Source organism: Cornus florida, unplaced genomic scaffold (genome assembly GCF_030987335.1).
Source record: "Cornus florida cultivar Cherokee Brave unplaced genomic scaffold, ASM3098733v1 CherokeeBrave_3.0.0_Hap2_Chr04, whole genome shotgun sequence".
Taxonomy (NCBI): Eukaryota; Viridiplantae; Streptophyta; class Magnoliopsida; order Cornales; family Cornaceae; genus Cornus; species Cornus florida.
The window spans coordinates 3,246,487-3,318,575 of record NW_026775574.1 but is presented as its reverse complement, the minus strand read 5'-3'; the positions used below and the strand labels follow the sequence as shown (position 1 = coordinate 3,318,575).

The window sequence follows — 72,089 nt, the reverse complement described above, 5'->3', positions numbered from 1 at the left end:
AGCATTGCAGGCTAGAATGGTCGAGTTACAGGACAGACAAATAGTGCTGAGACAGATGCTGAATGCACAACAAAACATTCTTAAGGAGCTATTACGCCGCACTCCGTCTGCTCCTTCCACTTCTACAAATACACTGCCACCTCATATGGATTAGCTGTCTAGGGCTTTTTTGTATTATCTTTTTGACAGATAGACACTTTTTTGTTTTACTAGGGTAGTATTTTTTATGTATTTCTTCTTTAAGCTATATTTATGTCCTAAGTCTGTTATTTCAAAAGCATTGTACTGATTATGATCATTTATATACATGTTTGTTGGCTGTCTTATACTTGTGTTAGTATGTGAGCTCTATATGCTATTCTTCTAATATTATTCCATATACTTGATACTCTGATATGTGTTGAAGTTTGTTGATTTTGCCAAGTCTTACAGACTAAGTTTGGGGGTGATTTCTCTAGTTTGCCCATCTGAGCTTCATTTTGGGATATCTTTGCTGGTCTAGTTATATGGTAATATCTCTCTAACTCTTTCTGTTTTCACACATTAAGGACAATGTGCACACTAAGTTTGGGGGTAAGAGAATTCAAAATTTTTGATGAAATAAAACAAGGTTCTGAAATTTGATATTAGAAGCATGATTTTGAGTCTATTGATTGTCAGGTATTCTTTTTGCAGTCTGATGTTGGTTAGAAATGGTCTGTATGCCAATATAATGTTGAAAAGGAATTCTTGAAATTTTTTGAAATCAGTTGGTGGCCTGTGGTCCACTCTGTTAGAATGATTATTGTTTGATGATATTCATTCTGAAATACTCCACTTTGCACATATTTACACTTGCATGAATTCTGTGGGGTATAAACTAGAAATCTTGCTTTATTTTGAGTTAAACTGAGATGAGCAGGGGAGTTTGATGATTTTGATAACCGAGGCATATATATAAAATAAAAGAAAAAAAAAAAGGAAGGAAAGAAAGGTATGTATGCAAGCAATAAATGAAAAAATCTTCACCAATGTGAAAGAAAAAAAAAAAAAAAAAAAAAAAAAAGAAAAAGAAAAAGAAGAAAAGAAAAGAAAAAAGGAAAAAAGTGAAGAAAAGAAGTAGAAAAAGGGTTAAGTTCAGGTTTATACCTAAATTGCTTGAGCAATTAAGTCCTTAGGGGTGTGTTTTGACACCTAATACCCTAAGACCATCTGGTTTGGGAGTCATTGGCTGAAAGCTTGTTACATGGGTGATTTAGAAAGCTTAATAGACCTGAACATTGCACAGTATCCTTTTTGAAAAATGCATACCAATAGAAAAAAAATATATAATGCCTGGAGAGTTGGAATTTGAAAAGTTTGCTGTGATTTGAGGGATAGTAAGGAATAAATGCAAGTATGGATAGTAAGCCACATTTGGATTATGAGTTCACTTTTAAAAATGTTTTGGAGATTAATATTGTTAAATAAATTATTAGACTAACATATGGGGACCATGGTTACTATATTGAAATTGAAAGTTGAAAGTTGTTTTGATTAATATAATTGGCTGTACTTGCTATATTTGATTGATTGATGAACTGCAGGGATATTATAATTTGAAAATAGGCTTGAATGAATGTATTATGCAATTAAGGCACTGATTTGAGAAGTTTGTGGGTATCTCACTAGAAACCCTCACGAGACTACAACTCATCCACTAGGGATAACTGTGGGGTTTAAAGGCTTATTGCATAAGCTAAATGCAATCGTGATTCCCATGAAAATGGTTCTTTAGTTCTATATTGCTAAAGGACTAGCAACATGTAAGTTTAGGGGTATGATGAGCACTGAATATTGCATATTCTAGCCTCTAAATATACGTATGTTAAGGTCTAAAGTAATACTTCTATCCATTGTTAAACTGATTTATGTTTATTGTGTGTTTATAGGTACTTTCCCAGAGAAATGATTAAAACTGGGACTTTATGATGAAAAGACTGATATCAAAGCTTATAAAGCCGTTGTCAGTCACTCAAAGCAAGTCGAGAGCTTAAATGGTGAAGTTTGGAAGAAATCAAGTACTAAAGCTTGAGCCTAAGTCCTAAGGCTCGAGCCCTGCGAATGAAAAAGAAGAAAATCAACAAAGCATTAAAGCTCAAGCCTTGTACTTTCAGAGCTCGAGCCCTACTCAGTGGTGCTTGAGCCTTACCTAAGGGTGCTCGAGCCTTGGCCCTCGAGCTCGAGCATGAGGCGTCGGAATTTGAAGAGTTGATTTAAAAGAAAAACCAAGCTCCCAAGGCCTCGTGCCAAACCTCAAGGATCGAGCACCATCATTCAAAGCTCGAGCCTTAAGTACCAAAAGCTCGAGCTCAGGACCAAAAGCTCAAGCCTTATAAAGACTGGATCGAGCAATATTAAAAAAAGAAAATTCGAAAATATTCTAAGTGTTGAAGGAAAAGACGCTTCAGAAAATACTTGAAGAAATTTGACTAAGTACATAATTGAGATCGAGCACTATCTTTTGAAGCTCGAACAATAATTTAAGAAAGCTCGAGCTTGGCTCCCAAAGCTCGAGTTCCACTCCTAAAGCTCGAGCCTTCCAGGATAGATCAGATTTAAAATTACGGGATTATTCTTTTCTAAGTCATATCTTACTCCAGATGGGTTAGAAGACCTAAAAGCCCACTAGACCTTTATTTTTGTAACGACCCAATCATTTGCCTTCATTTCCTTTTTCCTGAAATTTTACGAATGAATTTTTTTCGTTTAATTTTCTTTTCTGAGCTCTATTTCGTGTCGCTTAGTGTCATCTCGAGTGCTAGGAATTGGTTCCTGAGACTCTCTTCCATGGATTGACAACTTCCTTTGAGGACCGAGTCATTTTCACATTTTTCGTTTTTCGACACTATGCGCTATTTCGTCCTTTTCCCTATTCTGTCTTATCTCCGTTTGTAAGTTTTTGGCACAACCACACTTCTCATGCTCGGAGTTGGTTTTTAACTTCACGTGCCTTCATCTTGAGTGGTTTCCTCGAAATACGTATCTTTACTTTTGTAAGAAAGTACTCTAGTTGCTCCCGGTGTCCATAGGGGCATGGATGCAAAGTTCTTTGGAATTATTTTCTTTTCTTGGGGTGTTTTTCGTAAATATCTTTTGAAGATATTTTATTTCAGGGGTTTTTAAGAAAATATTTTAGGAAGATATTTTCATTTTGGGCCATAAGTGCAGTTTTCACTTTTTGGAGGGGCTATTGTGCAATTAATGAAAGTTATTGCAAAATGTCTTGTTTTGAACCTGGATCCTTATACAGGATTCATTTTCTAATTTTGTCGAGTTGTGTACTCTTGGAATTTCCTCCTGGTCGATGTTTTCCAGTTTCAAGGTTTCTGGCCCCGGTTTGCGTCAAACTTGTTTTGAGCATAACTTTCTGCTCGGGACTCGGTTTTTGACTCTATTTCTTCTATTGTTCATATTTTATCATTTTAAATCTTTTCTGTTCACAAAGTTTTTCCATTTGAGCCTGTCTGCTCAAATTTTACTTTTTCGGACCCGACGAGGCCCGTTCGGGGCACTTTTTGAGATTTCTATAAAAGGGGGGGTGAGATATTTCATTTTTCATCTTCTCCCCTCTTCATGCACGACCTGGAGCTCCCATGGCAGCCCAAGGGGTGCTGCCATCTTCTCTCTCCTCTTTTGGTTCACTTTTCCTTAGTAGAAATCATTCGGTCTTAGCACTTATTGCTTCCCTCGGCGTGCTCTACCTTTTACCCTTATTAGAATCCATTTCCGACGATTTTATGAGTTCGGGTTTGGAGTCAAGTTGAGATTTTCATGGGGCTTCTTGCGGATTCTTGTTCACGGTGTTGTCCCCGACAAAACCTCTCGGTATCGTCGAATTCGGAGCACTTTTATTTTGGTGGGCCTTTGGGATTTTCATCTCAAATTGAGGTAGGAGATGTTCTAGGTTTAAATTCTTGTTATATAGTATGCTTGTAATGCTTATACTACTTGTTTGCATGATTAAATATAAAATCTAGAAATTTTATTATTTATTTTTCTTGTACGGGATCTAATTTTCCCGGTTGCTCATGACTTGGTTTAAACATGCAGCATGATTTTATATTGCCCCTTGATATGCTCATTGTCGTGTATTAAAATTGGAACATTTGAATAAGTATTAAAGATTTTATATAATATTTATCTTAAGTGAAAGATTAATTCACATGGCCTTAATTAGCTTGAAATTAATGTGTGTTAGCATATTATATTAGGCCTTAGCATACTCTTCAACATAGTTGAATTTGAAAGTAATTGGAGGTGTTCTGAAAATTAGTAATTATTAATTAATTTGATTAATTAATTTGCCCCGAGTGCACTATTCATTCTATTTGAATTCCGACTTAATATTCTTGATTTACATGCCATATAGCTTCACATATATTTGATTTAGAATATTCGGTTAGGTTTTGAAACCTTTTATTTAATTAAATTCCATGTTTAAGATTTAATCTTCAAGATGATATACAACTTGGAATTGTATTGTGGCATGCTAGAAAATTAAGCTTATGTATAGTTGTTCACATATATTAAATTGGGATTAATTGCATGGGAATTGCAACTTTTAATTTATATTTAACTTTAGTGAAAGGTTAAGTCACATGGTCTTAAATTGAATGAAATAAACTTGTAATGTGAAATTAGTCACTGGCATGTTTTCCAACATAAGTTAATTTGAGAGCATTTGGTTAAATTTGAAAATCTAGAGATTTTAATTAAAAGAATTAATTAAAATCTATTTTGTGGTCCTATTAGCTTAATTAAGGTTTTAACTTGATATTTGTATTGGCCATGACTTGTTTACTAGTATATATTAATTGTGGACCATTTGAAGTTGCTTTAGAACCTTGGTAATTAAATTAGCATAATTTAATTAGAGTTCTACTTTGTTGTTCCAATAACCTAATTGAGTTTTAAAATGGATATAGGTGATGACTATGCCATATTCTTTAATATGTATTAATTTGAGGTTATTTGGAATTGAATTAGAATCTAGGGAATTTAATTATTTTCTTTTAATTAAATTCTATCGAATTGAGCCATGGATTTAATTGTGTTTGAAAGTCATTTCTATATCAAAATCCTGGACATGGACTTATTGTATATTCATTTGGTTATGTTTTGAGCATTGGATAACATAGTTGCTATGTTTATACTCATGAGAATATGTTTTCCTTATTGAATATATTGTTGCCTTGTGTAATGATTTGTGCACTTCGTGTTTAACATCTTTCATGCATAGCGTGTAACGAATCGCACACTGAAGATTCGACATTCATCATATCATATTAGTTGTGGATTTAGAGCATGTATTGTATAGGTTTCCAAATTTGGTTGTGCTTAGTAGATAGTTGATTATCTTGCATATTCCTGTTGATATATGCGTTGTTGCACAACTTGTTGATTTTGGAAACTTGGGGATGTCGTTGTTTGACTATGGGTAGGACATGGTTCTAGTACGGGGGATAGTCCCTCTATATAGTCTAGTGCGCACATAGGGAGGTTACTCATGGGCTAATAACCCTAAAGTAACTATGTTGTCGGTCTGATCCAGCGTGACGTCCGAGTATCCACTTTATTTGATTTCGCATTTTATTTTCAAGTTGATAACTAGATGATGTTGTAACTTGTTGTTTCTTATTTTTCGTTCCATTTTAAGTTACAGGATGTTAACTTTGTGAAATTGTGCTTTATGCATTGTATTGGAAGTTCCAATGTTGGTTAAATTGCATCGATATTGAAAATCGTGTTTTGACGTTCTAATAAAGCTTAGGATTGATCCTATTGATTCATTTATAACATAGACATTAGGTGGCATGAACCACTATTGTTATTTTGTGTTTTAGATTCTAAGTTGATGGCTTTGAAAACTTAAACCTTGTTACATTGTATAACATGCTCTTTTGTTGTTGAATTGCATGGATAATGTGATTTTTGTTAACTTGTATTCAAATATGCTTTTGTCATGTTGTATGAATTACTCTAGACCTAATTCAATTGTATTGAAAATGCAATTCATGTTAATCTATGCTCAAGCATTCTTCTTGTTGTGTTCTTTGGATTATCCCAACCATGATTCATTTCATACACGTATGTATATCATGATTCTTGTTGCTTAGACTCTAAGGTAGCTTAGGATGCTCCCCGAGTCTCACTTGGACATAGACGTTAGGTGGCATGAGCCCCTTTAACATGTTTCACCTTAAGGTGATAAATTTGTAAAATGTTAGGTCGATGCATGCTCATCTCTTACGAGTAGCTTTATGTTACTCACCCCTACGATACTGGGGCATATTTCAGGTACGAAGACTTGGTTCGTGACGCCTAGCATTCCTTGGATGTTGTGTAGTTTTCAAGTTTCCATTTTCATGCGAATGTTAGCATGAAATGTCATTTTGTAGACTTATATGTCAAAATATGTAATGACCCGGTCATTTTCTTCCTTTTCTTTTTCTCAGATTTTAACGGTTATTTTTTTCCCATTGTCTTTTCCTTTTTAGGTTCAGTTTTTCATCACTCAATGTCGTCTCAAGTGCTCTGGAATTATTTCCGAGACTCTTTTCCTTGGATTGACAACTTCCTTTGGGGATTGTGTCATTTCCATATTTTATTTTTCCTAACACTATTTACATTTTGTCTTTTTCTCGTTTATCCTTTTTCTTTGCACAACCTCACTTTTTGTGCTCGGATTTGATTCCGGTTTTGCATGCATTCATGATATTTGATTTTCATGATAGTGGTATTTTTACTTTTCTAGAAAAGCATGTTGATTGCTTACTTCTTTCATAAAGGGGCATTAATGTATACTTTAGTGTAATTATTCTTAACTTGTGGGGTTTTAGTGTAATTAAATAAAGTAATTATTTTTCATCTTGGGGACCATTTTGTAATTAAATTTGGAAGATATTTTCAAAAAGGACTTTTTTGTAATTTTTGAAAAGTGTGACAAGTGTCACACTCTCATTGGTCCACTTGTTGACATTTGTGTGGAAACACTTTAATGTATTGGATGATGACATTTGGAGGGTGAGGATTCACCCACTTGTTGGCCTAGGATTGGTGCACTTGTTGGCTTTGATGGTTGACAAGTGCAAGTGTGGGATTAAGCCTAGGAAGGAGCCATGGATTGGTGACAAGTGTAGGTTCACAATTTAGTCTTGCAAATATTTTTGGGCCACTTTGGGATTATGGTTTTAAAGGAAGGTTTTTGTGCAATTGACCATAGATGTGTGTGTTGACCATGGTGTAAGAGCACATAGTGAGTCGAGGATTTATATTTCCTCCACTCACACTTAACCACATTATTTCATTCTCTTCCTTACAAAAAAACCCTAACCTCCATGGATGGAGCTTGAGGCCTTAGGCATTGACCTTGATCTTTGAGGCCCTTTCACTTACTTTATACCATAAAGCTTGGAATACTATTTGTTCTCCCCATCCTCCTCTTCAAAACCCTTGAAGGATCTAGCCTAACTCCTAGTTTTGCTTTGGTATCTAGAGATTCAATTCTCTAGTGAGGTATTTTGAAGTATTTTTATGTCATTATTGAGTGTTTTACATGCATGGAAGAGAAGGACTTGTTTTTTTCCCTTAAACTGTTTTAACTTAAAATTAATCTTGTCAAATTAAATATATAATATGAAAATATACTCAATTAGCTTTCATTTAGCTTTGGTTTCATGTAATTTGGATTTAAATTGAATTAGTTATGAATTTTTGAAATTGCAAGCTAGTTGCTGGAAATTTGAAGCTTTTCCTTTTCAGTCCGTAAATGAATTTTTTATATGGAGCTGTGGTACTTCATTGTCTTGAAATTTTTACTGAAACTTTCCCCATGGGTTTTACATTACTCAGAATTTTTTTACGATTTTAGAGCATTTCTAAATTTTTTTAAAAATCTGAAACTATCTGCTGTCCATGTTTTATTGCAGCTGGAAAACATATTTTTGGATGATTTATTTCACTAACCTTTTGACATTGGATCATGGCGTAAATTTCCAGTTTTACACTCTCATATGTTTACTTCCAAAATAAATTATGTTTGCCCAATTTGGATGTCAAATGAATTTTTCATGAATTTTCAAAGTTAGAAGCTACAGGCTGAAAATGTGTTTTCTGGGCAGAATTTGTTTCAAAGTTATGGGGCAAAACTGTTTCAATTGGGAAAATATTTTGTTAAAATAAATTGATATTATCAAATTACAGTGTTTAAGCTTACATTGGGCTTTGGATTCATTCAATTTGGGTTAGAATTGATTTTTTTTTTTATGAATTTTACAAGTTGAAAGTAACAAGCTGAAAAATCTGTTTTGCGGACCGAAAATTTGGGGCGATTTCATTTCGGTGGTATTTCGGTGGTAATTAGGATTTTCATTCCAATTGAGGTATGGAATGTTTTAGGATTATTTGTGTGTTGTATTGTGTATTTGCCATGATTATACAACATATATGTATGTCTTGTATCAAATTTAGAAAGTTAGTAATTTTTATTTCTTTGTATAAGATTTAAAATTTATGATGATGTATAACTTTGATTTGATTTGTAACATGCTAGGAAATTATGCTTAGATATGTTGGTTAACATATATTAAATTTGGATCATTTGATTAATAATTACAATTTTTATTTAATATTTATCTTTAGTGAAAGTTTAATTCACATGGTTCTATTAAGCATTAAATCAAGTTGTAATATGGTATTTAAATAGGCCTTGGCATGTTCTTTAACATAGATTAAATTGAGGGCATTTGGAATTATTTAAAAATCTAGATGAAATTAATTAATTAGCTTGATTAATTTTGTTTTAAGTGTTTTAATCACTTAACTTGTCATTTGATGTTATATATATGATGACCATGACATATCTTTCAATATATATTAAATTGAGGTTATTTGGATTAACTTGGAATTTAGAGAATTTAACTATTTATGTTTAATTAAATTCTACTTTATTACTCCATGGATTTAATTGTATTTTGGAAGTTGTTTCTATATTTAAATTATGAATTTTGATTTGATGTATGTTCACTTGATTACTTTTGAGCATTGGATAACATAGTTGTTACTTTTATATACATGAGAATATGTTTTTCCTTATTGAATATATTGTTGCTATGTGTAAGGAATTGCACACTTTGTATTTGACATCTTACATGCCATAGTAGTTGTGAATTTTGAGCATGTATTGTATAAGTTTCCAAATTTTGGATTGTGCTTGGTAAATAGTTGATATCTTGTATATACATGTTGATATATATACGTTGTTACACAATTTGTTGATTTTGGAAACTTAGGGATGTCGTTGTTTGGCTACGACTAGGACTTGGTTCTAGTACAGGGGATTGTCCCTCTATATAGTCTAGTGCGCACATAGGGAGGTTACCTATGGGCTAGTAACCCTAAAGTAACTATGTTATCGGTCTGATCCGGCGTGACGTCTGAGTATCCACTTTGTTTGATTTCGTATTTCATTTCAAGTTGATAACTAGATGATATCGTAACTTGTTGTTCATTATTTGATTTCCTATTTTGAGCTTAAGATGTGGCTTTGTGAAAGCATGCTTCATGCGTTGTATTGGAAGTTCCATTGTTAGTTAAATTGCATCGATATCATAATTTGTGTTTTAATGTTCAAATGTAGTTTAGGAATGACCTTATAGATTCATTTTGAACATAGACGTTAGGTGGCATGACCCACACTTGTTGTTTTCGTATTTTGGATTTCAAGTTGAAGACTTTGAGAATCTATATCTTGTTGTCTTGTATAACATGTATCCATGTTGTTTGAATTACATGAACAATGTGATTATGATATAAATGATCTAGGTAGCTTAAGATGCTCCCTAGGTCTCATATTGACATAGACGTTAGGTGGCATAAGCCTCTTTAACATGTTTCACCATAAGGTGAGAAAATTGTAAAATGCTAGGTCGATGCATGCTTATCTCCTACGAGTAGCTTTATGTTACTCACTCCTACGATACTGGGGCATATTTCAGGTACAGGACTCAGGATTTGAAGATTCCATTGCTCTTTGGATGGCTTACAGTTTCTATTTTATGCAAGTGTTAGCATAAAATGTCTCTTTGTAGCCCTATTTGTTTAAAGTTGTATTCGTTGATTCATATATGTAAAGTGTACGTAAGTGCACCCTTTTTAATGTATTTAACATGTATGAGATGAGATCGGAGGCCAATGACAGGTATCTCGTTTTCTATGCACTTTTGTTTTCAAAGTTTATTATGAAAATATTGGAAATTGTCAAGTCATTGCTTCATAACTTTCGCATCGGGTGTTGAAATTTCATATCTTTTTTGCCCGAACTCAGAATCAGATGATTCTTGAGTCTAATTTTGTTCATTTTTCGTTGTCCTTCCAATGGTGTGCACGGTGGCACCCTTTTCAGTGAGAAATGACCATTTTGCCCTTAGTTAATCTCTTTTCGGGTTCGGCATTCTTGTTTCATTTGCTTGGCTCATTTGAGTTCCGTAGCTTCATGGAGAGTCATTTTGGGGCCTTAGGGATGACGTACATCTCTTGAGGTCATTTGGCTTCTTTCGCTTCCGCATTTCAGGTCCGTTATCGGGTCAACTTCCGGTTCATCACTAACGCACCGGGTTGAGAAATCCGGGTCGTTACAAAATATGTATATTTGATTCCATGTATGTAATGTGTACTTAAGTACACTTTTCTCAATGTGTTTGATATGTATGAGATGAGGCCGGAGGCCAATGACCATTATATTGTGTTTTATATACTTTTTAACTTCGTGAAATATTGTGAAAATCTTGAAAAATCGCAAGTCATTGCTTCACCATGGTTGCATCGGGTGTAGGAATTCCATTTTCATTCTTTCATAGGGTCTTATGAATCATGTTTGAAGTGTGGCCAAGGGCCAAACGGTCATTTGATCCCGTTTTGTGTTTTTGGATACCAAGTTTTCATTCCAAGTTCCATTTTTGCCTTTTTGCCCGTTGGGGGGTCAGATTTTGTATCGGTGGTATTTTTAAGTCATGGACCATTGTAGCACGTCTAAATAGGTAAGTTACGTTTGCATGCATGGTCGTTTCCGGGCAAAACCATATCGTTTGTGTTTTGAGCCTCTTGTGAATTCATTTCACATTTTTTTTCCATATTCTGATCTAGGGGCATTATAGATTTTTCACGGTGGTTTTATTTTCTTCTTTCAATATGGTTGAATAGAAAACATGATTTTAGGGGGGGTTTCTTTTTCGTGTTTTTCCAGAAAATGTCGTCTTGGCATCGGAAATCGCTTACGAAGTTCAGTTTTTAGTTTTCTATTTAGCAGCTTTTTCGACCCTCTGGACCCGATTTCTTGGGAGGGCATTTTGGGCATTTTATATTGCATTTTTGTTTTTTTAATTCTCCGCAAATCATGTAGAAAACTCAATTTTGAGGGGGGTTTCTTCTTTGTGTTTTTGCAAAAAAAATCATCTAGGCCTCCAAATTCAGCCTCTGTTCTGGATTTTTTTGGAAAATAAGCCCACAGCAGCTTTATGGGCTGCTGCTGCCAGCCATGGTGCACTCAGCGCGCGCGCGGCGTGCATGGGCGCGCGCATGGGCATGTACATGGGGCTGTCATGGCCCCTCGTCGGGCCGCCGCGACGTCAATTCTTTTTTTGGGCTTTTCTCCTTCGTCCGGACTCCGATTCAAGTGAATTTTTTTTTGAACTTGACTAATTTTTCACTGTCTTTCCAACGATATGCTTGGTTGCACCCGGTTCTTCCTGGATAATTACCAGTTTACCCTTTTTGCCTTAAGTGCTTGTTTTTCTTCGTCACGCCGTTTCTCCTTCGTCCGGACTCCGAATCATGCGATTCTTGAGTCCATCTTGATTATTTTTTTGTTGTCCTTCTAGTGGTGTGCTCGGTGGCACCCGAATCTTTAGTTTTCAAAGATGACTATTTTGCCCCTGGGGGCTTATTTGTCATGTTTTCGATCTTTTGCTTTCGCATCAGTTCTTGTTAAGTTCCACGACCTCATGGAAGGTCACTTTGACTTCTTAGAGTCTTGTTTTCCATTTTTGCTTCCGCATTCGGATCTGTTATCGGATCATTCTCGCGATTCATCACAGGACACGCTGGCCTAAAAACCAGGGTCGTCATAGGTGGTATCAGAGCGTCCGGGTTCGAATACCTTGGACGACAGGTTTTGGGTGCATATCATGCTCATGTTGTTTTCTTTGATATGTCATTTGTATCTTGATAACATGTCTTGTATGATAACATGTTCACATATTCAGGTGTTTTGAGACATCTATCATTGGTTGAGCATACTTTTGTGTATATATGCTTCCTGATAACATGTTCTGTGTCACTATCATGTTCTGGTGTGATAACATGTCTGCGTGCTTCTTGATAACATGTTTGATTTGATAACATGCCTATTTGCATATGTGGCAACTTGTTTACTACTTGTGTGAGTAGATAGTTATGCTATGTTGCATGCTACTTGTTTACTTTATGTCAAGTTTTTGCATTGTCTCTTAGGATCTGTCGTATCCCTTGGATGCATTCTTGTTTCACGAGTTTCTTCCTTGGATAGGAGAAATTCATTCTGTGAGGACCCATGTAGGGAACCTTCTTGTCTGTTCTGTTGGTTGATGCGAGTAAGGCTCATGTGAGAGTATACGACTGCGATTCATTTCTTTTTCCTTGTCTGGTGGAATGAGACGTGGGCTAGGGAGGCACCGTTTCATTTCTTTTTCCATCGTGGCTTTTAGATCTAAGGCCTTAAGCATAATGGTGCCGGTGTCATTGTTGTCAGAGTTTTGGGATTAGCTACCCCAACTATCGCAGATGCCTGGTTCCCGCAGTGCTTTTGGTAATGATCATTTTCAACATTGATGTCATCCGTATCAATAGGTTTCTCAGAGTTGACCTAGTTGGGGCATGTTATGAACTAGTGCCTTATACCATCATGCTACCTTGCTGACGAGTAAGTGTGGGCGGGTTCTGGTCACTGTTCGTACTGCCTTGTCACTCTCTTATTTCACTGTGTTTGACGTTTTGTTTTCTTGGGATTCTCTCGGTGGTTGACGTTGAGTTAACGTGCCGATTCGTATGGGGTGTTGTCTCAGTTCATGGTTTCCCGTTCCTTCAGTTGATCTTTAGACTTCAGGATTTGTCCTTCAGTGCGTTGTGAGCTGTCCTTTGATTTGACCTTTTGTTCGGTCATTATTCTGTTCTCTCTGGTATGATTATAATTTCGGGAACGAAATTCCTTTAAGGAGGGTAGGTTGTAACGACCCAGTCATTTGCCTTCCTTTCCTTTTTCCTGAAATTTTAAGAATGAATTTTTTTTCATTTAATTTTCTTTTCTGAGCTCTGTTTCGTGTCGCTTAGTGTCATCTCGAGTGCTCGGAATTGGTTCCTGAGACTCTTTTCCGTGGATTGACAACTTCCTTTGAGGACTAAGTCATTTTCACATTTTTCATTTTTCGACACTATGCGCTATTTCATCCTTTTCCCTATTCTGTCTTATCTCCGTTTGTAAGTTTTTGGCACAACATCACTTCTCATGCTCGGAGTTGGTTTTTGACTTCACGTGCCTTCATCTTGAGTGGTTTCCTCGAAATACGTATCTTTACTTTTGCAAGAAAGTACTCTAGTTGCTCCCGGTGTCCATAGGGGCATGGATGCAAAGTTCTTTGAAATTATTTTCTTTTCTTGGGGTATTTTTTGTTAATATCTTTTGAAGATATTTTATTTCAGGGGTTTTTAAGAAAATATTTTAGGAAGATATTTTTATTCTGGGCCATAAGTGCAGTTTTCACTTTTTGGAGGGGCCATTGTGCAATTAATGAAAGTTATTGTAAAATGTCTTGTTTTGAGCCTGGATCCTCGTACAAGAATCATTTTCATATTTCATCGAGTTGTGTACTCTTGGAATTTCCTCATGGTCGATGTTTTCCAGTTTCAGGGTTTCTGGCCCCAATTTGCGCCAAACTTGTTTTGGGCATAACTTTCTGCTCAGGACTCAGTTTTCAACTCTGTTCCTTCCGTTATTCATATTTTATCATTTTGAATCTTTTTCATTCACAAAGTTTTTCCCGCGTCTTCTCAAATTTTACTTTTTCGGACCTGGCGAGGCCCGTTCGGGGCACTTTTTGAAATTTCTATAAAAGGGGAGTGAGATATTTCATTTTTCATCTTCTCCCCTCTTCATGCACGACCTGGAGCTCCCATGTCAGCCAAAGGGGTGCTACCATCTTCTCTCTCCTCTTTTGGTTCACTTTTCCTTGGTAAAAATCCTTCGGCCTTAGTATTTATTGCTTCCCTCGACGTGCTCTACCTTTTGCTCTTATTAGAATCCATTTCCAACGACTTTTCGAGTTCGGGTTTGGAGTCAAGTTGAGATTTTCATGGGGCTTCTTACGGATTCTTGTTCACGGTGTTGTCCCCGACAAAACCTCTCGGTATTATCAAATTCAGAGCACTTTTATTTTGGTGGGCCTTAGGGATTTTCATCTCAAATTGAGGTAGGAGATGTTCTAAGTTTAAATTCTTGTTATATAGTATGATTAAATATAAAATCTAGAGATTTTATTATTTATTTTTCTTGTACGGGATCTAATTTTCCCGATTGCTCATGACTTGGTTTAAATATGCAGTATGATTTTATATTGCCCCTTGATATGCTCATTGTCGTGTATTAAAATTGGAACATTTGAATAAGTATTAAAGATTTTATTTAATATTTATCTTAGGTCAAAGATTAATTCACGTGGCCTTAACTAGCTTGAAATTAATATGTGTTAGCATATTATATTAGGCCTTAACATGCTCTTCAACATAGTTGAATTTGAAAGTAATTAGAGGTGTTCTAAAAATTAGTAATTATTAATTAATTTGATTAATTAATTTGCCCCGAGTGCACTATTCACTCTATTTGAATTCCGACTTGATATTCTTGATTTACATGCCATATAGTTTCACATATATTTGATTTAGAATATTCGGTTAGGTTTTGAAACCTTTTATTTAATTAAATTCCATGTTTAAGATTTAATCTTCAAGATGATATACAACTTGGAATTGTATTTTGGCATGCTAGAAAATTAAGTTTATGTATAGTTGTTCACATATATTAAATTGGGATTAATTGTATGGAAATTGCAACTTTTAATTTATATTTAACTTTAGTGAAAGGTTAAGTCACATGGTCTTAAATTGAATGAAATAAACTTGTAATGTGATATTACATTTGTCCTTCGCATGTTTTCCAACATAGGTTAATTTGAGAGCATTTGGTTTAGTTTGAAAAACTAGAGATTTTAATTAAAAGAATTAATTAAAATCTATTTTGTGGTTCCATTAGCTTAATTAAGGTTTTAACTTGATATTTGTATTGGCCATTACTTGTTTACTAGTATATATTAATTGTGGACCATTTGAAGTTGCTTTAGAACCTTGGTAATTAAATTAGCATGATTTAATTAGAGTTCTACTTTGTTGTTCCAATAACCTAATTGAGTTTTAGAATGGATATAGGTGATGACTATGCCATGTTCTTTAATATGTATTAATTTGAGGTTATTTGGAATTGAATTAGAATCTAAGGAATTTAATTATTTTTATTTAATTAAATTCTATCGAATTGAGCCATGGATTTAATTGTGTTTGAAAGTCGTTTCTATATCAAAATCCTGGACATGGACTTGTTGTATATTCATTTGGTTATGTTTTGAGCATTGGATAACATAGTTGCTATGTTTATACTCATGAGAATATGTTTTCCTTATTGAATATATTGTTGCCTTGTGTAATGATTTGTACACTTCGTGTCTAACATCTTTCATGCATAGCATGTAACGAATCGTACACTGAAGATTCGACATTCATCGTATCATATTAGTTGTGGATTTAGAGCATGTATTGTATAGGTTTCCAAATTTGGTTGTGCTTAGTAGATAGTTGATTATCTTGCATATTCCTGTTGATATATGCGTTGTTGCACAACTTGTTGATTTTGGAAACTTGGGGATGTCGTTGTTTGACTATGGCTAGGACGTGGTTCTAGTACGGGGGATAGTCCCTCTATATAGTCTAGTGAGCACATAGGGAGGTTACCCATGGGCTAGTAACCCTAAAGTAACTATGTTGTCGGTCTGATCCGGCGTGACGTCCGAGTATCCACTTTGTTTAATTTCTCTTTTCATTTTCAAGTTGATAACTAGATGATGTTGTAACTTGTTGTTTCTTATTTGTTGTTCCATTTCAAGTTACAGGATGTTAACTTTGCGAAATTGTGCTTTATGCGTTGTATTAGAAGTTCCAATGTTGGTTAAATTGCATCGATATTGAAAATCGTGTTTTGACGTTCTAATAAAGCTTAGGATTGATCCTATTTATTCATTTATAACATAGACGTTAGGTGGCATGAACCACTACTGTTATTTTGTGCTTTAGATTCTAAGTTGATGGCTTTGAAAACTAACCTTGTTGCATTGTATAACATGCTTTTTTGTTGTTGAATTGCATGGATAATGTGATTCTTGTTAACTTGTATTCAAATATGCTTTTGTCATGTTGTATAGATTACTCTAGACCTAGTTCAATTGTATTGAAAATGCAATTCATGTTAATCTATGCTCAAGCATTCTTCTTATTGTGTTCTTTGGATTATCCCAACCATAATTCATTTCATACACATATGTATATCATGATTCTTGTTGCTTAGACTCTAAGGTAGCTTAGGATGCTCCCCGAGTCTCACTTGGACATAGACGTTAGGTGGCATGAGCCCCTTTAACATGTTTCACCTTAAGGTGATAAATTTGTAAAATGCTAGGTCGATGCGTACTCATCTCCTACGAGTAGCTTTATGTTACTCACCCCTACGATACTGGGGCATATTTCAGGTACGAAGACTTGGTTCGTGATGCCTAGCATTCCTTGGATGTCGTGTAACTTTTAAGTTTCCATTTCATGCGAATGTTAGCATGAAATGTCATTTTGTAGACTTATATGTCAAAATATGTATATTTGATTCCATGTATGTAATGTGTACTTAAGTACACTTCTTTCAATGTATTTGATATGTATGAGATGAGGCCGGAGGCCAATGACCATTATATTGTGTTCTATGTACATTTTAACTTCTTGAAATATTGTGAAAATCTTGAAAAATTGCAAGTCATTGCTTCACCATGGTCGCATCGGGTGTGGGAATTCCATTTTCATTCTTTCATAGGGTCTTATTAATCATGTTTGAACTGTGGCCAAGGGTCAAACGGTCATTTGATCCCATTTTGTATTTTTGGATTTCGAGTTTTCATTCCAAGTTCTATTTTTGCCTTTTTGCCCGTTGGGGGGTCGGATTTTGTATCGGTGGTATTTTTAAGTCGTGGACCATTGTAACACGTCCAAATAGGTAAGTTACGTTTGCGTGCATGGTTGTTTTCGGGCAAAACCTTATCATTTGTGTTTTGAGCCTCTTGTGAATTCATTTCGCATTTTTTTTGAATATTCTGATCTAGGGGCATTATAGATTTCACGGTGGTTTTATTTTCTTCTTTCAACATGGTTGAATAGAAAACATGATTTTAGGAGGGGTTTCTTTTTTGTGTTTTTCCAGAAAATGTCGTCTTGGTATCAGAAATCGCTTACGAAGTTCAGCTTTCAGTTTTCTATTTAGCAGCTTTTTCGACCCTCTGGACCAGATTTCTTGGGAGGGCATTTTACATTGCGTTTTTTTTTTTAATTGTCTCATGAATCATGTAGAAAACTCAATTTTGAGGGGGGTTTCTTCTTTGTGTTTTTGCAAAAAAATTCATCTAGGCCTCCAAATTCAGCCTCTGTTCTAGATTTTTCTGGAAAATAAGCCCACAACAGCTTTATGGGCTGCTGCTGCCAGCCATGGTGCACTTAGCGCGCGCGCGGCATGCATAGGCGCGCGCATGGGTGTGCGCATGGGGCTGTCATGGCCCCTCGTCGGGCCGCCGCGACATCAATTCTTCTTTTGGGCTTTTCTCCTTCGTCCGGACTCCGATTCAAGTGAATTTTTTTTTAAACTTGACTAATTTTTCGCTGTCTTTCCAACGGTGTGCTCGGTTGCACCCGGTTCTTCCTGGGTAATTACCAGTTTACCATTTTTGTCTTAAGTGCTCGTTTTTCTTCGTCACGCCATTTCTCCTTTGTTCGGACTCCGAATCATACGATTCTTGAGTCCATCTTGATTATTTTTTTGTTGTCTTTCCAGTGGTGTACTCGGTGGCACCCGAATCTACAGTTTTCAGAAATGATTATTTTGCCCCTAGGGGTTTATTTGTCATGTTTTCGATCTTTTGCTTCCGCATCAGTTCTTGTTAAGTTCCACGACCTCATGGTAGGTCACTTTGACTTCTTAGAGTCTTGTTTTCCATTTTCGCTTCTGCATTCGGATCCGTTATCAGATCATCCTTGCGGTTCATCACAAGACACACTTGCCTAAAAACCAAGGTCTTCACAATTTTCTTCTATAAAAGAAGGCACATGCCTTGATGGAAGAGGTCCTTGTTCTCGTATTATTCAAAAGGCTAATATTATGGTAGAGGCTTTTAAGGTTTCCATAACCTTTGAAGGTGAAGATCCTGAGAAGAGAAGTACTGTCCGTGATGATGAAGACGACAACAACACAGATGATATTCTGCATCGTCATGAGTAGCTAATTTATCTCTTAGGGCACTGATGTAACCCATCTGATTACTATGGTTTGATTGTTTTGACTTTGGAGTATTTTTAATATATATTATATTTCTTGATTACATGATTATGAGCAATTGAGACAACTCAATTGGTTCTTTAAGTTTTAATAATTTTTAAATTGTTATTACCTTGTCTTAGATATAACTATTCATTAACTATACTCAACCCATTCTTATTGGACGGTATCTGGCGGAGCCTTGCCGGATATAAGAATGGAGATCATGTAATGGTGTTCCAATATTTTTTATAAATGAATGTTTTCATAGTTTATGCTTAGGAAAGATGGATTGTTTATAAAATTAGTTAAAGTAATTAAGTAGGTAGGTGGATAGTCCATACTAACCGCAGATAGGTTATAGTTAACTGCATTTTATAAAACATCTTTCTTTAAAAATCGAATTGAACGAATGTTATTGAGTTTAATTTATTTGAAATATAATTTGTTAAATTCCAAGAGTTGAAATAATTAGCCGTAGTATGAAAGTTATGGTGAAGTCAAAGCCCTAAGATCTCTTTATCTGATTACTTTAGTTTAATTTAGTTTTATTTTATTTTATGTTCGTGACAACCAACCAACCAATCAATTCAACCAGTTACCTGTAAACCACAATATTAGTTAAAAACAAAGGAAAGAAAACTCTTCTCCATGTGGGATCGACACCCTCTATATAGTACTATCCTACAAAGATTCGTGTTATTGCGAGTAGTAATAAATTGACACACAACACCTGTTGTATTCTCTTCTGCTTCAGAATTAGCAGACTATTCTTCGGAACCTAGAAATGATGATGGCTGACCTTATAGATCTTAAACTTGAGGTAAGGCAAATAAGAGGACAGCAGTCAGAGGTTCTTATTGAGGATGTTTATATGCCTACTCCTCCAGATCTGCCTATGAGCGCTGACGATAAGAATGCTATTCCAATAAGGATGAGGATGAGAAAGATGAGGAGGCTAAGGAGGATAGTAGAAAAGATTGAAGATGATATTTTTCTAACATAGTGGTTGGGAAATTAATGATGCTATCTTTTGTGTTTATTTCTCATGCATCATGACATCATACACTTTATCACATGGTCATTATTTTTTAATATTCTTGGTATATGCTTTAATGACATGTTTGGCTGTTTTATTTGCTTCTCTTCTTTAACTCTATCCTTTGTCAATTTGTTACAAAAAGGGGGAGAACTAATGTGATGATTAAGGGGGAGAATATTTTTTTTTTTTGGATTGGATATTTCCTTGAGGGGGAGTTTTTATAAATTTTTATTTATTAAACTTCATTGGTAGTTGTTACTTGATATTGTGCAGGAATTTAGGTCAAACCATATATCCAAGAAGAGAAGAGAACAGTTATATTCCATGTTTACCTTTAAACCAATTTGTAATTTACTTTTCTGCTTTTGGTAGATTATTTAAATTGTTTTTAGGGTTTTGTCACAAAATTGCCAAAGGGGGAGATTGTAAGATATTATTTTGTTATTTGGCAGTTATGGTAAACAAAACTATTCTAAGTCGAGTTGTAATTCAAGTTACTTGTAATGCAAGTTATCAAGATTGATGGCGACTATAGAATTAGAAGGTTGTTCAAAGATGATATAACTGCGATCATCACAGAAAAGGACGAACAACATATTAGGAAAAAAATCCAAAAAGGTTAGAACATATTCCATATTTGGTTAGTTTCAGAACATACCAAAAACAGTGCCTAGAACCTTAGGAATCAAGTTTGGCAGACTTAAACCGGTTCATGATTCTTGGAATCTGTTAAAGCCATTTAAATTTGGCCTTAAAATCATTCTGCCATCCTTGAACCAGTTCCCACTTTCTTGAACCGGTTCCCCCATTCTTGAACCGGTTCAAGAGTCCGATAGCCTATGGAAAGTTTAGTTTCCTGTTTTAAATTTCTCTTCTAGTTGGTATAGAATTGTTCCAAGTCTTATGTACGAATTTTATCATATTTTCAGAGGGACTAGGATATTCTAAAACTCTATATAAACCTTATCATATACATAGGTTTATTCACGACTTTTGCATTATTAGTTTATCATTCTTAAAATCCATAGGAAGATTTTTGTCTGAGAAATTCTTAGAGAATTTTCTATTTGTCTTTCTAGGACATATACACATAAACACATAGTGAGTTTAGAGTTTTGGTGTTCGAATCCTGATCGTAATCATACAGTTGCATCTATATCGATCAGACAAAAGCAGATCTACTTCTACATCAAACCCAAAAGTTAAATAGAAGTAAAAGCGATCATACTTTGAAAGGGTTGGAGCATTTGAGGAGTATTGTCTGATCTTCTTACTACTCTTCTACAAAGATCAAGCATAAGCCTAAGGTCAAGTTACTGTTGGATAAGGAGTTACAAAGCAAGAAGATTATCAGCAGTTAATATTTGGTAAAATGATAGGATGTGAGTCAGAGTCAAAGTTCAGTGTACTTTGTTTGAAGCACAGTGGATTGGTTTACTTTGGACTGCACAGTCCACGAGGTTTTTTTCATGGAAAAGTTAACATATTTTATCAACTGGGTTTTCCTCGCTAAAATCCTGATGTCATCTCTAACTTTACTTTGCTTTATTTTATTGCATGATATTAATTTATTAATTGCTAAAATAAAGAAAATTAGAAAAATACAAGATCTGTTCTTAAATAATCAAAACTTTCTAAGTGTATTCCGCAGCGTAAAACTCATAATTCCCACCAGATATGGTGGTTACTTATGGAAAGTCACCCACTGCGAGCTTTAATTGGGGAAAATGGGGAGTTTAGAGAGAGAGTTCTACAGAGAAAGAGAGAGAATTAGAGAGGGAAGACCTAGTTTAGAAAGAAAAATAAAAATAAAAAAATAATTAAAGTCAGCAGCCAATAGGCTGCTGACACGCAGCGACTGCTAGCATTCTTTAAAAAATTCAGTTAACAGCCAATAACACGTGTGTATGGGCATTTTGGACTACGAAAAAAATGTAAATAGTGTTTTTGTATACTGTTGTAATTAGTTTCAAAAAGTTAGCAGTCAAACCTAATAGTTTAAAAAAGTTAACATTTTTTAAAATGTACACTATTAATTAGTGAGATTTTAAATTTTCCCATAAAAATATCTATCTTTACTATAATCAATCCTTCACAAACATTACTTACCGAAAATAAAATAAAAAAGAAAAAACCAAATAGAATAGTACTCCCTCCATCCTTAGATGTCCATGTTTAGAAATTAGAGTTTTTAAGGGGACATGCAATCAATACATTGTCCCTTATTAAAATTACCAACTTGTCCAATTTAGTTTAGATATGTATAATTATCAAGTTTGAAATTTTTTGAAAATATAAAGGACAATGATGATAAGGCTTATTTACTTTTATTTTTCAAAGTGGATAACTAATTTGGGATATCTAAAAATAAGATAGTGGACTACTAATATGGGACAGAGGTAGTAGTAAAGAATATCGATCTCTCCTCTTGGTCAGTTTTACTACCCATCCCAAAGTCAAATCTCCCTTCTTTGTGCCGCCAGTTCATGTATATCCACAAAGGCAGAATGCCAATTATGTTCGGTTTATTTAGACCTTTCAGTGCACCACGTACACACTAGCCACCAAATTGTGCACACCTCTACGTGCATCTAACACTTTTTATTTTCTTTTTAGTTTATAAGTCACGTGGGTGGAATTCACAATTTCATCTTTGATGTAAATATATCATATAATGTAACGCTGTACACATATAACGAGGCAAGGGACATCATTTTTTTAGTGGAGTTTATCGTCGGTTTGTTTGTCACATGGAGTTTATCTAGATCCATCATTGGTTAACAAATATTTACGAGATTAAGTTAAGGTTTGCATGAATAAGTCATAAAGTATTTTGTGCTAGCTACTAATACGATGGAATAGCAACAAACATGGAAACAAAATCAGGTTTTTGGAACCTTATAGAAGGATTGCTATCAGGTTTATGCAAATATTTATGGAACCTTGCAAAAGGATTGCTGGTAGATTAACAACACTTTACAAGTGCCTTAATCCCTTCAAATCGTGATTATAAAATCTTCTTCTTCAAATCTGACTTTTATGTGAAGGTAGATAAATCCTGCTTCTCCGAATGTCTGAATCTTCAATTAAACTCCAATTCCGATGGATAGAGAACAACACTCCTAAATTACTCTTGTGTTTATGTGTGTGCTCTCAAAACAAAATCAAAAAAATCAAGTTTGATTTTTTGAAATATATGCTCTCTTAAAATAATGAATTTTTATTATAAAAAGCCATGTCATATCTAATTTTGAGTAAAAGAGAGATTATATAGATTTTTGGAAGAACTAAAAATACTTGAAAACCAAGTCAAATTTGTGCATAATCAATAGAGAAGAAGTCTACTCAAAATAGGAATCAAAACAGAACAGAAACCAAAGTTACCAAAAAGGTCTAAAGGACTTAAACTGGTTCAAGTGGGGCTGAATTGGTTCAAGTTGGCCATATTTTTTAGAAAATGACGTTGAAAACTTGAATCAGTTCAAGTGGCGCTGAACCGATTCAAGTTGGCGAGACTTGAATAGCACTAAAAAACCTCAAAAGTTGAACCGGTTCAAGTTTTGCTTAACCGGTTCAAGTTACGCAGAGTGCCAAAATTCTCTCAAAGCCTAATTTTGAACCACCCAAGTGTCCTCACACACTCACTTACCAAAATTCTCTTAAAGCCTAATTTTTAACCACCCAAGTCTCCTCACACACTCACTTACCTCCTAAAATGTTGTTCTCATCATCATGGAGTGTATTGAAATGTGAACACTTGAACTTCTTCAAGTCTGCTTCGGATATGGAATCTTGAAAATTCAAACTAAAAAATTACAACTCATTCGGATTTGTTTTGACAATGAAATTAGCCAATTTACAAATTTACATTTCACAATATATATCATATATAGATGGAAAATAAAAGGTTACAAAGGAGATAATCGAAGCCATAGATGACGAAAAGAAATCAGTGACTTTCAAGGTAATTGAAGGAGATCTCACTGAACTGCACAAGAGCTTCATTTTTATTGTTCATGTCGAAGCTAAGGGTGAAAGTAACCTTGTGATCACATGGACTCTCGAATATGAAAATATGAAAGTGGATGTCCCAGATCCAAATACAATGATAGAATTCTGTGTCAATGTCACCAAAGATATTGAAACTCTGATCAACTCCAGAAATAGCTAGCCATAAAATCTTATGGATTGGTGCTGCCAATTACATGAATAATATTTCTATATTAATAATACTAGCTATAACTGAAGTTTGGGATTTCTTATTTATCAGTGATATGTCTAGTAATGAATTATGTTATAAATATGGCTTTTTTTTTTTTTTTTTGGTGATGAATGTATATATCTGTGGTTGCTTATCAATAATAGCAATATACGTATTGTTTGATGTTATGCGTGTTGAATTGCTTGGAAGTGCTTCTAGAACTGGACCAAGGTAAGAGAGAGGCCAAAGAGCCAAGTGCATGTGTTTTCTCCACTTGTTGCTTCCTTGTAATTCTTAATTTTTATTGTTTAGTTTGTTAATTAAATCTCTCTCGAAATTTTTTTTTTTTTCCAGTAAGTATCTCTCTCTTGGAATTATTAATAAAAGAAATGGAAATTTGCATAAACTCCTTCGATTAGTATCCATTTTTTAACCAAAAAAAAAAAAAAAATCCTTTAACCAAAGTTTTGACAAAAAAATTCCTTTAACTACTAAAATTTTTGCGAGGGGCGTGCAATCCACCATTAATAGCTTCCAAATATCATAAAATGTGTGTCATGTATACAATATACCATTTTGAAGACCAAAATACCCCTATTCCTTTATTCCCAGATATCCAAAGTTCAAAAACTCAACAATTTGGACTACAAATTCTTGAGCCATGAAACCATCAATCCATTTGGTTTTAGCAATTTATGATGAACAAATCTGTTGTGAGATTTATATGTACCACTCGCAAGTGCACGAATCTTTGCAAAAAGGGCTTACTTGTAAGAGTGTCATACCCAAGGGACTTGTGTAAATTAAGTTTGTCAACAAATTTCTTAAATTCCAAATTAACTTGAAAGTAGGATAATCGAATTGTGATGATTAATTCTAAATTAACCAAGTCAAAAAATAAAATAAACTAAAGAATAACGATTAAATAGGATGTAGAAAATAGAGAGAGAGAACTAGGGGTTTGACTTCACCACTAACGTCGCATCACCAGTCAATTGCATCAATTTATTGGAGATATATCATATAACATGCACAGGGAATTAATCATGGTTATAAGCACATATTAATTCAGCTAGAAAATAATATAATTTAAAGCTAAGCATGGACTATTTCGATTGGTATAAACCATCTACCTAACTACTTTACTCTAAAGTGTAACATAATCTATCTTTTCTAGGCATAATCCATCAAATCTCTAACATTATATTCAGAGAAATACCATTGTGTAGTCATCTCATTCACAACTACAAGAAGTGAATGAGTTGTGTTCAATCGCAATATTAAAAATATCTAAGATAAGATAGAAAAATATTTGTAATTGAATTAAAACTCTAAAATCGATTCTTATTGAAAAGTCAATTAAAAATCCTATAGATTACACAATCATACATGATAATATTATTCTCCAATAAATAAATACAATCAAACTAATGTGCTAAGCTAGGGCTACATCACAACCCTAGCAAAGCGTTTAGCCGAGTGGAATTCTTTATGGTTGAGGAAGACATCTTTACCGCCATGGATTAATCCCTTCCTTCTTCTGAATGCTCCTCTCTGATCTGAGCCTTAAGCTCCTCTGTATGATGATTCAATATTGTAGAGGACTCCCTTTAAATAATAAAAGATCAGTCCTAAAGTTTCCATTTTTATATGGAAGACATAAATAGAAATTCTGCCAAATAAGGACTCTAAAATTCGTACAGACTTTCAGCCCAATTTTGACAAGGTAAACAGCTGTTTTATGAAATCCTCGTGAAATACAAAATTGTAGCTCTTCGAATTTCCTTTAAACCTTACGAAAATTTAACTGTTTTAACACTCGAGGAGAGAGATACAGCCTAATTACCAAAACGGGTTCAAGTTACCAACTTTGGCGAAAGTTTCCTTTTTGGAGAAGAATTTTTCTTTTTCTTCTTCTTTCCATTCTCATCAACTTATGGCTTCTTTTGGACTATTTTCTATGTATAATTAGACTTAGATCTTCAACATTACTCGATCCCATGAAATGTCATCTTTTAAAGCTTAGAATCACTGGCCTTGACTGATTTTACAATTAAAGCCCTGAAATAAATAAAAACAATAAAACAATGTAAAATCACAAATAAACTATTATTAAGAGAATAAAACATACAAGTAAATGGGCTAAAATGTATAACATTCAGCGCCTAACATATCCCCAAACTTACATATTGCTAGTCCCATAGTAGTAAAACTAAAGAAACATAAATGCCGTTTTCGTGGGAATCATGATCGCATTTAGCGTATGCAACAAACCTTTTAAACCCTTAAGTTACCCCTAGTGGAAGAGTGAAGTCTCGTGAGGGTTTCCAGAGATGATATCCACAAATATACAACATAATTCAATCATCTGGCAATCAACTTATTCTCATATCATCACAATAATCAAGGGGAAGATTACATAAAAGTACTTTAAAAATTATCATCTGACTATACTCCTTAGTCCCTATTATCATACTTCATCTCAATGTTTCCCACACACTTGTGTAACATTAATTACATCAAAAATCAATCCCCAATGTTGTGAAATTTGTGAACTAGTAAGTCATCTATGTAGTAATGTCTTTTAAATTGAACCCAACTTCTATAACTTCAATTCCTCAGATCTCTTCTCAAGTTATTTTCTATGGCAAATTTTTTTTTTTAATTTTTAATTTTTAATTTTTTCTTAGCCTTACCCTTAATTCTTCATGCGAACGCTCTATGCTTATGAGACATGAGCCCCAATTACTCCATGAAAGATATCTATGCCATAGTAATAACCTTCAAAGTTCACCAATTCAGATCCATCCAGTCATCAGGATTCAACCAAAAATACAAATACTCAAAGATAAAATTCTAGTGTGTATGTGAAATCCATCAGGAATCGACAATTACTAAAATTCCTATCATACTAGATAATGAAACCCACATAAAATAAAGCACGAAAATTAGGGATTCAAGATGATCCCAGAAAAGAATTTTAAAAATTACTTAAGTGTCTTAATCCCCCCAACAATTCTCAAATACTTGAATTAAAATTAATATGCCAAAGAAAAAAAAATTGATTTTTTTATTTTTAATTTTGTTTTTTTAACAACTATAGTAGACTCAATGCCCCCAAACTTAAATTGGATAGTGTCCGCACTGGGCAAAAATTAAAAGTAAGAAAAATAAGAACTAAAATAATAATAATAAAAACACAGAACGAAAGCACCTGGCAGGATATCTTGAATGGAGGCGACTGAGCATCAGGAATTTGGTGGGTGCTACCAATTTTAACACTTGATGGGCGCTCCCAATTTCTTGAGAATTTGCCTTGAATGATTTTGATTTCTTCTTCAAATTTGTGCAATGGGATTTGGGAATTGGGATGGTGAAAGATAAAGACAAGGGATATATATATATATATATATATATATATATGGATAGTAAGGTAGAAGAAAGAAAGGATTTTTGGATGGTGAAGGTTTTCTAATGTGTATAGGAAAGGTGGTGTAGGTGAATTTGTGTAATAGATTTTTAAAAATGAAATGGGATGTGGGTGAGGATAATGTTTTATTGGAAGATGGAATTTAGTGAGGGGTTGACGGTGGAAGTGGGCAGGGAAGAAAATTAATTGCTGGTATGATAGGCAGTGTGGGGGGTGTGTTAATGTAGGAATAGGAGAGATAACAACAGACTGCCACGATGTCCAACTTCTTTTCTTTCCTTATCTTTCTTTTATTTTGCTTTTATTTTTTCATTTTTTTTTTCATTATAGACTTAAGAACTGTCTTATTCGCCTGGGCCTATTAGTGTCTCCCATTGCATCACCGAAAAAAAAAATATGGCCAAGCGATGGTTGCCGCCTTGCTGGGCAAATGATCGCCGGGAGCTGAAGAAATTAACTTGCTAAAAAAAATTCATTGAAGCTGCTACCGTGTCACCTTGGGTGACTGTCGCCGTCGAGCTTAGCGATCATCGCCCAGCGTTGCTATTATGCCATCAAAAATAATCACCGGGCGACGGTCGCTGCCATTCTGGGCGATGGTTGCCCGATATAATTACGTGGTTCTCGCCAAAAAAATTCCGGGCGATGGTCGCCGTGAAGCTGGGCAGATGATCGCCTGGCGCTGAAGCTACTATTCCTTCTATCGGACAAAAAAAAACACTCACCCAGGCGATGGTCGCCCATGGGTCGGGCGATCATTCGCCCGACGTATTGCTGGGACAAATTTTGTTTTAAATGTAAACTTCAAAAAAAAAAAAAAAAACACTCACCCAGGCGATGGTCGCCCATGGGTCGGGCGATCATTCGCCCGACGTATTGCTGGGACAAATTTTGTTTTAAATGTAAACTTCAAACGGCCATAACTTTGTCATCGAAGGTCCGTTTTGGACGAATTTTTTAAATTTTTTTTTTTTATTTTGGGTAGTTTTTTGAGATTTACGCAATGCAAACTACCGTAGGTGGTTTAGTCGACGTTTTGACCCAAAAAAATGACCTATTCTGCTCCAATCAACCTTTGTGCTTTGTATGCCATGGAATTTTTTTTTATTTTTTATTTTATTTTCCTCCAAACAAGCTTGGCGCATTCACTATTCCACAGCTTCTATCCAACACAAGTAACTAAAAATACTACAAAACAAATGAAATTCTCTTAATCTACTAAAACAAAAGATAAAATTAAAGAGAAAAAATACATAAAATGAAAATCCTATCTACAATTCCTACATTTAACATCGGTAGGCGACGTGGTACTTGGATGCTTAGGTGACGTAAATGGGATCCGTCAACTTGACGAATTTAACTACTTCTGTAGGCACGGAATCTTCAATGTACCAATCCTCCAATTTGGTTGAACTGTCTTCTTTCTTGACACCTTCCAATTCATAATATCAGCATACCATGATGGAGTCTCCTTCTGAAGTTGAAATAGTTGCTTATCCAGGAATGAATTATGCAATGGAAGAATGTTTTCTTGCTCAAGATATGCATACTTCAAATGAGAGGGTAACGACTTCAGTTCTAGTTCTTGTGGAGACTTCAAAGATTGCATAGGTGATTCACCTGACAATGATAGAAGTGGCTCAATAGGAATTTTCCATGGTGGCATGTTATGCATATTGGCCCCATCAAGAATGGCATTCACCTCTTCAACGCTTTTGTCGACATCAAAGGACTCGGTATCAAAGTAAAATAGGCATGCTTCCAGTGGATCTTTTGTCAAGGCAAATGGGGCCATCTCTTCAACATATTCATCGATGGTATCGATAAGAAAACAATCTTTATCATCTGAACGACATTGACTGGCATTGAAAATATTTAAGCGCACCTTCATATTGCCAAAAGATAAGTCCATGACACCATTCCTACAATTTATGCTTGCATTTGCTGTCATAAGGAAAGGACGACCAAGGATTACTAGAATGTGCCTCCTTAACTCTAGAACTGGCTCGGTATCTACCATATTTGCCAATTAAAGAATAATTGAGGTAGACTTCAATTCTCCTAATCCGAGTTGCAAGTAAATAAAATATAAAAGAAGGTTTACACTTGCACCCAAATCTAGGAGAGCTCGCTCTACTTGATGTTTCCCTATTGTGCATGAAATTGTTAGAGCGCCTCGATCTTTGAATTTTGGAGCAGTGCAGTGCTGGATTATGGAACTAACTTGCTCAATTAGTAGCACCTTCTTAGGAACATGGCTATTTGAACGCCTTTTCTGAGTACACATATCTTTTAAAAATTTGGCGTAAGCTAGAATTTACTGAACTGCATCAAGCAATGGGAGATTTATCTTCACCTATTTGAACATCTCCATTATGTCCTGAAGTTTGCTTGCTTGCTTCGCTGTCTTTGATGTTTCTTGTAATCTCTGAGGGAATGGCACAACTGCATGCCTCTGTTCAAAAGATGGCTCAGTAGTTGGAGGTACTTCTTGCACTTTTTCATTACGCTCTTTCTTTTCTTCAAGTTTTTTCTTCCAATTTTCATCCTTCTTTGCTTCCTCTTCTTCCACCTTGTTTATTAAAGTAGTAATTGCTTGCACTTGTTCACGGCGGACTTCTTGGCTGGTAATGTCATCAATTATATGCACACCTCTTAGATTAGCCACTAGTCGACTAGGAAGCTTGCCATCCTCTCTTCGATTCAAGGCTTAAACTAGTTGGCCAACTTGAGTCTTTAACTTAGCAAGGGATTGAAAATGAGATTGTAAAGTTAAGAATGAGACTGCACAGGTTGATTAATTAGCTCTAACTGCTTTGTCATCATTACCTCAAGCATTGATAAGAATTGTTGAGGTTGACTAAATGCACTCATATGAGTGAATCCAGGAGGATTTGAAGTCTGAACTTGAGATTGAAAATTGCCTTGTACCTGAGGTACTTGAGGTGGGGGAGCAGATGTCCCTATGGCTGGACTTCTCTATGAGAAGTTTGGATGGTTTCTCTAAGCCGGATTGTAAGTGTTTGAAAACATATTACCTCTGGGCGTTCCATAGGCAGTATTAACTTGCTCTTGTGAAATTCCTGAATACTAAGCTGCACTTGGACAAATGGACACATGGTGAGATGGACTAGAGCAGAAAGAGCACACTTCAAAGCCTTGAGCATTAGTCGAAGGAGGAGTAAAATTTGACTGTGAAGTCATCAATTGATCCATCCTCTTCCATTTGCCTCACTAGCCCTTGATTTATTCTTGCTTCTTCACACTTTCTACTCTCTTCAATATGGTATGAGGTCTTGCTACTAGAGGTAAGACATGTTGTGTAGAATTATCATATATATTTTCGAAAAGCTGCCATGCTTCCTCTACACTCTTCAACATAAAATTTCCATCATAGGAGGCATCCACCATATACCTTTGTGTCTCATTGAGCCCGTTATGAAAGAAGTTGACAAGCTGCCATTTTGGTATGTCATGATGAGGACACTTTCGAAGAAGGTCTCTGAGCCTCATGAAAAGGCTCATCATGCCCTTGAGCAAAACGAGTAATAGCATCTCGATATTAAGTAGTTCTCATCATGGGGAAGTATTTATTCAAAAACTTCTGTTGCAATTCAGCCCATGTAGTGATGGAGTCTGCTGGCAATGAATTACACCAGTCCTTCACCTTGTCCTTTAATAAAAAGGAGAAAAAGGTGTAGCTTAAGCACATCATCGTCAAAGTTCTGGATCTTTATTATTCTGTACACCTCTGCAAAGTCATCCAAGTGCCAGTATGGATCCTTTTTTGATAGGTCGTAAAAAGAAGGCAGTAACTGAAGAGTATTAGCCTTAATTTCGTAGTGAGGGGCCCTCACTTAAGGATACCGAACTACAGATGAAGTTATATACACCTGGTTCATTGTGATCCTTTAAACAGTGAACTGCTTCTACAGTTGGTGGATCTGCTCTTTCTTCGACTTACAACTCCCTAAGGTTCTCTTGATCATCTATTATCTTTTCCTTTTAAAGGCCTCCAAAATCTTTCTTCAAGTTTCTGATAGTCCTTTCGATTTTTGGGTCTAACGGAAGCTTAGGGAATGACAAAGAACGTCTTCCACCTGAAATAGTGAATAGAATAAAATAAAATAATAAAATAAAGTAAAATAAAATACTAAACTAAGATCCTAATTGAAATTAACTATAGAATTTAATATAATCTATCAAGAACTAAAACAAGTTCCCCGGCAATGGCGCCAAAAACTTGTTGTGAGATTTATATGTACCACTCGCAAGTGCACGAATCTTTGCAGTAGGGCTTACTTGTAAGGGTGTCGTACCCAAGGGACTTGTGTAAATTAAGTTTGTCAATAGATTTCTTAAATTTCAAATTAACTTGAAAGTAGGATAATCGAATTGTGATGATTAATTCTAAATTAACTAAGCCAAAAAATAAAATAAACTAAAGAACAATGTAATACCCCTAATTTAACAAGGATAATTCTGGAATTTATTTAATTATTTAAATTGTGTTTTATGTGTTTAGTTGTGAATTTGTTGGTTTAATTGTTTCATTTGATTTAATTAATTATTTGAATTTTGTGACTTGTTTAAGTGTTGTAATTTATTTATTCTATTTAATTCTTTAATTGTTTATTGATTGGGTTTTAATTATTTGATGAAATTGTTTTCTTTAAATAGAATTAATTATTAAACGATTTAATTAAGTAAATGAGTTTTTACGTTAGTAGGATTAATTAGGGTTTTGTTTTAGCGTCATTGTTGTAGCCAACGTAGTATAGGATTGTTATATTGTCGGTTGTATAATTCTCTTTCAATTAGAATTAGGGTTTAGGTTTTTACTTAAGCCTATAATTATAGTATTAGACGACTACTTAGGGTTTAGAGATCAAAAACCCTAGTCACGACATAAAGAAAATAGAGAGAAGTTTAGAGGAGTCTGGGAGAAATTTGGGAAGCAACAAAGGGAAGAAACAGAGAGTTGGCCAAAGATTGTTTAACGACGTCGGTGTAAGGCAAGTTTTATACTAGCTCTATCTCTTTGGCCTGTGTTCTTTGCATCTCTAACACAATCTCAGGATGGGTAAAAACTAAATTAAACTGCTTGGTTGCATGGAATTTGTTCAAAACAGGTTGTGTTTCCGATTAAGTATTTTATATGTTTTATTCTGTTTTGTGTAACTCTTGTTCCAATTGAACTCATTTAATGAATGATGAATTTAAATTACTCTGGAATACCTTAGGACTTAGTTTTAAATCAACAAGAAACTTGGGTTGGAGGAACAAAGTTGCCGGAGTTGGAGAAAAAGTTGAACAGCATGTTTTCGTTTGGGTGCACGTTAATCGTTTTAAAACTATTTTGTTTAATTCTTATTCCCACTGAATGTGATTATTAATCAAGGAAGTTAATTAACTTTTGAACACCCAAGGACTTAGTTTTAATCAGCAAGAAATTTGGTTTGGAGGATCAACACAGCCGGACACCGCCGGAATTGGAAAAACAATGCACAGGGGAAGGAGCCTGCTCTATTTCAAGTAGAGCAGGCTCAATTAAAAGATGGAGCAGGCTCTACTTTGTAGTAGAGCCGGCTCTACTTGGTGATGGAGGCGGCTCCACTTTGGGTGGAGCCGGCTCCTTCGTGGGTTTTCATTTTTTTTGGTTTTCTGCGAAACTGCTAGCTACTGTGCTTGGATTAATGGGTTTCCAGGGGCAACTGAGAGTTTAATTAGAGGTTCTCAGTGATGTTTAAATTCCTACTAAAACTTCAGAAGGCATGATAATACATATTATACCATAGAAGGTTAGTAGAAGGGACATTATGAAACTTTTAAGAAAGTTTACATGGTTGCTTTGTGCGGATGATTCAAGTTGTTTAATTTTAATTTAGCAATTGAATTAGGTGTTTGATATGTAAATCATATAACAGGGGTATGGGATTAAGCCTATTAACTAATATAAATTCAGTTAATACTTAATAAGGAACTAGTTGATGATTACCAAAAATTGTTTATGTCAACTTGTGGGATGTTGTGGAGTAATTACAAGTAAGCATGTAAATTATGTTAATATTATTATTATGCTTATTGTGAGTTACAGGATGGTTATATTTATTCTCTGTATTTAAAATTTGTTGGAGAATCAGGTACTGATGTGTTGAACAAGCCTGCTAGTTAAACATTCTTGTTATGCTTATGATTGGATATGTTGATATTGATATGTTATGCTGTCATATATATATTATCAATTCTAGATGGATGTTTGGTATGCACCGGTATGGGATGGTGACATACTAGGGGGATTAGCTTAAAAATGCTAAGTCCTACCTACTCTGGAATAAGGGATTGATTAACTACAAAAGTTAAGTCCTACCTGTCTTTTGTGTCAGATCAATAAATACTTGAGTGACACGTTGGTTTGGAATGGAATTTAAGTATATTTTTATGGTGCCACGATATGAGCCTGAGTCTCAGAGTCGTTGGTTAGGGAGCGTATATGTATTGGGATGCATATCTGGCTATGATGGTTGGATATGTACCCTGCTAGGACTAGGTAGTCATGCCCACCATTGGGTGCGTTTTCGCATGGTGCCTACTAGTCAGGTTGAGATGGGCCTGTAGTCCAGTGAGAGTCCTGTAGTGTGATTATATATATATTTATCTACGGACTATTAGCTATTGTTGGATTGGTTAGGATGTACATGCGTATCGGGTCTCTGCTCGGGTAGTAGTAGCATAGAACTTGCATGTGGGCCTGACCCACTCATCATTTTTCAGGTATCGGACATTTCCAGTCTAGAGCTTGTTCGTGCTAAGAAAAGACGATCTTCCATTCTACCGACGACGTAGGACTTCTTTCCAGATATTAGATTTGGATTTTATCTTCAGTTTTTACTTTCATTCAGTTTGGGATTTTTATTAGGGGTCCACTAGAGATGGATTCCCGAGTTGTTAAACTGATGGAGTTTTGGATTATTAGATTCTAAGTATTTAATTATAAAGGATTTTACTTTTAGTTTTTTCCAGCTTAAACTTTATTTATTAAATTCATTTTGTCATCTGTGTTCGTATTACGTATTAATTGTTTGATATCCCTTGGGTTTGGGCTTAGGCCTGATCAACCCGTGTCTCGAATCCGAGGGGTATCACAGTTGGTATCAGCGCACTCCAGATTCAAGTGTCTCTAGGATTCTATCGTTTAAGATTTCCGCGTAGCGTTTTCTCTTGTTTAGAGCTTAAGTTCAGGATTCATTGAATTTCTTCACGGTTCGCTTAGAAAGTACTGATGTCAAATGTATTCTGTAATTACAGAATGTTTGGCACTAGGAAGAGGATGAGGATGAGGGCCGCGATGAAAACAAAGAAGGGCCCAAGCCCGAGGAAGGTTACTCCGGTAATTCCCCTACGAAGGCCGACCAAGAAGGCGGAATTGGAGACCAGGGAGTTGATGTCAATAGGCGTTGCATCAGAGTATAAGTCAAGGATAGTTTCTTGCATGTGGGACTGGCCACCATACTGTGGACCTAACACAACGTCGGTGGTGCTCGAAGCTGAGCCAAGCAGAGAGGAAGACCCCGAAGAAGATCAGGTTGGAGGAGATACCGTTGCATCCAAAATGGAGGGCAACAGAGTTCAAGGATGACTACTCTTTTAAGAGTACTTTTAATTACTAGTAAAAGAGGAGGTATTAGTAAAAGTGGAGTACGGATATAATCACGTACATTAGGATTATGTTAAAAATACCTTACAGTTTTTGGTTTGACAGTTTTTGTTTAGAAAAGTTCTTAATAAAGTGAACTCACGGTTTTTGGTTATTTGTTTTTGTGATGGCATGCATGTGATGTGTGCATAAATGCTTTTATTAAACTATACTGGAATGTGTACATTGCGATCAAGAAGGAAAGTCACAGTAAAAGTGATTTGTATCTGAGCAAACACACAAAGCTTTGCTTATAGGTTCGTGGTGTTAAAATGAAATAATTACCAAGGAGTTTATAAAAGAACTTGTAAATCTATATAGTAGGGTTGGTTTAGAAGGAGGAATTCCTAGGATAGAAAAAAATCTAAAAGGGAAGATTGCAGAGTATTTTTTTTGTCTTCTTAGTGTGTTATGCTCTACGGAGTATTCAGAAACAGGAAATTTTGATAGGTGAGTTGGTGATACACTTATACAATAGACCTTAGGATAATTGTTTGAGGCATACTACCATAAAGGATGGACCTGTGACACTAGATATTGGTAGACTCAGATTTCTAGCAAATCTTTTGGTCTTAGATAAGTATACTTGGGATGGATTGGTTACCACTGCCATGCTCAAGTTATTCGTTTTGGGGAAGGTCTATTGTGTTCACCACACTTGGCCAGGATATTTACGTTGTCGTTATGCCACGTTCTAGCGGAATTATTAGTACCTATTTGTTCATATGGAGTAGGAAACGGAGGAGGGGATTACTGTAGCATTGGATGGCATACAAGTTCTACAGGACTTCCTAGATGTATTTCAGGAGATTTCAGGGATTGCCGCCTAGTCGCGAGATCGACTTTGTGATAGACTTAGCTCTAGGCACTACGCCTATTGCTAGGGCACCGTATAGGATGGCACCAGTGGAGATGCGCGAGCTAAGGGATCAAATTCAGCAGCTACTCAGCCAGGGTTTCATTCGCAGGAGTACTTCACCCTAGGGAGCATCGGTTTTATTTGTGAAGAAGAAGGATGGTTCACTCCACTTGTGTATAAATTTCAGGAAGTTGAACAAGGTTATGATTCGTAACAAGTATCATTTGCCCAGGATTGATGACTTGTTTGATCAGTTAAAGGGAGCTACCTATTTCTCTAAGATTGATCTGCGGTATGGATGTCATCAACTTCGGGTTTGGGAGCAAAATGTTCCGAGGACAGCGTTCTTCACTAGATATGGACCTTATGAGTTCTCTGTCATGCCGTTTGGGACAACTAACTCACCAGCAATGTCCATGGACTAAATGAACAGAGTCTTCAGGGCTTATTTGGATCAGTTTGTCATTGTTTTCATTAATGATATCTTGATCTATTCAAGGTCAGAGGACGACCATGCTAGGCATCCACGGATTGTGTTGCAGACACTTCGTGAGCACCAGTTGTATGCCAAGTTCGAGAAATGTGAATTTTGGCAGTGGGAAGTGAAGTTTTTAGGTCACGTGGTGCCAGAAAAAGGAATAGCGGTGGATCCAGCCAAGGTTTCAGCTGTGGTTGAGTGGGGACAGCCTACTTCACCTACCAAGATTCGGAGTTTCCTCGGTTTGGCAGGATATTACAGGAGGTTCATCCAGGGGTTCTCAAAAATAGCCGTACCACTCACTCATCTGACTAAAAAGGATGTGCAGTTTGTGTGGAATGAACACGGTCAGCGAGCTTTTGATGAGCTCAAAAGGAAGTTGACTTCTGCACCGATTCTGTCTACACCACAGTGCAGGATAAAGTATCTTGTTTGCACGGATGCTTCGTTACAGGGTCTTGGATGTATTTTGATAAAGGAGGAGCGACCAATCTCTTATGGATCTCGGAAGCTTAAGCCTCACGAGCTTAATTATCCAACGCATGATTTGGAGTTGGCAGCTGTGGTCTTTGCATTACGTATTTGGAGGCATTATCCGTTGGGTGAGTCCATCAGATTGTTTAGTGACCACAAGAGTCTGCAGTATTTGTTCACTCAGCGGGAGCTGAATATGAGACAGCGCAGGTGGTTGGAGTTTGTGAAAGACTATCACTTCTCTATCCAGTATCATCCAAGGCAAGCGAATGGGGTGGCAGATGCACTCAGTCACTGACCTGTGGGTAGTCTTTCTGCTTTATTTACCACTAAGTGGAATACTTTGAAGAATGTGGATAAGTTGTTAGATGCTTTCATGGCCTGTATGGTAGTTATACCTTCTATTATTTACAAGGTTTTGACGGCACAACTTACGGATCAGTAGTGCATTGACAAAGTTACATAGATAACTTCTGGTGGGGTCCCATTTTACTATGTTGGGGCTGATAGAGGTTTGAGGTACAAGGGACGGTTGGTAGTACCTTCAGCAGATGGGTTAAGGAAGGATGTGATGACTGAGACTCACCACTCGGAGTTTTCTGTACATCCGGGAGGTGACAAGATGTATCAAGTTATGAAGCGACAGTTTTGGTGGGCAGGTATGAAGAGAGAGACATTGCTCTTTTTGTTTCTTAATGTAGTACTTGTCAAATGATCAAGATTGATCATCAGAGGCCACCGGGAGCTCTACAGCCATTACCAATACCGAAGTGGAAGTGGGAGAGTATTTCTATGGATTTCGTGGAGGGATTACCAAATTCCTTCAAGGATCACAATTTCATCTGGGTCATTATTGACAGATTGACCAAGTGTCTCCTATGAAGGGTGTTATGCGCTTTGGGAAGAAAGGGAAGTTATCACCGCGATTTGTCGATCCATTCATGATTACGGATCGCATTGGAGCTGTTGCTTATCGGTTGGCACTTTCGGATACTTTGGATTGCATCCACAATGTGTTTCATGTTTCCATGTTGTGGAAATTTTTGCGAGATAAGGATCGGTATCAGCATATCGATGTTAGGGAGATTGAGTTGCAGTCGGATGCAACTTATTTGGAACCACCGTGTCGTATTGTAGATCGTCGGGATCAAATCCTTCGTAATAAGGTTATTCCTTTGGTGTGTGTTCAGTGGAGTCATCACAATGAAGCTGAGTCCACTTGGGAATGGGAAGATGGCATTCGCTCGTAGTTTCCTGAAATATTGGAAGAAGGTAAGAGCGAATTCCGAGGACGGAATTCCTATTGTTAGGGGGGAAGAATGTAATACCCCTAATTTAACAAGGATAATTCTGGAATTTATTTAATTATTTAAATTGTGTTTTATGTGTTTAGTTGTGAATTTGTTGGTTTAATTGTTTCATTGGATTTAATTAATTATTTGAATTTTGTGACTTGTTTAAGTGTTGTAATTTATTTATTCTATTTAATTCTTTAATTGTTTATTGATTGGGTTTTAATTATTTGATGAAATTGTTTTCTTTAAATAGAATTAATTATTAAATGATTTAATTAAGTAAATGAGTTTTTACATTAGTAGGATTAATTAGGGTTTTGTTTTAGCGTCATTGTTGTAGCCGACGTAGTATAGGATTGTTATATTGTCGGTTGTATAATTCTCTTTCAATTAGAATTAAGGTTTAGGTTTTTACTTAAGCCTATAATTATAGTATTAGACGACTACTTAGGGTTTAGAGATCAAAAACCCTAGTCACGACATAAAGAAAATAGAGAGAAGTTTAGAGGAGTCTGGGAGAAATTTGGGAAGCAACAAAGGGAAGAAACAGAGAGTTGGCCGGAGATTGTTGAACGACGTCGGTGTAAGGCAAGTTTTATACTAGCTTTATCTCTTTGGCCTGTGTTCTTTGCAACTCTAACACAATCTCAGGATAGGTAAAAACTCAATTAAACTGCTTGGTTGCATGGAATTTGTTCAAAACAGGTTGTGTTTCCGATTAAGTATTTTGCATGTTTTATTCTGTTTTGTGTAACTCTTGTTCCAATTGAATTCAATTAATGAATGATGAATTTAAATTACTCTGGAATACCCTAGGACTTAGTTTTAAATCAACAAGAAACTTGGGTTGGAGGAACAAAGTTGCCGGAGTTGGAGAAGAAGTTGAACAGCATGTTTTCTTTTAGGTGCATGTTAATCGTTTTAAAACTATTTTGTTTAATTCTTGTTCCCACTGAATGTGATTATTAATCAAGGAAGTTAATTAACTTTTGAACACCCAAGGACTTAGTTTTAATCAACAAGAAATTTGGTTTGGAGGATCAACACAGCCGGACACCGCCGGAATTGGAAAAACAACGCACAGGGGAAGGAAAAATCGTGGTAGAAAGTATATTCTTTTACCACGGTTTTAAAATACCCGTGGTAGAAAGTATCTTATTTTACCACGGTTATAAAATAACTGTGGTAAAAAGTGCATTATTTTTAATATAATGTAGGCAGGTCTTTCTACCATGGTTATTTTATAACCATGGTAGAAAGTGAATTATTTTTAATAAATTTAAGCTGATCTTTCTACCACGGTTATTTTAAAACCGTGGTAGAAAGTGAATTATTTTTACTTTGATTTAGGCGGGTCTTATTCCCACTAGTTTAATTAAGAAAAAACAAAATATTGTATACAATCCACACAGAAATTTCACACAGAACATATGGATCTGTACACGGCACGGCTTAGACAGAGAAGTGTCTCTTTTCATCAAAACCCTCTCTCTCCAAGCCACCGATCGAAGCCCCTAACGATGATGAAGCACTACTGCCTCATTTATAAACCTTAAGAGGCTACTCTTGCCTCTCATTCACTCTCTCGCTCTGCAAAACACACTCTCTCTCCTCCTGAGGTCGGCCAGCGAGAGAGCTTTTTGAGTCTTCCATTCTTCTTCATCTACGAAAGGTCAGTTCTCTCTGCTTCTCTTTCTCAGCATCTCCTAGGGTTTCTATTGATTTTCGTATTGTTCTTTATTTGAATCTAAAAAGTTTTTTTGTTCCTATGACTGTGTATATTCATATGTTGAAATTTATTATATATATGTACAGATATGTTGTTTTGAGCTGATTTTTGCATCTGTAGTGTTATTTTTGTACGATTAGATTCATCTGTGCAGTGGATATGTATTTTTCTTTTCAGATGCACTTGTACCGGTAGATGATTCAACAGTTCCTCTTTCCCTCTTTGATGAAACCCTAACCTTTCTCTTCCCAATTTTTGGTGTACTAGATGGTTGGAAACAATTGGGGCTTTTTACCATCGTCTCAGCCTCTGGTCACTTTCTAACTCTTGAAGTAGATACTTTTTGTGTTGATGAATCTGAAATATATGCATATTTATATTTGTGGTATTGTTCATTAAAGACTGATACACTTTCGATCAAACCTCCTCTAGTTTGCCATCAATCAAAGCAAGTCTTGAGCCCTAAATGATAACACACGGCTCAGATTCCTTTGTCTGATTAGTAAGCAAACCGTAAATTTTTCTGTTCAATTCCTTCCTCTTGATTCATTTTTCACACACACTCGCTAACACACACATATGTATATGTATGTGTGTGTATATATTGAACATATTGCAATTGGATTTTATTTCTTTTCATCATTAATATATGCTCGTTTGCTTTTGAAAAAAAGAAAAAACATATATAAGTATTTGATGGTGAACTTGTTGGATCAGTTTACGAGGCTTTTACGATTAGTCTCATCATGGAAATCCAAAAAATTTGATATCAAATGCGTATAAAAAATTTGAGAACAAGTTTGGATTTTGGTGGATTAGGATCTTTAGATTTATTTATATAATGTCGCTAAATGATTTAAAATTAGATAACCAATACGATACTAAAATTTCTTCAAATTTTAGCAATTTTTAAAAAATTAAATTAGATGGAGACCTCTCAGCCTGCCCTGGACCCAAAGTAGGCAATAGTTCAATCATTTCTTGCTAGACTGAGTGTTTAGCATATAGGTTTCATCATCCTATTTATCTTAATTTGCTGCTCATCATTGTGGAATGTGGACCTCAGTTTTAAAGCAGATTAAATAAACAATGCTCTATTGATGTGGATTATTATTCTCTTAATGGATTTGTCAAAATGACTCAAAAATATGTGATCTTGGAGGCATACTTCGCTAAACTAAAGAAAACAAAGCGTATAAGAAAAAGAAAAGTTGGAAAGGATAACCTTAAAAAGCTTTCTTTTATCTCCTAGACTCCAAAGATAACAATGAGCAGCAAGTGTTCATTTGAATACATTTACAAATCATAATCCAACATAATAGATGAGTGTTTTACATTAATTAATATTTCTTTGTCATAATGGGTGATGTGTGAAAATCATTCGTTAGTCAGTTATTCAAATTCCAACCATTGTTAATGATAGCATTCTCTACATATTTAAATTACTTCTTCTAAGTTTGATCTAGTGTTATGTGTGTATATACATATTGCATATATATATATACACACACATATTCTATTTCTTCTTTCCATAATCTTAAATCTTTAACTAGGAATTTAGGAGTTAAAATTCAAAGCCACCAACACATAGGTAGTCCGATCAGTTTTTTATGTATAATTAATTATTATAAGTCAATTTAGATCAAGAATTATTCAAGATCATTGCCTCTTCTCAAATGGATTGTAGAGTACACCTCTGTGTAATGTATCTGTAGGCATCTACGCACATGATAAGGTTGATGCAAAAGCTAGCAAACTCTATAAATGAGGCTTTTTTAATATATGTATTCAGTATTAATTGATCAAAAAAATGTATTTAGTATTAATTTATTATTCCAATATTCCTTTGTACTCGTCTCCTCCATTGTCAAGACTTACACATATAAATTCTGTGTATGAAAAACATTCAACACCCTGCTCTCTCTCTATTTAACTCTCAATTTTTTTATTTTCAATTTATAGTATCCTATCTAACTCTCAATTCATTTCATAATCTCCCTCATCTTGTAAATATGTTTGTTGTACACATAGTGATACAATTATCTACTAATCAGTGGCATTGATTTTCTGGTTGTATTTTGATTTGAAAAAGGTCTGTAGTGTGTGTTTAAGAAAAGTTTAATCTTGACACCGCCTATCCCTATTGAGAGAATTGGTAGTGTTTCGCTGTAAATAGAGGTAGCCTTTCACCTAATGAAAACACAACGAATCCTTGGAAGCAAAAGGGGAAGGGCAAGGAAAATTTAAATTTATTTATTTTTACCAATGAACGACCCTTTCACTTACATTAGCGAGATGGGACAACCAATTGGAGAGAATGGATTTAAGTTTACTTCTTATGTAGGAGTTCTGGTGAGGGAGATGGTTTTAGAGTTCTAGTTACATTAGTAGGATGAAAAAAACTATCAACTAATGAAATTGAGATGTTATGGGCTTGCATAAAGGAACTGAAAAGTTAGAATAAATATTTAGATAATGTTAATTATTCTTCATGGTTTAATATTTGTTTCTCCTTTATGATAATGAAGCAAAAATTTGTTATAGAATATTATAATATGAAAGATACATGGGGAATATGTGCGTCTTTATAGAATGAAAGTAACAAAAGACGTAAGAACTATTGGACAAAATGGTAACTCTGCATTTGCCATCGCCCTCTTGAAGCCTGACAATGCTAAGTCAATGGAACATTGGCAATAATGTTCTCAAGAGACTATTGTAAGAACCTAGTATAACAACTTTTGCAATTTTTATTTTATATTCAATTAAACAACTTATTTGTTTTCCAGGAATGAAGCAAAAAAATTTAAATACTTGAGAGCTAAGAAAATGTTGCTATACACACAACGAACTGCAAGGGATATACTTGCTGAAAGATGAAATGGTATTATTATTCAACTTATTTAAAATTTTCTTATTGTCTATGGGATTCTCTCATAAAAGTTCTTGGATGAGACTTTTTATTCTAGTTTCTGGTGCTTTTTCTTTTTTCTTTTTTCCTTCTCCTGTGAGTTGTACCTACTTAGTGCTAGCTTTTCTTTGTAACTTTTCTTTTCCTTCCTCTTCTTTTTATTTTTTATGTTTCAATTTTTATTTTTTAGCTAAGGCATCAACAATTTTTTTTTTATGGTTGTTAAATGTGCTGAAGTAGTTGCTTAAGTCGTAGCAGTAGTCCTAGTTGCAACAGTTGGCTTTATGTGTGAAAGTAGTTCTATTAGTATTTTGAGAGTGAACTACTAAAAATAATCAATTAGTATTTTCTAATCAAGTTACCTAAATTTGAGTTGTTTTATAAAATGGATTCTATTGTTATGGTCCCTTTTGGATTGCTTTTTTTTTTTTTTTTTTTCCTTTTATATGCTTATGGATTCATGTTAGATTTTGCAGCTCTAATGATACATATGATAAATTTTACAGGATTTTCAAGTTGTTTTCCATTTGCTAAAAGATCATTGCTGGACTGAGTGTGTTGCCGCTATATTTTTTGTATGGCTCATGAAGAAGTTACAAGAAGATATGAAGAATTTTTGTTTTATTTTCGTTTAGTAAATATATAAGGTGTGGATAATGTATTTCTTTGAAATTTGTATATGGTTAATTTTTGTATAAAATAATGATTTGGAATTGGTTATATATATATATATATGATGTTATTGGTCAGTTGTCAGTTGTAAATTATTTTGGTTATGATACTATTTTTTTATTTTTTTTATTTATAACACTTTCTACCACGGTTACCATTACCGTGGTAAAAAGCCTTTCTTTCTACCACGGTTCCCCACCGTGGTAGTAAGAAAGACTTTTTACCACGGTTTTGCACCGTGGTAGAAAGTAGTTCTACCACGGTACAAAACCGTGGTAGAAAGTCTATACTTTACTACCACGGCTGTTTCTACCACGGTTCAAAACCGTGGTAGAAAGCCTTTTCCACCATGGTAAAAAGTCATTTTTCTTGTAGTGGCCACTGACTGTCAGACCCTTGTCCAGAGGATCACAACAAGAATCCATTGTTGCAAATCAAGATTTTTATCCTATGCAGGAAGAGTTGTCCTCATCAAGTCAATCCTCTACTCTATCCAAGCCTATTGGGCTCAGTGTTTTAGACTTCCTGTGAAGGTTATTGACCAAATTAATCAAATTTTGAGATCCTTTTACTGGTTTGGTATTGATATGAAGAAGAAAGGGGAAAAAGTTGTTTGGTCCTCTATTTGTCGACCAAAGAAGTTTGGTGGTCTTGGATTTTCTTGTGTTGATATGACAAATAGAGTTGCTAGACTCAAGTTTCTCTGGAAGTTGTGTGCCAAGAAGGAGAGTCTTTGGGTGACTTGGACTCATAGGTACTTGATTAAGAACAAGTCTATTTGGATTGTGAAAGCTACTACAGTAAGTTCAGGGTTTTGGAGGAATCTACTTAAGCTAAGGGATATGGGAAGGGGCACAATTAAACACAGAATTGGGACAGGGAAGGACACAATGCTTTGGTTGGACTATTGGTTGCCAAATGGACCCTTAACCACTCAATTAGGCCTCACTGATGTGGAAATTCTTCAACTGAACACACAAGTCTCAATTAATAGCCTAATTTCCAACAATCAATGGGCCATTCCTCCTCACCTACAGCACATACCCTTCCTACAGTCCCAATTTTTTTTATAATCAATTACAATCCCTTCCATCCCCATCAGCTTCTCCTGACTTGATTGATTGGTTGCCATGTCCTACAAAAGGTTTCTCTCAGAAACATTCCATGGGTTACTTCAACCGTCCCTCTGTATCCTTTCCCTGGCATCACCTTATTTGGTTTAAACACCATATCCCTAAGCATAGCCACATAGCATGGATGGAAATGAGAAAGAGATTGTACACTTTGGACACTAAACCAATGTTGAACAAGCATTATACAAATGCTTGTTACCTTTACCTTTCTGATTGGGAATCATTTGACCACCTCTTTTTTAATTGCACATATAGTTCAGCCATTTGGAACTTCATCCAGCCTGCAGCTGGCTTTTACATTCAACTCACCTGCTGGCAGGACCTTATTACCTCGTGTAGTTGCAATTGGACTCAAAGACACTTTATAACACAAAAACTTCTGCTTGCTGCGGCAATATACTTCATATGGCAGGAGAGGAATGCAAGGGCATTCAGAAACATTTCTTCATCACCACAGCATACCATATCTCTCATCAAGAGCACAGTTAGAGCTAGATTTGCCTCTATCATGCTCAAGACTGGTCATGAACTAAGAAAATTGGACTCCTTAGAAGATCTCCATCAATTGTTTTTGAAGGGATGCACATTTGCAGGGGGTCATTCATGGTGTATTATGGACTAGCAGCTACATTATGTAGGGGTTGAATGATGATGAGTTCAGTGCTCAGTATGGTCTTGCTGGTGCAACTCGGATCTCTTCTTCTCTTTGACTGTTATTATGATGTCATATGAGCTACATGAATTATGGATCTATAGGCTGATGAGTGTTGTTGCTTCAATGTTTTGCCTTCGGCACAGTTTTCTGAGGGTAATACTAGTCTATTCATAGAAGTGCCAGGTAGTTTGTTTGTTGTATTGGTTGGGGTTGTATTGGTTGTTTACTTGTTGATCACTTGGTTGATCATGTGACTACCTAATAGTCTTTGGCCTTGGCTTGTAATTAATGTCCCTTGTTGGACCTCCTGTACATTATTCTTCTTATTTATTCAAAGCTTACCTTTTTACCTAAAAAAAAAAAATCACAAAACAAACTTGGTTGATATATATATAATTATTATATATAGACGGTTTGTGCAAGCAGGCATGTGAAGAGACGAAGCATAGGCAAGGTCTGAAAAACAAATTTGAATAATGTAGCCGCACTATATATATATAATTATTATATATAGACGATTTGTGCAAGCAAGCATGTGAAGAGACAAAGCACAGGCAAGGCCTGAAAAACAAATTTGAATAATGTAGCCGCACTAGAAGCTTTGTTAAGCTTTTATTAATTATAAAAGAAATACATACATCATAACTATTACACACACAATATCACAACCACTCTTATTGTAAACACGAAATACTTCATAAACATTACACACATCTAGCATCACAACGGCTCTTATATATAATAGAAGAACTACTTCACAACCATTAATTACCCACGTACGTAGTAATTAATTAGACACCTCTGTTTTAGGATTTGAGAAAGTGAGCATGAACATCTTTAGCCACATCAACTAGGAAGTCCATGTATTTCTGTGGAACTGGAACATCTTCGTTTAGTTTCTCATAATCTATAGTAAATTTCGCAATCGATGTCTTCCCCTTCTCAGTAACATGCCAGCTGGCCACATAGCTCTTGTACAGATCCATCACACGTCCTTCCACTGCCTTCACAGACATGCAGTGTACGTTTTGTTTGCTTCATCTATTGTCAGTATCTCCTTCATGTATTCCTCCTTCCCATCTACATTGCCACAAAAAGAAAATCAAACCAACAATGATGAAGACAGAAGTTGAAGTGAACCGGTATATGTGATTTGTCGGTGATTTCACATATTCAGAATTTAAAAACCATCCGAGCTAGAGATCAAAGTGACTAGTGGACAAATTAATTAAAGTGCTAGTTGTCATTTATACTTGCATGGAAAAAGGTAAGTTTAACGATACCCAACAACCAACTGTAAGTAGGAGTTGGGTGTGAAGTGGTGGAACGGTGAACCCTACATCCAATTCCCACTCACAGTCTGATGTTTGGCAAGTGTATAATTACTCATACCTACAACGTAAGTCCAGTGTCTGATGGAGCCTTCAAACCCCCAATCACCTTCATGCATCTGCACTTTTGGTATTCTTTCAGCACAGGCGTTTGAAATAGAGTGTGATTTACCTCCAAAGATATGGAATATCTCCTCAACATTAGACTAATCGATCTCTACTTCAGCCTCTAACTTACCAAGAAGAGCCATAGCAATTTTTTTTTCGAGAAAAACACACAAACTTAGCAAATTATGCAGTTATAAAAAAAGGAGGTACTTGAAGAAATGACCTTGCCATTGACCCTTATATAGAGCTGCCATGACCCTTGAAATGGAATGACTACTATTATCCTATCCAAACAACCTACTTTATCAATATGTTTAAGTTCCGTTTGAACACCGACGTTTGAGATTGGAATTGGAGTAAATCTAGTTAAGAAATTTAACTAATTTTTTTTCAATTTCAAATCTAAATAGCTGATTTAGTGTTCCCAAAATGTAAGATGACATGATTCATCTGATGCTATGTTTGGCGGCACCGAATTCGAGTTTTAAATTTAGAATTAGAAAAAATTTAGCATAAGTTTTGAATCAAACTTCTTCCAATTTCAAATCCAAATATCAATTCGGTGCTCCCAAATATAAAATGAATTTATTTCACTATTCCATCATTGAACTAGACATGCATGTTACACGTTCACAGATACATCATAATGTCCCTTCCTTTTGTTTACAATAGTGCTAGCCACGAAGCCACTGGACCCTAAGCTAGTCTACCCGTGGTTGATTGTGCTCCATACAAATTCCTTTCAAAATCCCATTTGTGTCACTGCAGATATACTTTGCTATCCTGATAATAAACATAGTGGCTTTAGATTTAACTAAAAGTCAAAAGGAAAATGTGGCTTTAGATGTAAAGGATAAGGATAATTATTTGCTAAAAGTAGAAAGTAGCTTTAACGTGGGGTTTCTTGTCATACATATGATAAACGTTTTGATTTTATTGTGTTGGTCATTTTTTAAAAAAATTATCTCATTTTGTTTTTTTGTCATGCAAATGGGCAATTAATTATTAAGGATTATTATTTGCTATTGTTTCTTATGTTTTTCAACAACTTACTAAAGGTAGAGATAGAGATTCAGCTAATTAATTGATACACTTATTAGAAATCAGCTTTATTAATATTTATTTGAAAATATAATTTAACAAATCAAATAGAAGATATTTTAAATTTCAGTATTCAAAATTGCGGCATGTAAAAAGAAAAAAAAGTTCTCTCTGTTACCAATCCCATAACAGTTTTTAGACTGCCATTCTAAAATTTACCATGGTAACAACAAAGACATAAAGGAAAAAGCGATTTGTATTTTTATTTTTTTGATACTTACCTTTTATTATTGAAATTATTTCTGACTTTATATTAAAAGGAAAGTATGTATGTGATTTTATTGTTGTAATTAGTGGTATTGGTAAATTTTAAATTTAAAAGTTATAAATAGCTATACTGGTTTTATATTAAAAGGAATGTATATAAGTGGGTTTGAAGTTCGACTATTAAATTTAATCTAATGATCACTACATAAAGTGTAGAAGAATTTTCTTAGTTCATGATGAGTAAGAAATCATTACTGTTATTGACACTAATACACATTGAAATTAAGTTGTACTCTTATTCTTCTTAAGTAATTAATTAATTAATTAATCAGGTGATGACTGTAGAATATACATAATACTAAAGAAATGATTGAATAGTGTCATTTGAGCAGGAACAGTAAAAATAAGCGCGCATGAGTATATCTTAAGGTGCGCACTACAATGTGTCACATTAAAAAATTGATCGACCAGAATCTACTATATAAAGGCCAAAGGGCCAAAGTACGTTCTCCCACATCTTGCCTCCATTGCCTCCATTTCTGCTCTGTAAACACTTGGTTAGTTCTTAGAATAATTGCAAAGAGTCGATGGCTCTTATCGGTAAGCTGGTAAGCCAAACAGAGATCAAGTCCGATGGTGATGCGTTTCATGAAATGTTCAAAAATCCACACCGCATATCCAACATCTGCCCTGGTAAAATTAAGGCTGTTGATCTGCATGAAGGTGATTGGGGAACTGTAGGCTCCGTCATCAGCTGGAAATATGTCCATGGTAAGGGCAACACCATTTCTATATATTATATATACACAACACAAATACACACGTAAACATGCTTACCGAAAATATATATATATATATATATATATATATTATATATGTCAAACTTAATTATCTCACTTCTTCAGTTTTGTTTCGGATCTCCATTTCACTGGCCTCTGGCTTATACGAGTTAGAATATATGCATATTAGTAATTCACACAATTGTTAGAAATTGTGAATGAAAATTGTTTGATTAGTCATCGATAGATGTCTTGGACTGAACAGGTGCGATTATTGATTAGTTAAAGGATGAAAAGATGCAACTCAAAACTAACAAACATAATTATTCATGTGAACCATTGCAACCTATTGGAGTGTATGTGTCTATTGGTAAACAGACACCATGTGAACCATTGCAACTAATTGGAGTGGATGTGTCCAGTGTGAAGAGACACATATAAATGGTTGTGTCCAATGACGAAGAGACACACCCAATCCAAAAAGACACATTCTATAAAAACAACTTTTTAGTTTTTTCTAAAGGGTTGCAACCACCCGAAAAGGCACCTTGTTGCCTATAAATACCCCATTCGAATCATTTGCAAATCGTTCATTTTCATTTTCTTCTATCTCCTTCTTTAGACTTGACCCAACCCAAGTGGGTTCAAACCATAGGTTAAGTGGTCCAAGCCACTTGGACCCTAATCAAATTTTATCGAGCCATGTTAAGATTAGTCCGAACCATTTGGTTCGGATTGCACCCAATTCTGCATTTATATAGTATATATAGATTTTTTTTTTTTAGTCAGAGAGAGTATTAAACGGAGGAGGTTCGTCGTATCCACGAGTTTGTAGTGCTGCTACTAGTGGATGTAGGCCGTTATATCCAGGGAGATAGACGCCACTGAGTCCGTTAGTATCATAGCTGGTCGAATCTGTCTTAAGGATATAGTATCCAATACTAGCCTCGGTTCAGGTTTTTTATTTATTATTATTATTTTATTGCTTTAATTTGCATGCTTAATCAAATATTTAGTTGAATATTTAATTAATTATTTTAACATATTATAAATATCTTATGACATATTAGCATATGGTTAATTATATCTTAAATATCATTTGAAGCATATATTTTACCAATAATCTTAAGACATATTTACGCCTTGTATAGATTTTATTATATGCTTCTATTTAATATATAAACAAGTAGAGATTATATTAATAATTGAGAGATAATAAAATATTATTATATGATAATATGCTAAATATTGATGTGTTCAATATTATGTAAAATTGAAGCATGTTATATAAATAGATTATTGAATTATTTATATAATTCTACATTGGTTGAATTATTTTAATTTTGTAATATGATATTATGAAATATATTACATTACTTTAAACATGTGCCGACTAGAGGTGGAAAAAGGTACTTCGTTACTTTTATCAATGATTGCACAAGATACTGTTATGTAGATTTGCTACGAAGCAAAGATGAAACCTTAGAGATGGTTAAACATTATTAAAAAAAAGGTTGAGAATTAATTTGGCAAAAAGATCAAGGTATTAAGAAATGATGAATGCTATATTGATAAGTTTTAGTTTAACTCAGAATTTGTGGGGAAAAATTTTGCTTTCCGCAAATTATATTCTTAATATAATACCTCAAAAGTAAACAAATGTGTCACTATATGAATTATGGAAAGGTTGAAAACCTTCCTATAAATTCTTAAAAGTATGGGGGTGTCTATCTAAGGTTGCAGTTCCTACTTCTAAGACAGTTAAAGTGGGACCTAAAATGTGGCGATCTTGTAGGTGAGTGTGTCGTGGACAGGTGCAAGAGGCACTGACAAGCTACCACACTGGGTAAGCTACAAGTGCACAGTCCCACATCGCTTAGGTAAGGGAAATGTGAAGTGATTTTATGTGGTGGTGTTATCTCTAATTGATATGTAGCATTTTCGTGATAAAACCTAAAAACAAAACCATGCGGGCTCGAGCCCAAAGCAGACAATATCATACCATGTGGTGGAGTGAATCGCTACTTAAAACTTTTGATAGGTTATGTTTATAACAGTAGTGCATATCGTTTTCTTATGCATAAATCATAAAATGAAAATAAGGAAGAGCTTAGACGTAGCAAGAGGGTTACAATGTCTAAATCTTTTGGTCCTGATTTTCTAGCATGTTTATTAGAGAATGAGTCACAAAGCTTTAAGGAAGCAAAGTCTTCTTCTGAATATTATTATTAAATTATTTTTTAGATTAATTATGTGATATAATTAATCATGTGACATAATATTAAACTTTATTGTTATGCAAGTTCAATATTATTTTTATAAATGTTTACTATAATATTGAACTGTAGAGTTGAATTACTTAGCATGCATAGTAATTCAATTTTACAATATAATTTATTTAATGTGTGATATTATATTTGTACTGGTTCATGACTAGTTTGTGTATGTAATACAACAAACAAAAATTGACTAGTCCAGCTACGTCAATTCTTCCGATAGTCAAAGGAAAAGATCTATATTAGTGTCTAAGACATGTATAGCTGTGAATGGGTTGAATAATAGAGAGATTTTCAATAACTCTAAAAAGGTCAATGGAAAATGTTATGAATACATTAAGCTAGTACACTAAGACAAGCTAAATAAAGTTAGTTAAAAGCTAAAATATTACTGAGTTGCAAACTAGTTAGCTTAGCTATAAACTAAAATGATTAATGATGTGCACAGAACCTAAAAGGAAGAGGAAAATTTGTTAATTGGTTCTAGTTCTAACTTGATAGTAAAAAACATGAGGGTGATGAGTACGTAGCCATTTTAGTCATAAGCTATTTAAGCTATATATCATATTTGCTCATGTAGGAGGGAATAATACTACTTATAAAGTGGTAGTTTTTTAAGAATATTCTTCAAAACAAATTACTCTACTACCAAGGTAGACTACTTAGATAAGTGTGTACTAAAGCTATGAGCTACTAGAATTGATAACTGAGTAAAATTAACTTCAAGCTAGTGGTAATAGTAGAGAAGTGAGTGCTCATCATAACCTAGTAGAGGCAAATATTAATTAGAACACAATCTAATTAATATCTCTAACATTAATTCACAATAATATCAGTGAATTATTATAATAATAAGCTAGAGATAAAGTGATAAAGTGAGTACATATGCACTAGAGACTGTTATACATACTTGTTGAGAAGCGGATATAGAACCTTGAAAAAGTAGATCAGGTGAAGTATTTAATATATGGTACTTCCAGAGTTGGAAAATCATAATAAATACATCAGAAATAAAATTTCAGGATTATCCCAAAGTTGTAGGGAGATATTATGTATTGATGAAATTTGTTACAAATCACCTCATCTTAAGAGAAATACTTATAAATGTGGGGGGGGGGGGGGGGTTCCAAAGCCTAATAGTTTTAGGATAGAACTAAAAATCATTTATAGTATTATAACAATAATGCATGTTGTTTCCTATGAGAAAAATATTATGGAACAACTAGAAGAGTTCTATTTCTAACTAAAAAGCTTAATTATTTTATTCCAGTTGAAAAGTCAAGTGTGCAAGCTTATAAATCCTTGAGTGGATTAAAGCTACTACCGAGATAATGACATAAATGTAATGCATAAGTCATTATATGCCTTAAAAAATTAATGATATACTAATGATATATTTGATATGAAAGATTTAACATCTGATAACATAGTATATTCTCAATAGAGTGAAATTGAGATAATACTAGTTATGATAACAAAAGCCTAGCTAACTTTTGTAGATAAAAATCTCAAATATAAATACTAGTTAAAGTATATCATTAGTTGAGATTGCAAGGCATCTTAATAACTGTGTTTAATTGCACATTTTCAATCTAGGATCGGATCACTGAAAAATAATAAATGGGGTAGTTGAGATACACCCTAAGTCCAATATTGCTTAGATCGACGTATCTAACTAAATTAGAGGTGTAACAGTAATACAATCTGGATATGGGATATTAAGGACTTCAAATCCAATAGTGGATATGTCTTTTATATTAAAGGTATAGTTGTATGTTCTTAATATAACTCAAAGTTAGAAACTTTGAATAAATCAAATAGGAAAGTCAATAGACTTCACCTAGAGGACATTTCAAAGTAAGTCTACACCTGTGCCACTAAAGAAAATGATATTGCTAACAATAAACAATTTTAGGGCACAAAGTATACAGTTGCTCTCACTTGAAGAAATCTCTACAGAGTGTAATATTTTTAAACACAACCTTGTAGCCACATATAAAATTGAGGGTTGTATTAGAGAGCAATTGTACAGATCATCGAGGAGAATGGGGTTTAAAATTGAAAGCTAACGAGTCATCTTAATGGAAACCCAACCTAGTTGACTGGAGATCCCGAGATCTAGGTTCAAAGGGACAACAGAAATTCTGAATGGCTCACTAGAAGCACTGGGAAGATATAAATCTTCTGCCCAATTCTATGATCAGACAATGCTACCTATAGCGAGGATTAGGATAAGCTAGGCTTTTAATGACTCTTATACCTTGAAAATTCAAATGGGGTATGGTATGATACTCTTAATAAGAAGTCACCTATATGAGTGTGAAGTGGGCCACTTCTATAAGAACTATAAAGGCTAAGTTTTCTGGGGCACTCATTGAATACCAGGACTTGTTCAGGGCCAAAATGAACACAACAATGAGAACCAACTTTGTGAGGAAAACTACTATGTGTTTGTTATTGTCTTGGTTTACACAAATGGCTAAACAGTTCAAGACATCGCGTTCACTGGTTAGCCAGTAAATTGGATAACAATATACTAGGGAAGGTTCAAAGCCAAAAACTACCTATCCTGATGCAATAACTTTCCGACTATACTCTTTCTAATGTCTGCATGATCATCTTTTGCATTTGAGCAACCAATTTCCATTCATGTAGGGTATTGTTAGAAATTGTGAATGAAAATTGTTTGATTAGTCATCAATAGATGCCTTGGAATGAACAGGTGCGATTTATTAGTTGATTATGGGATGAAAAGATGCAACTCAAAACCAACAGACATAACTATTCATGTGAACTATTGAACCTATTGGAGTGGATGTGTCTATTGGTGATAGACACCATGTGAACCATTGCAACCAATTGGATTAGATGTGTCCAGTGTGAAGAGACACATATAAATGGTTGTGTCCAATGATGAAGAGACACACCCAATCCGAAAAGGCGCCTTACTTAAAAACTACTTTTTAGTTTTTTTCCAAAGGGTTGCATCCACCCGAAAAAGCACCTTCTGGCCCATAAATACCCCCTTCGGATCATTTGTAAATCGTTCATTTTCATTTTCTTCTATCTCCCTCTTTAGACTTGAACCCAACCCAAGTGGGTTCAAACCATAGGTTAAGTGGTCCGAGCCACTTAGACCCTAATCCAATTTCATCGAGCCATATTAATATTGGTCCGAACCATTTGGTTCAGATTGCACCCAATTCAGCATTTATATAGTATATATGCTCTCTTTTTTTTCGTTAGAGAGAGTATTACACGGAAGAGGTTCGTCGTATTCACGAGTTTGTAGTGCTGCTACTAATGGATTTAGACCGTTGTATCTTGGGAGATAGACGTCACTGAGTCCGTTAGCACCATAGCGGGGCAAATCTATTTTAAGGATATAGTATCCAATATTAGCTTCAGTTCAGGTTCTTTATTTATTATTATTATTTTATTGCTTTAATTTGCATATTTAATTAAATATCTAGTTGAATATTTAATTAATTATTTTAGCACATGGTTAATTATATCTTAAATATCATTTGAAGCATATATTTTACCAACAACAATTACTTATGAATCAGGATCAAAGCGAGTCACGTTCTGTCTTTACAACTACATATGTAACTATGTTAAATTATCTATTTAATAGTGTTACTGCATTGCAGCGCAATGTAATATGTTGTATGCATTATGGGTGTTTCTCTTAGTCCCAAATCTTTGGGCTGAGAAAATATAACGTTAGAAGTATAAATTATACATAGGCACGGATTTACAGTGGGCTTAGTGAGGCATCTGCCCCCACTGAAATTTTTTATTATTGTATTTTATACTTCTAAATTTGTAATTTTTTGCATTTATACTCATAAGATTTTGAAATTACCCCCATTGAAATTAAAAATAAAAAAAAAAATCCTCTATATAAATCCCCCCCCCCCCCCCCCCATGCAGGAAATATAAAACAAAACCAAAAAATATAAGTGAAAAAGAGGGTAAAAACCATATGGCAAACCGACGATAAACTCCACTAATAAAATCATAATGTATAATGTTGTTCTTAAGTACTTGAGAAATTACAATCAATAAGAGAAAATTCCGAAATAAAAATATTTATCTTTACTACAGTCACCCTCTTTCAAACATTACTTAGCGGATTAAAAAAAAAAAGCCCCTTCTCAAACACTAAATTTTTTTTTTTTTTTTTTTTTTTTATCAATGGTAAACAGAAGCCTACAAAGCAACCCAAAAACAAACCAAGCACATGGACCCAACAAAAGCCCACAGTTGGGACCAAACAAAACAAAACAAGCATAACACCCTGTGTACAAAACAAGACGTGTCCCATGCAAAGCACAGAAACAAGGCCACACGAAAGCACAAACAAGATGTGTCCCAGCAATAGCCACACGAAAGCACAAACAGAGGTCGGAACCCGTTGGGATTGACGTGGCTTAACTCCGGCACCACAACCGGCAAACCCAACACCGGCAAACCCATCACCGGACGGAGACCTCGCCAGAATGGGAAACACAAAGTGTGGCCAAAGGGGCAATAAAACTGCAGCAAGAGAAGCAAAACCAGGGGCCCAACCCGGGGAAAACTTGAGCGACTGAGAACACCTCGCCGGCGACACATGAACAGGGAGATTTTAGGTTTAATTAACAAACAACAAGTAGAAATCAAAATTGATCATCAATTAAAGAGAGGGTTTGATCTCATACCTGATTAGAAAATTAAACTTGAGATACCTTTTTGAGAATTCTTTATCGCCCTTTGATAGATCTAAAAAATAGAGCGCTTTACCCCCTTCTGAAAGTTGTCGATACGATAGGACTGAATCTATATATAACAACAACAGGGGGGACGGCTTTTCTACAAACAAGCATATCTAAGTCTCCCTTCCTATCATAGAAACTTAGATATCAATGGTTAGAATTAAAACACACCAAATAAGTTGGAAAACCACAATCCAACGGTATAAAACCATACCCCCAATTAGACCACCAAATTGGAAAGTACAACCCAATCCATCAACTATCAATAATCACATTGCAATCATAATTTAAAAAACGTAGTACATAGGACCATAAAATAATTTTATAATTTAAATATATATATAAAATTTCAACAATCTCCCACTTGGTCCATGCACTCTAAGTTTTATAAAATGACACTATGGATTTCAACACACTTTATAAAAAGTCGAGTGGCCACTCATTTTTTATTTAGAAAACACAATTATCGAAATTGATGGATTGAAACTTTAGAACACTCTCCTCTATAAATTTCCTCAATAGTGGATCATGAATGCGTAGACAATTAATATATTAGTCTAAACAGTTCCATGGTCTCAAAACTGATTCCATCTAGGATTTAAGCAAATATAGTGGTTTTACTGTATTTCATAAGATATGCAAACTGCATGTGGTCTAAAAACACACCTCACTGCCCGTCCTGCTTCATACCATCGCAGTATGTCACCTGAACATATTACAGCAAACCGCCAACCTTCTATTCAGTGTGAGGGTTTACCGATATGGAGCCAATCTCATATCTAGCCCAAGCTATCCTCATAGAGCGTCAACACTCCCACAGGCAAACTTTAGTAGTTATGTTTGGATTTACCAATGTGGTGCCAATTTCACATCTAGCCCAAACAACTTCATGAGTGCAATACCACTCTCAGGCAACAAGAACAATACGTGCACATATCATATACAACAATGTAATAATAATAATGATGATGATGCATCATAACTTTATTTTCATGCAAACAACTGTCACCATAAGGTGTAAATAAACTGAAAGAAAAACAACTGCAATGTGACATGATGTAATAGAGAAATCAGACATCATAACACAATGACTCTTGAATACCCATCCGAATCACGTGCTCTTTAAATATTTTTGGCTGAAGACCTTTAGTGAAAGGATCTGCAATCATCCTTGCTGTATCTATATGGGGAACTTCAATAATACCTTGTTTAACCTTCTCGCACACGTAAAGGTACTTCACATCTATGTGCATATTACGTTTGGTCAATTTTTCATTTTTCACATATTTTATGATAGCTTCATTATCACAGAAAATTATCAAAGGCTTGTGTATGGAGTCTACAACCTTTAAATCTGCAATAAACTGTTTCAACCACATAGCACGTTTGGTCGCTTCATAACAACTGATCAACTCTGCATACATAGTTGAATCTGCGATAATAGATTGCTTGTAGCTTTTCCATAATACAGCTCCCTGAGCCAACATAAAAATATATCCAGAAGTGGATTTTCTACTACTCGAACAACCTACATAGTCTGAATCAGAATAACCAACTATCTCCAAACAATCTGATTTCCTGTACACCAAGACAAACTCTTTTGTTCTCTGAAGATACCTCAAAACTTTCTTTACCGCCCTCCAATGAGCAATACCTGGATTTTGTTGAAATCTTCTAAGCATCCCAACCACATAACTAATATCTGGTCTAATGCATGTCATAGCATACATCAGACTTCCAACTGCAGACGCATATGCGGTGACATCAATTTTACTTCTCTCAATCTCATTCTTAGGACATTGTTCTTCTGAAAAAATATCCCCTTTTACAACTGGAACCTCACCAGGTGCACAATTTCCATCCCAAAAGTTTTTAAAATTTTATTAATATATGCCTTTTGAGATAAACCAAGTGTGCCTGAAGTGCGATCTATATGGATCCTAATACCCAAGACAAACTCAGCATTGCCCATATCCTTCATATCAAAATGACTTGATAAAAAATTCTTCGTATCATGTATCGCATGAATGTCATTGCTAGTTAGTAAGATATCATCAATATATAAAACAAGAATAATAAAACGACTCCCACTGACTTTGAGATATATGCATTTGTCTCCAACATTCTCCTTAAACCCATAGCTAGTAATCACTTTATCAAATTTCAAGTACCACTGTCGTGAAGCTTGTTTAAGCCCATAAATTGATTTCTTTAACTTACACACTTGATGTTCATGTCCCTTAACCACAAAACCTTCAGGTTGACACATGTATATCTCTTCCTCAAGGTCTCCATTAAGGAATGCTGTCTTCACATCCATCTGATGCAACTCAAGATCATAATGTGCAACAATAGCAAAAATGACTCTCAAAGAATTCTTTGATGAAACTGGAGAGAAAGCCTCAGAGAAATCAACACCTGGCTTTTGCTTAAAACCTTTAGCCACCAATCTAGCTTTATATCTATCAACATTTCCAAGTGAATCCCTCTTGGTCTTAAAAACCCATTTGCACTCCACCGCATTGCGATCTGTAGGTAAATCAGCAAGCTCCCACACCCCATTTACATCCATAGAGTGCATTTCATCTTTCATAGCATCTATCCAACTAGAATATTCATGACTCTCCATGGCTTCATTAAATGAAGTTGGATCCTCATGCTCACCAATGTCAACCTCACTAACATACACCTCAAAGTCATCAGGTATAACAGATCTTCGAGTTCTAGAAGATCTTCTAAGTTGATCAGGCTCAGAAAGTAGATTAAAAGGTGAAGTAAGAGGCTGCATATGAGGAATAACTAAAGGGGTGGGATTGGGAGCTTTGAATGGAATCACTGAAGTTGGAATTAAATCTGTAGTAAATAGAATAGACACAGAAGATTGCTCCTCTGTAAAAGAGAAAGTATGATGATCCAAACTCCCACTGGATTCGTCATTCTCAATAAATTTTGCATGACTGGTCTCAACAATCTCCATAGGTCTAGAGGGACAGTAAAATCTGTAACCAAATGATCTCTCAGGATACCCAATGAAATGACAAGTAACAGTGCGAGGATCAAGCTTCTTAATATCAGGATTGTACAACTTTGCCTCTGCAAGACATCCCCACACATGCAAATGCCGAAGACTAGGTCTACGACCTGTCCAAAGCTTGTAAGGTATTTCAGGAGCTGTTTTACATGGCACCCTATTAAGAATATAAACTGCCGTTTTAAGAGCTTCTCCCTAAAAATTCTCAGGTAGTGAAGAATGGCTCATCATACTGCGAACAGCATCTTGATAGGTGCGATTTCTCCTCTCTGAAACTCCATTTTATTTAGGAGAACCAGGTGTGGTATACTGTGGCACTATACCTTGCTCTTTGAAGTACGTGACGAAAGGACCATAATTCACACCCTCCTGGTTCATTCTCCCATAATACTCACCACCTCAGTCCAATCTTACAATTTTAATCTTTTTGCCTAACTGTTTTTCAACTTCAGTTTGATAGATCTTAAACATGTTAAGTGCATCGGACTTTTGGTGTATTAGGTACAAATAAGCATACCTTTAAAAATCATCCATAAAGGTAATAAAATACATTTGTCCTCCTCGAGAAGCGGTAGGAAACGGACCACAAATATCTGTGTGAATAAGGCCTAAAATACTAGATGACCGACTAGCCTCAAAATTACATTTCTTCTGCATCTTCCCCTTGACACAGTCAACACATAAATCAAAATCTGAAAAATTTAGTGGTCTTATAATCTCATCCTTGACCAAGCGTTCAAGTCTCTTTCGAGAGACATGCCCCAATCTCCTATGCCACAACATAGATGAATCCTCTCTAATAAAAGCACGTTTTGATCCGGAAGGTATCGAATCCACAAAAAAATAAGAAGCAGGTATATGAGAATCATCCAACAATAACTGATATAAACCATCAATTAAACAACCATGTCCAACTATATTATTACCATAATGAATAGTAACTGATCCAACACCAAAAGAAAACCGAAAACCCAAAGCATTAAGTCTTGAAACTGAAAGTAAATTACGCCTAATAGTAGGAACATAAAAAACATCCTATAGTTCTAAGGAAAAACCAGTGTGTAACACTAGCGAAATCGTCCCAACAGTTGCAACATAAACTGCATCAGCATTACCCAACACCAATTTCTCCTCAGCCCTGGGTTTTCTCTGGCTTCGAAGTCCCTGTGACGAACAAGAGATATGAACAGATGCACCCGTATCAATCCACTATGTATGATTAGGCACATTTACTAAGTTGGATTCAAATATTACCATAGCAATTCCCATACCTACTTTGTTTTTCTTTAACCAATTTTTGTAGCTATAGCAGTCTTTCCTTTAATGTCCTTTCTTCTTACAGAACCACATTCATCATTCGCATTTGCATGCTCAATGCCTTTTCCTTTGTTGTCCTGCTTTCCATGTTTCTGAATTGTCTGATTCCCTTTCTTGCCTCCTTTCAACTTAAAGTTATTCCTACTTTTACTGCTTATGGCAAGATGAGCCGACTCAAATTTAGCACCCTTGAGCCCCTCTTCCTCGGTCACACAAAATGCCAATTGCTGATTAATGTCCCATTTTGTCTCTTGTGAATTATAATTTACCCTGAAAGTATCAAAAGATCTAGGCAGAGAATAAATCACCATGTGGACCAATAACTCATCATCAAATATGATTCCCTGCTCTCTGAGACCATTAACCAGCTTGCATATCTTATAGATATGCTCCCTCACTGAACCACTGCCATCATAACTGGTTGACATAAGTTGTGTCAAATAATAATACTGAAGTTGCTTCTTGGTACCCATGAATTGCTTCTTAAGTAAATCAAGAAGCGCCTTGGCAGTATCAAATACAGGAATACCACCACGAATAGTTTCACCAATAGAAGCACGAATCAACCTGATGGCCATAGTATTAGCCTTAGTCGACTTAGCATGCAACAACTTTACTGCTTCAGAAGACTCTTCAGTGATTACAGCGGGTTTCTCCTCATAAAGTACAAACTCATAGTCCAAGAAACCCAACATAATATCAACAATTGTCCTCCAAGTAGTATATTTCGAACCATTCAATGATTCAATCCCTGTAAGTTGTCTTTGAATAGCGGAAGCGTCCATAACTGTAATACATGTTATATCAAATAACATAAAAATGAACATATAAAATAATATATTACAGCTTTAGGGATTATTTCTTTAATTCGTGCTTGTTTAAGCCGAATTTATCAGGGTGTTTTACTATATGCAAAACTGTCCACCCTGCAGGAACATATAAAATGTCATCTAAAAAACACCTTTTGGCATAATTTTAGATTTTATTTTATCCCAAACTTGCGATCAAATCACACATAGACCTATTTGATTATACTTGAATTGTTACTAAACACTTCCACTACCTTTTGGCAAGAGGGTTATTTAGTTAGAATCCAAGCACTCTCAAATATTCTACTCACTTATCCCACACTAAGACATTGATCACCTTTTGCCAGAACAAATACCCTCATGTAGGTAAGTGCACTGTGAGACCTCAATAAGACCAATGCCTTAAAATTTAAAAATAATAACCTCCATGAGCGTGTCATTTTTAAGCAGGCATCACTCACTTTGATTATTATTTTTTAAAACGATCACTTTACCGGTCCTCATAAACCTCAATGAAAGACCTTATCTTTATAAATTCCATTTAATCAAGAATAGCACACTCATGAGGTCATGTAAATTCATCACCATTATATGAGATTAGTCAGTGAGCAATTTAATAAATAATACATGAAATTACTACCTCACATATATAAAATAATTTAAAGAATTAATTAAATATTTAAACATATATCCCTCTCTATATACTATACACAGTATAATTTTTACAATCAAATTCATTGATTTTATTTCTTGTTCAGCGTGCATACTGATTAAAGGAAACAAATTCTAAATCACATAACAAATTAATTCCTTAAAATCATGACAATAATCAATTTATTAAAAACAGACAGTATAAAATCATAACAAATTGATTACTTAAACTTTAACAAAAAAATTAATTCATGCCAACACTCGTAAGGTGTGCATGTAAAACTAATTAAAACAAGCTGATATATACACACATATACAACAAATTCATTAATTTTGGTTTCCATCTCGTTCGGCGTGTACAACAATTTGCATTCCTGGCTACCAAATTGCGTGCATGTAAAACTATTAAAACAAATTGATATATACACACATATACAACAAATTCATTAATCTTGGTTTCTGTCTCGTTCGACGTGTACAACAATACAAAACTCGTACTGTTGCATTCCTAGTTACCAAATTGCTTAAAGCTTGTTGATATTTAAAACAATCAAATCTTCTCTCGGTCGGCGTGCATTAAATATCAAACAGAAACTTACTTACTGATTATATGAATCAATTACGTATCAGTACGCAAGTACAAACATCCAGATGATTAAATACCCACAAAATCGAGACACACAAAATTAATGATTTCAAATACATCGATTTAAGTATGTTACATCATAAATTAATCTTTATTATTTTGATTTCTACAAATCCTAACCTTGTTCTGATACCAATTGTTAGGTTTACTTAACAAACAACAAGTAGAAATCAAAATTGATCATCAATTAAAGAGAGGGTTTGATCTCATACCTGATTAGAAAATTAAACTTGAGATACCTTTTTGAGAATTCTTTATCGCCCTTTGATAGATTTGAAAAATAGAACACTTTACCCCCTTCTGAAAGTTGTCGATACGATAGGACTAAATAAGGGTTTTAAAACCCCTATTTATAACAACAATAGGGGGAGACGGCTTTTCTACAAACAAGCATATCTAAGTCTCCCTTCCTATCATGGAAATTTAAATATCAATGGTTAGAATTAAATCACACCAAATAAGTCGGAAAACCACCTATATATAACAACAACAGGGGGAGACGGCTTTTCTACAAACAAGCATATCTAAGTCTCCCTTCCTATCATGGAAATTTAAATATCAATGGTTAGAATTAAATCACATCAAATAAGTCGGAAAACCACAATCTAACGGTATAAAACCATACTCCCAATTAGACCACCAAATTGAAAAGTACAACCCAATCCATCAAGTATCAATAATCACATTGCAATCCTAATTTAGGAAACGTAATACATAGGACCATAATGAATTTTATAATTTAAATATATATATATATAATTCCAACAGGAGAGCCACGGCGAGCACAGCAAAAGACCACAGATAAGGGAGAGCACCAGGAAACCGATGCTCTAAAGGATTCCCAGTCTCATAATAAAATTCGGCAACAATGATCCAGGACCCAGAGGCAATGGCAGCCGGAACAACAGAAAGGAGCAGCCAAACTGCTTGAAAATCACATGCAACCTGCAAAACCCAGAAACGTGAGATAAACACCGGCACGTCGGACAAAGAGAAGAACGTACCACAAGACCAGAAAAGACGCGGCGTAAATAGAAAACGTACGAACAGATAAGCCGCATGAAGATCCACCGCGACCCCAGAAACCGTGATCACAAACAAAAATCCCACCCAAACAAGCAAACAAAGACCCAACATCAAAGCCAGAAAAAACGACCAATTACCGGGATCAAACGGGAAAGCCAGGGAAGAAACGACTGAAACCCAGGCAGCGATCAAAACAGCCAACCTAGAAACCCGGAGAGCACGACAGACAGTCGGAGACGACCACCATAGGAAATAACCCATCCCATAGAAACACCACGTAAGGCACACCCAAAGAAACCGAAGCAGGAAAAGAACGAACAACGAGAAATCGAAACAAAAACCCTGATGAAAACAGAGAGACTCCTACGGGAAGAGAGAGCTATTTCCAAATACTAAATAGAATAGTAGTAAAGAGTACCTTCTTAAACCCGCGAAACCGATCTCTCCCCTTGGTTAGTTGTACTTTCCATCCCAAAGTCATATCTCCCTTGTTTGCGCCACGAGTTCGTGTATATTCCCAAAGGCAAAATGCCCAATTATATTCTGTTTATTTAGATTTCCAAAAAACTAACCAATCACTCAGTGCACCGCGTACACACTGGCCCCCAAATCGTGTGCACCTAATTCTTTTTATTTTATTTATAGTTTGTAAGTCAGGTGGGTGGAACCCACAGTTTCATCTTTAATGTAAATGTATCATATAAGTGTTACATTACTGTTGAGTCTCGTATCTGATGATGTAACGCATTACATAATTAACTTACTTTTACATACAACGAGAAAGTGACACGATTTTATTAGTAGAGTTTATCGTCTGTTTGCCACGAGGAGTTTATCTAAATACATTTTTATCTTTTTTCCTTTCTTCTTACTCATCATCATGCAAAATTTCTTCGATCTATCACTCATTTTATAATGTGACATCATATATAGATGGAAAAGTAAAGATTACCAAGGAGATAATCGAAGTTGTAGATGAAGAAAAGAAATCAGTGACTTTCAAGGTAATTAAAGGAGACCTCACTGAGCCGTACAAGAGCTTCATTTTTATTCTTCATGTTGATGCTAAGGGTGAAAGTAACCTTGTGGCATGGACTCTGGAATATGAGAAGCTGAAAGATGATGTACCTGATCCAGCTACAGTGATGGACATTTGTGTTAATATGACCAAAGATATTGAAACTTATCATCTCCAAAAATAGCCACAAAGTGTCATGGATTGGTGTTGCTGAGTACACGAATAAATATTGAGTGATATGTCAAATACTAGCTGTAATAAGTTAGGGGGAGTTCTTATGAGTGATATGTAAAATAATGAATAATATGTTATATAAATATGGGTGTGTAGAAACTTGTACTTGCAGCAGTGTATTACATATTTGTGGTTGCTTATCAATAATTAGTAATATACATACTGTTTGATGTTATGCATTAAGCGCCAAGTGTATGTTTTTATTCCACTTTTTGATTTCATGTAATTCTGAATTTCATTGTTTAGTTTGTTAATTTAATCAACCTCTCGGAATTATTAATTAAAAAAATGGAATATTGCATAAACTCCTTTGACTATCAATTTTTTCACAAAAAATATATCATTTAATCTATCTATTGAAGGATAATCCTCTTCAACTACTCAATGTTTTGAAGGATAATCCTCTTCAACTATTCAATTTTTTTGCAAGAGGCCGGCAGTCCACCCTTAGCTACCAAAACTCATCAGTACATGTGTGTCATGTAAAAATTAGTTCTTAATGAAATGTCATAAATACCCATTTTGGTGACCAAAATACTCCTAGTATTTATACTCCCAGACATCCGAGTTCAAAAACTCGACCATTTGGACCGTAAGTTCTCCATAACGTTTGGACTGCAAATTCTTCAGCCATGGAACCATCAATCCAATTGGTTCTAGAAATTTATGATGAATAAATCCTTAAACTAAATCTAACTCGGTTTAATGATGGAGATATTAAACCTTGACACTCCTGTTTGGGAAAATGGAAGTTTTTAAAAGTTTATGAAGGATTTTCAAATAAATATCTTGATTCATGTGTAGAGGCAAGTTTTATGTATAAAGAACATGATGCTCCATTCAATTAGAGATACAAAACTTACATCAAGATTTGAGTAAATCTTAAATCTTTCATCTAAAGTGAATGTTCTCACTTATTATAGATCCATTTGCTAGATGCCTTTTACTTGGATATCCATTTTCTTGGTTATGGTCTTTCCTTTAGCAATCACCCATAAACCTCCATGAATGACTTTGGAGAGCTAAACTTGTGAGAGCCTCCATTAGATGAGAACACTAACCCTAATTTTTTAGAGAGAGAAAAACTTTTCTTGTCTTTTAAAAGTTATTGCACAAATGTGTAACCTAAAATATATATAGACCCTATATATATATATAGGCAAAATAAAAATAATAATTGAAGACATCATATTTTCTCAATTTCTAAAAGTAACCTGATATCTCAAATCTAATGGGCCTCCAATATCAAGTTGGGCATGAGTGAGTATCCTTTGGGCTTATTATTTTCTTGTCTACAATGAATTAATAATTGGTTCGGTCCATGGACCCATTTCAATTAATTCATAAATTAATTTCTACTCCAATAAAATAAATTAATTGAACTCCAATTAAATAATAAATAACATCTAAGTCAATGTCGCACTTTGATCCCTCTATGCATAATTAGTTATCGGATAAATAAAGCCATCAATCCGGTTACTAAATTAATATATTTATTTTGGTACCTTTGATTATTTCCGGCTTAATCACAATAAAACATTTGTTTGACAAAAATAATAATTTAAATAAATAAATATATAGAAAATCATTTTGTCTAAAAACACGCAAAGGCCTTTAAATTTATTTTGTGATCAATCATAATCAATACAAAATAAATACAAGTAACAATGATGCAAATATTGAAAATATAACCCTCTAACTATTAATTACATAATTACCCAAAGTGCCGGTCTATGGATTATGAAGATTCCGCTGAATAAATCAAAGTAATTACTAATTAATAAAAGAGTGTATAATTCTCTCATACTTAAGAGTCAAATGTCATGATAGTGATAAGGAGCAATTGCATACGACGGCTCTCGCAATATATCTCAGCCTAACGTGGATTCAGTTTAAGTCTTAGTTAATAATGAGTCCATCCATAATTACCGACTGTGAACTATTTATGATTACTATTTATATTTATGTATGGATCGCCATCACATATATATATAAATATCTTTTGTAATCAAGTGAACACTATCAATTTCACAATGAATCGAAACATAATACATTGAATTCACTAATTGTATAAAGCATAAATATTTTAGATATCTTGGGAACATATGTCACTTTAATCCAATTAGGAATTCGCTATGCTAAGGCATATAAATCCAACAGCTCCAACTGGATAGTCATCACAAAACTTCAACAGAAAAATGTAGCTATATATATCTTTCTCCTACTCAAAATCTAAAGTTTAGAATTAACCAACACCATGCATAATCATCATCAATATTCCACCACCCCATTCACTAGTAGTGATCCAATTAATTTTACCTCATTAGAACTTGATGTCGTGGAATGGTTGGTTATCTTTACAACGAACACCAACTGCTTACTGAACGGTTTACTTGTTCTTTCCACTATTGTTAACAGAATCTAAAAGAAACAATAGAGCTTTCAAAGATCAAAGATGTAACCAATCGATGATCCTAGGGCAAACTACAGACATGGTGCGACAAAGATTACTTACAAGATCCTCGCGTTACTCGGTTACTTCAAGACGCATCATGTAGGACTGGGATCTCCCCGAATCGCTCATACAACCGCCGGCGGAACCACATTGATCAATTGGGCCACGGCTACAGCTATGCCTCTGACGTACATCATCGGATTCTGTGTTGAACTGTTGAAGACCAAGTCGTCTATAGTCTAGGTCTCTTAGACTACAAATGACTTAGGCCTTTGTAGTGAACCTTTAGGATGGGTTATTATGGGATTGCCATTGTTGTGGACTCGATTTTTTGGGTTATAAAGTTGTTTTGGGATTACCTATGTTGTGGGATCGTTCGCTTGTACATTCTTCTTGTATCTATACAATACATTTACCTTTCCAAAAAAATAATAATAATAAATAAAATATAGGGTAAAGTATAAAGACATCCCTCCTGAGGTTTGGGGTAAGGTCATGCTGATGAAAGTTTGTCTATTTTTGGACAACGACACCCCCTTGTGAAATTTATCATCCAAACAGAGCCTTAAAACATATGAAAAGTCCACTTTACCCTTTACTATTTTATTAATTTTAATTATAAAATATCAAAAATACTTAAATGATCAAATTGCCCTCTCTCTCTCTCTCTCTCTCTCTCTCTCTCTCTCTCTCTCTCTCTCTCTATATATATATATATATATATATATATACACACACACACACACACACACACAAACAATCACGGTCATCACCACCCCCAACCTCCATAATCACTACGCACTAAAGAAGACGACGAAGAGAAGCTCTGCCACTGCCACCTCCTTGACCTCGCCGGAGCTCGGCCTCGATTCAGGCAAACTCGTCCTCGGACAAACCGGGTTTGACTTAGATTTTGGAGTTTTTTAAGGTGGTGATGACTGATCATCGGCGGTGTAGCCGTGAGCAAGAATCGGCGTTGCGCACGGGATGGACGAATTTTTGGCGTGAAGCGAATGGATCAGCGATGAGAATGATCCCACAGTGAGCACTGATTTCTGGTGTGAAGCGGATGGATGAAAGATTAACAGAGACGTACTCCCCATACCGGCGTCTTTGATTTTTGACGGCAGCAGATAGTTGATGTTTGAGTTTGCATCAAAGCTTTGAGGATGGGATTGGTGGTTCTACCATCGTTAGATTTGGATGATATGGACAGCTGAGGATGAGATTGGTGGTTCCGTTGCTGATAATGAGGCGGCGGGGGAGGTTGAGGTGTGATGATGAGGCAGTGGCGGCTAAATAATCGGCGCAAATCAGTGAATAATCGGTGGTAATTATGACGATTGCCGCCACTGGCGCAGTCATTGCCGCCACCCCCATTGTCGTAACCATCACCACAATCTCTCTTCTAACTTCTTCATCTCTCTCCTCTTCACCTCATCTTTTCAATTTTGGCCGCCCCTCTCTTCCCTCCCTTCTCTACACCCACCATCGTAGCCATAACCACCATCTATCTCATCTCCGTTCTTCCTTTCTCCGTTCTTTCTCCTCTCCACCCACCATCACCGCCATAGATACATAAATATATATACACAGTGGTGAACTGTATATATACACACATGCGGGTTCAGGTTCGGGTTCGGGTTTGAGATAGGTTTGGGTTAGGGTTTAATCCAAGGGTATTTAAATCAATTAAAATGTTAATTTTATTTGAAAGGGTAATAAGGTCAATTCACCATCTTCAGGGTCTCTTTTGTCCATTTTTCAAACTTGAAGAAATGTCATTGTCCAAAAATAGGCGAACTTTCATGTGCATGGCCTTACCCCAAACCTTAAAGGGTGTCTCTGTACTTTACCTTAAAAAATATTAACTCCATAAAAGGCATCAAAAGATAGAGGTATAGAGTACGTAGTTTATATCAATAGGTACAAGGGATAAAAGATCATCTTGCCAAAGACCAGGGGTAAAGCCAAGATTGCAAAGTAAGAGGGCTAAAAATAATTAAACCCATAATTGCTTAGTGTATCATCCATGCTTTAAATACAGAATTCTCGTACATCAGTCATTCAGTTAAACTTAATAATCTGCAACCTTCTAACACATTTACACTTCCAAACTCTAACGTGTTTTTACAGTAAAGAATGCACTGAAGTATGTTTCATACAAGTATTAAAACAAGCACCTGCAAGAATGCAAGATATATACATTCCTTACCAATAAATTCACATTAGAAAGTAAGACCTGTGTGCTCCACCTCTAACTAGTTATTAATCCATTATATAGTAAATTACACAATTTAACAAGAAACCATCAAGTCATCAACAAAGCCTTTTTTTTTTTCTTTTTTTTTTACAAAAATAAAAATCAATATTTCACTAGATTAACAATAATAATCCATGATATCCATCCACCTATGCCTTAGTGCCTTATACACGAAGAGTCTAGGTCTTCTTCCATAGACTAACAATATGCAATGTGTTTGGTTTACTGGGTTAGGCCCTGTTATGTTTTATTATAATTTCTTTTGTGATTGGCCATGTCCATGGTTCATAGACTTGCTCATATTTAAGGCTTAGCCTTTGTAAATTTTATAACTCCTTTTTATTTATAGAAATACTATAGATTGGGCTGGGTTGATAGGAAGAGGAAGAGTTGTACATGGACTTATAGGAACAATAGTACTATTTCCCCCCCCCCCCCCCCCCCAATTGAACCTGGGCTATAGCTCAGGTTAGCCCATTACTAGTTCTGCCCCTGCCAAAGACCCCTGCTCGATTTGAACAATTTAGATGGAGAACCATTGAGAATAATACAAACGGATCAGTGGTCTAACGGTACCAAACCCCTACTTTTCAAAGGGAGGTCAAGGATTCGAACCTCAATAGAGACATGTGTGCATGAATACCATCTAAGGAAAAAAAAAAAAAAAAAAAAAAAAAAGCACCCACCTCGGATCAAAACCTAATCTACTTATTACAGCATCTAAAAAATCCCATTCAACTTTATCATATGCATTTAACATGTCCAATTTAATAGCCATTGAAAAATCATCACCTTTAAACTTTGTTCTCAAAAAATGCAATAATTCGGGATAAAAATCGTCTCCTATGGAATAGAAGACCTGTTCCAGCCTGTCATACGGTAAAAAGTAAAAAGGTAAAAAATATATATTTCTAGAAATATAAAATATATACAAAATATTTATCAATTATACGCTTTATATACGTCGTCAGCATCTTCATCAGCAAAATACTGTTATAGGAAATTTCAATTGGCCCGCCCTTTTTTCCTTCTTTCTACCTTTTTCTCTCACAAAATAAAATCATATTTTCATTTTTTTCCATTTTCTTTTGTTTTCAAAACAAGATAATGGGTCTTATCTCTTTCCAAAAAATTATTCTTTCTGGTACTGTGATTTATCGGGAACCTGAATGGCTGGAAAAGGAGAGTTATAAGAAGGAAAAGAGAGAAGTGAAAGATTGCGAAAGATGATACATTATTGCTCAATGTAATAATTTTGGGTATACAAAGATAAATACTTACAGATATTGTGTTGGTATAATTTATTGTTTGTTTGCATCCACCAAATTTCAGTATTTGTAAGTTAAATTCCCTTTCAACATATTAGGGTATTTTTGTTTGAGTTTTTATTATCTATTTATAAGTTTATTCCTGAACTGAACCAGTGTTAAAATTTACTCCGTATATATATTGTATTTTGAACCCTAATTAATGTTGTAACAAAATATTGCAGTTGTTGTTCTTATAATTATTTGGATTCGTTTTCTGGGGAAAACATTTGAGTCATTTTTATTTATTTGTGAACCCTAATTAATGTTCGAGATAAATATGTTCTTATTGTTATTCTAATTATTGAGGATCGTAACTTGAAAAATAATTTTTAGCCCTTATTAAAGAATTTTGAACCCTAATTAATGTTGAAAACAAATATTGCATTTTTTGTTCTTATGATGAATTGGGTTCGTATTTTGGAAAGGGATTTATTGATAAGTATAAGAATATAGTTGATAATTAAGAAATGGATTGAAAATTGTTGAAATTTAATTGTTGATACATACTAGAAAAGAGTTGGGATGTGCTCTGTTATACGAGATGCACCTTATGAACTTGGATTTTAAGATCTTGGAATATTTTTTCCATTGTATTCCTGCAAGGATAGCCCATATGTTAATGTTTTATATTGTTTATAATGGTAATTGAGAATTATGATTGGTCGTAATAATCATAAACTTAACATAAATTTAAATTTTAACAAAATATCAGCTCCAAAAAAGTTTTGAAGTGCATGTATCAGTTGAAAAAAGTAAAATAAAAACTTTAACCATAACATTATTTTACCAAATTAAATACATTCATTGACTTTATTTTTTTCTATAGTCCTATCCCAATGTGACAGAAAATGGATTGGCTTTGGTTTGGATTTGGTTTGCAATTGAATGCATTGGGATTCATTGTGTTTGTTCAATAATGTTAATGGCTAACAAAACTGTACCAATTAACAAAATTGTATATAGTACTTATTCATTGTTTTTTTCATTTATTACTGATACGTAAGGTTATTTTTATTTGTCGTAGGTTTGCTATCTAAGTCATTCGAATGGAAGATATATTGAATAATATTGAAGACAATATAAATGAAGGAAATGCGCGCTCCTGTCGTAGGGCACGATGTGATAGAATGGAAACTAAGATTTGGTATGGAGTTCAAAACTGAAAAAGAGGCATATGATTTCTATAATTCATATGGCAATGGAGTCGGTTTCAGCATCCAAAAGGAATATTTTAATACAAGCAAAAAGATTGGTAAAGTGTCATTGAGGCTGTTAACATGCTCAAAGAAGGGTGTTAGGGTTGAGAACAAACGGGGCATTAAGAGAAAGGCTCCCTTGGCTGAAACAAAAACTGTTTGTTCAATAAGCTTTTGCAAGATCGGGTTAAAAGGAAAATACACTTATCTTAACAAATCCTACATTAATAAAGTTTGACCAGGTTTGGTATGCAAAACTCAAAGAATGAGTTCTT

The 72,089-nt window shown here is 35.0% G+C and overlaps 1 protein-coding gene and 1 pseudogene across 1 annotated transcript; one reads left to right on the top strand and one right to left on the bottom strand.

Annotated features, from left to right (window-relative positions):
* Positions 1-45,869: 45,869 nt before the first annotated feature.
* LOC132304621 (MLP-like protein 28) lies at positions 45,870-46,992 on the bottom strand (annotated as a pseudogene).
* Positions 46,993-48,514: 1,522 nt separating this feature from the next.
* On the top strand, positions 48,515-64,773 carry LOC132302511 (kirola-like). The gene is made up of 2 exons (XM_059799395.1): positions 48,515-48,814; positions 64,272-64,773. Exons 1-2 carry the CDS (start codon positions 48,631-48,633, stop codon positions 64,538-64,540), a joined length of 453 nt encoding a protein of 150 aa, XP_059655378.1. The 5' UTR covers positions 48,515-48,630; the 3' UTR covers positions 64,541-64,773.
* Positions 64,774-72,089: the final 7,316 nt, after the last annotated feature.

Bases quoted from the DNA above. Each gene is read 5' to 3' on its own strand.
- LOC132302511 (XM_059799395.1), top strand. From the start codon at position 48,631: ATGGCTCTTATCGGTAAGCTGGTAAGCCAAACAGAGATCAAGTCCGAT. The intron at 48,815-64,271 runs GTAAGGGCAACA...CATCATATATAG, and splicing joins CAGCTGGAAATATGTCCATG to ATGGAAAAGTAAAGATTACC.